This window comes from Puntigrus tetrazona, chromosome 9 (genome assembly GCF_018831695.1).
Source record: "Puntigrus tetrazona isolate hp1 chromosome 9, ASM1883169v1, whole genome shotgun sequence".
Taxonomy (NCBI): domain Eukaryota; kingdom Metazoa; phylum Chordata; class Actinopteri; order Cypriniformes; family Cyprinidae; genus Puntigrus; species Puntigrus tetrazona.
The window spans coordinates 269,996-340,780 of NC_056707.1; the positions used below are offsets into that span (position 1 = coordinate 269,996).

Sequence of the window (70,785 nt, forward strand, 5' to 3'; positions counted from 1 at the left end):
TCAAGGCAGACTTCCTTGAGCTCCTGCTCTAACCTACTTGGAGATAAAAGCCTTCATAGAGTGAAAAACCTTTTATCTGGGGGCCATTTCTTTACAGATAGCAATAAAGATTGTGCCTGTTTCCACCAAGTTTCAAACCAGGGACCTTTCACGTATGAGGCAAACGTGATAACCACTACACTACGGAAACTTGCTCTTCTTTCTCTACCATGATTTACCTGGAACGTCGCAAAGACTTTAGGAATTCTCGCAAAACAAGAAGCAATGTTTCTGCTCGGTTTTGACCCGAGGACCTTTCGCGTGTTAGGCGAACGTGATGACCACTACACTACAGAAACTCCTGGAGCATTACTTGTGCTCTGTCAGGGAAAATTGGACAGCTTCACAGCAGATTGACAAGGCAGACTTCCTAGAGTTCCTGCTTTAACCTACTTGGAGTTAAAAGCCTTTGTAGCGTGAAAAACCTTTTATCAGGTGGCCATTTCTTTACAGAAACTACTGGAGCTTGTGCTGTGCTCTGTCAGGGGAAAATTGGACACCTTCACAGCAAATTGACAAGCTCGTGAAATCCACACACGTGTCAATGCAGACTTCCTTGAGTTCCTGCTTTAACCTACTCAGAGTTAAAAGCCTTGTAGCGTGAAAAACCTTTACCAGGTGGCCATTTCTTTACAGAAAATACTGGAGATTGTGCTGTGCTCTGTCAGGGAAAATTGGACACCTTCAAATCAGATTGACAAGGCAGACTTCCTTGAGTTCCTGCTCTAACCTACTTGGAGATAAAAGCCTTTTTTAGAGTGAAAAACCTTTTATCTGGGGGCCATTTCTTTACAGATAGCAAGAAAGACTGTTCCTGTTTCCAGCCGGGGACCTTTCGCGTGTGATGCAAACATGATAACCACTACACTACGGAAACTTACTCTTATTTCTCTACCATGATTTACCTGGAACGTCGCAAAGACTTTAGGAATTCTCGGAAAACAAGAAGCTATGTTTCTGTAAAGAAATGTTAGGCAAACGCGATGACCACTACACTACAGAAACTCCTGGAGCTTTACTTGTGCTCTGTCAGGGAAAATTACACACCATTATAGCAGATTGACAAGCTGCGTGAAATCCACACGCGTTTCACTGTTTCAAAAATTGGACAGCTTCACAGCAGATTGACAAGGCAGACTTCCTTGACTTCCTGCTCTAACCTACTTGGAGATAAAAGCCTTCTTAGAGTGAAAAACCTTTATCTGGGGCCATTTCTTTACAGAAAATACTGGAGCTTGTGCTGTGCTCTGTCAGGAAAATTGGACAGCTTCACAGCAGATTGACAAGCTCGCGCGGAAATCCACACACACGTGTCAAGGTAGACTTCCTAGAGTTCCTGCTCTAACCTACTTGGAGATAAAAGCCTTCTTAGAGTGAAAAACCTTTTATCAGGTGGCCATTTCTTTACAGAAAATACTGGAGCAATGCTGTGCTCTGTCAGGAAAATTGAACACCTTCACAGCAAATTGACAAGCTGCGTGAAATCCACACACGTGTCAAGGCAGACTTCCTTGAGTTCCTGCTTTAACCTACTCAGAGTTAAAAGCCTTGTAGCGTGAAAAACCTTTTATCAGGTGGCCATTTCTTTACAGAAATAACTGGAGCTTGTGCTGTGCTCTGTCAGGGAAAATTGGACACCTTCACAGGAGATTGACAAGGCAGACTTCCTTGAGTTCCTGCTTTAACCCACTCAGATTTAAAAGCCTTTGTAGCGTGAAAAACCTTTTATTTGAGGGCCATTTCTTTACAGAAAATACTGGAGCTTGTACTGCTGTGCTCTGTCAGGGAAAATTGGACACCTTCACAGCAAATTGACAAGCTGCGTGAAATCCACACACGTGTCAATGCAGATTTCCTTGAGTTCCTGCTCTAACCTACTTGGAGATAAAAGCCTTCTTAGAGTGAAAAACTTTTTATCTGGGGGCCATTTCTTTACAGAAAATACTGGAGCTTGTGGTGTGCTCTGTCAGGGAAAATTGGACAGCTTCACAGCAGATTGACAAGCTGCGTGAAATCCACACACGTGTCAAGGCAGACTTCCTTGAGTTCCTGGTTTAACCTACTCAGAGTTAAAAGCCTTGTAGTGTGAAAAACCATTTATCAGGTGGCCATTCCTTTACAGAAAATACTGGAGCTTGTGCTGTGCTCTGTCAGGGAAAATTGGACACCTTCACAGCAGATTGACAGGACAAGACTTCCTAGAGTTCCTGCTTTAACCTACTTGGAGTTAAAAGCCTTCGTAGCGTGAAAAACCTTTAATCAGGTAGCCATTTTTTTACAGAAACTACTGGAGCTTGTGTTGTGCTCTGTCAGGGAAAATTGGACACCTTCACAGCAAATTGACAAGCTGCGTGAAATCCAGACACCTGTCAAGGCAGACTTCCTTGAGTTCCTGCTCTAACCTACTTGGAGATAAAAGCCTTTGTAGAGTAAAACCTTTTATCTGGGGCCATTTCTTTACAGAAAATACTGGAGCTTGTGCTGTGCTCCGTCAGGGAAAATTGGACACCTTCACAGCAAATTGACAAGCTGCGTGAAATCCACACACGTGTCAAGGCAGACTTCCTAGAGTTCCTGCTCTAACCTACTTGGAGATAAAAGCCTTCTTAGGAGTAGAAAAACCTTTAATCAGGTGGCCATTTCTTTACAGAAAATACTGGAGCTTGTGCTGTGCTCTGTCAGAAAATTGGACAGCTTCACGGGGAGATTGACAAGGCAGACTTCCTTGAGTTCCTGCTTTAACCCACTCAGATTTAAAAGCTTTTGTAGCGTGAAAAACCTTTTATCTGGGGGCCATTTCTTTACAGAAAATACTGGAGCTTGTGCTGTGCTCTGTCAGGGAAAATTGGACACCTTCACAGCAAATTGAGAAGCTGCGTGAAATCCACACACGTGTCAATGCAGACTTCCTTGAGTTCCTGCTCTAACCTACTTGGAGATAAAAGCCTTCATAGAGTGAAAAACCTTTTATCAGGTGGAAATTTCTTTACAGAAAATACTGGAGCTTGTGCTGTGCTCTGTCAGGGAAAATTGGACAGCTTCACAATGAGATTGACAAGGCAGACTTCCTTGAGTTCCTGCTTTAACCTACTCAGATTTAAAGACCTTTGTAGCGTGAAAAACCTTTTATCAGGTGGCCATTTCTTTACAGAAACTACTGGAGCTTGTGCTGTGCTCTGTCAGGAAAATTGGTCACCTTCACGCTGCAAATTGACAAGCTGCGTGAAAACCAGACACCTGTCAAGGCAGACTTCCTTGAGTTCCTGCTCTAACCTACTTGGAGATAAAAGCCTTCATAGAGTGAAAAACCTTTTATCTGGGGCCATTTCTTTACAGAAATAACTGGCGCCTTGCTGTGCTCTGTCAGAAAAATTGGACACCTTCACAGCAAATTGACAAGCTGCGTGAAATCCACACACGTGTCAAGGCAGAATTTCTTTAGTTCCTGCTTTAACCTACTCAGAGTTAAAAGCCTTGTAGCGTGAAAAACCTTTTATCAGGTGGCCATTTCTTTACAGAAATAACTGGAGCTTGTGCTGTGCTCTGTCAGGGAAAATTGGACACCTTCACAGCAGATTGACAAGGCAGACTTCCCTTGAGTTCCTGCTCTAACCTACTTGGAGATAAAAGCCTTCTAAGAGTGAAAAACCTTTTATCTGGGGGGCCATTTCTTTACAGATAGCAGTAAAGACTGTGCCTGTTTCAGCCAGCGGGGACCTTTCGCGTGTGAGGCAAACATGATAACCTCTACACTACGGAAACTTACTTATTTCTCTACCATGATTTACCTGGAACGTCGCAAAGACTTTAGGAATTCTCGGAAAACAAGAAGCAATGTTTCTGCTCGGTTTTGACCCGAGGACGCTTGCTGTTAGCGAGCGTGATGACCACTACACTACAGAAACTCCTGGAGCATTACTTGTGCTCTGTCAGGAAAATGGACAGCTTCACAGCAGATTGACAAGGCAGACTTCCTTGACTTCCTGCTCTAACCTACTGGAGAGATAAAAAGCCTTCTTAGAGTGAAAAACCTTTTATCTGAGGGCCATTTCTTTACAGAAAATACTGGAGCTTGTGCTGTGCTCTGTCAGGGAAAATTGGACAGCTTCACAGCAGATTGACAAGCTGCGTGAAAATCCACACACGATGTCAAGGCAGACTTCCTAGAGTTCCTGCTCTAACCTACTTGGAGATAAAAGCCTTCTTAGAGTGAAAAACCTTTTATCAGGTGGCCATTTCTTTACAGAAAATACTGGAGCTTGTGCTGTGCTCTGTCAGGGAAAATTGGACACCTTCACAGGAGATTGACAAGGCAGACTTCCTTGAGTTCCTGCTTTAACCCACTCAGATTTAAAAGCCTTTGTAGCGTGAAAACCTTTATTTTGGGGCCATTTCTTTACAGAAAATACTGGAGCTTGTGCTGTGCTCTGTCAGGGAAAATTGGACAGCTTCAAAGCAGATTGACAAGGCAGACTTCCTTGAGTTCCTGCTCTAACCTACTTGGAGATAAAAGCCTTCTTAGACTGAAAAACCTTTTAACTGGGGGCCATTTCTTTACAGATAGCAATAAAGACTGTGCCTGTTTCCACCCGGGGACCTTTCGCGCGTGAGGCGAACGTGATAACCACTACACTATGGAAACTTGTTGCTCTTACTCTACCATGATTTACCTGGAACGTCGCAAAGACTTTAGGAATTCTCGGAAAACAAGAAGCTATGTTTCTGTAAAGAAATGTTAGGCAAACGCGATGACCACTACACTACAGAAACTCCTGGAGCTTTACTTGTGCTCTGTCAGGGAAAATTACACACCATTATAGCAGATTGACAAGCTCCGTGAAATCCACACGCGTTTCACTGTTTCAAAAATTGTACAGCTTCACAGCAGATTGACAAGGCAGACTTCCTTGAGTTCCTGCTTTAACCCACTCAGATTTAAAAGCCTTTGTAGCGTGAAAAACCTTTTATCTGGGGGCCATTTCTTTACAGAAAATACTGGAGCTTGTGCTGTGCTCTGTCAGGGAAAATTGGACAGCTTCACAGGAGATTGACAAGGCAGACTTCCTTGAGTTCCTGCTTTAACCCACTCAGATTTAAAAGCCTTTGTAGCGTGAAAAACCTTTTATCTGGGGGCCATTTCTTTACAGAAAATACTGGAGCTTGTGCTGTGCTCTGTCAGGGAAAATTGGACACCTTCACAGCAAATTGACAAGCTGCGTGAAATCCACACACGTGTCAATGCAGACTTCCTTGAGTTCCTGCTCTAATCCCACTTGGAGATAAAAGCCTTCATAGAGTAGAAAAACCTTTTATCAGTTGGCCATTTCTTTACAGAAAATACTGGAGCTTGTGCTGTGCTCTGTCAGGGAAAATTGGACAGCTTCACAATGAGATTGACAAGGCAGACTTCCTTGAGTTCCTGCTTTAACCTACTCAGATTTAAAGACCTTTGTAGCGTGAAAAACCTTTTATCAGATGGCCATTTCTTTACAGAAACTACTGGAGCTTGTGCTGTGCTCTGTCAGGGAAAATTGGACACCTTCACATCAGATTGACAAGGCAGACTTCCTTGTGTTCCTGCTCTAAACTACTTGGAGATAAAAGCCTTTTTTAGAGTGAAAAACCTTTTATCAGGTGGCCATTTCTTTACAGAAACTACTGGAGCTTGTGCTGTGCTCTGTCAAAGAAAATTGGACACCTTCACAGCAAATTGACAAGCTCCGTGAAATCCAGACACGTGTCAAGGCAGACTTCCTTGAGCTCCTGCTCTAACCTACTTGGAGATAAAAGCCTTCATAGAGTGAAAAACCTTTTATCTGGGGGCCATTTCTTTACAGATAGCAATAAAGATTGTGCCTGTTTCCACCAAGTTTCAAACCAGGGACCTTTCACGTATGAGGCAAACGTGATAACCACTACACCACGGAAACTTGCTCTCTTTCTCTACCATGATTTACCTGGAACGTCGCCAAAGACTTTTTTAGGAATTCTCAGCAAACAAGAAGCAATGTTTCTGCTCGGTTTTGAACCGAGGACCTTTCGCGTGTTAGGCGAACGTGATGACCACTACACTACAGAAACTCCTGGAGCATTACTTGTGCTCTGTCAGGGAAAATTGGACAGCTTCACAGCAGATTGACAAGGCAGACTTCCTAGAGTTCCTGCTTTAACCTACTTGGAGTTAAAAGCCTTTGTAGCGTGAAAAACCTTTTATCAGGTGGCCATTTCTTTACAGAAACTACTGGAGCTTGTGCTGTGCTCTGTCAGGGAAAATTGGACACCTTCACAGCAAATTGACAAGCTGCGTGAAATCCACACACGATGTCAATGCAGACTTCCTTGAGTTCCTGCTTTAACCTACTCAGAGTTAAAAGCCTTGTAGCGTGAAAAACCTTTTACCAGGTGGCCATTTCTTTACAGAAAATACTGGAGATTGTGCTGTGCTCTGTCAGGGAAAATTGGACACCTTCAAATCAGATTGACAAGGCAGACTTCCTTGAGTTCCTGCTCTAACCTACTTGGAGATAAAAGCCTTTTTTAGAGTGAAAAACCTTTTATCTGGGGGCCATTTCTTTACAGATAGCAATAAAGACTGTTCCTGTTTCCAGCCGGGGACCTTTCGCGTGTGATGCAAACATGATAACCACTACACTACGGAAACTTACTCTTATTTCTCTACCATGATTTACCTGGAACGTCAGCAAAGACTTTGAATTCTCGGAAAACAAGAAGCTATGTTTCTGTAAAGAAATGTTAGGCAAACGCGATGACCACTACACTACAGAAACTCCTGGAGCTTTACTTGTGCTCTGTCAGGGAAAATTACACACCATTATAGCAGATTGACAAGCTGCGTGAAATCCACACGCGTTTCACTGTTTCAAAAATTGGACAGCTTCACAGCAGATTGACAAGGCAGACTTCCTTGACTTCCTGCTCCAACCTACTTGGAGATAAAAGCCTTCTTAGAGTGAAAAACCTTTTATCTGGGGGCCATTTCTTTACAGAAAATACTGGAGCTTGTGCTGTGCTCTGTCAGGGAAAATTGGACAGCTTCACAGCAGATTGACAAGCTGCGTGAAATCCACACACGTGTCAAGGTAGACTTCCTAGAGTTCCTGCTCTAACCTACTTGGAGATAAAAGCCTTCTTAGAGTGAAAAACCTTTTATCAGGTGGCCATTTCTTTACAGAAAATACTGGAGCAATGCTGTGCTCTGTCAGGGAAAATTGAACACCTTCACAGCAAATTGACAAGCTGCGTGAAATCCACACACGTGTCAAGGCAGACTTCCTTGAGTTCCTGCTTTAACCTACTCAGAGTTAAAAGCCTTGTAGCGTGAAAAACCTTTTATCAGGTGGCCATTTCTTTACAGAAATAACTGGAGCTTGTGCTGTGCTCTGTCAGGGAAAATTGGACACCTTCACAGGAGATTGACAAGGCAGACTTCCTTGAGTTCCTGCTTTAACCCACTCAGATTTAAAAGCCTTTGTAGCGTGAAAAACCTTTTATTTGGGGGCCATTTCTTTACAGAAAATACTGGAGCTTGTGCTGTGCTCTGTCAGGGAAAATTGGACACCTTCACAGCAAATTGACAAGCTGCGTGAAATCCACACACGTGTCAATGCAGATTTCCTTGAGTTCTGCTCTAACCTACTTGAGATAAAAGCCTTCATAGAGTGAAAACCTTTTATCAGGTGGCCATTACTTTTACAGAAAATACTGGAGCTTGTGCTGTGCTCTGTCAGGGAAAATTGGACAGCTTCACAATGAGATTGACAAGGCAGACTTCCTTGAGTTCCTGCTTTAACCTACTCAGATTTAAAGACCTTTGTAGCGTGAAAAACCTTTTATCAGGTGGCCATTTCTTTACAGAAACTACTGGACCTTGTGCTGTGCTCTGTCAGGAAAATTGGACACCTTCACAGCAAATTGACAAGCTGCGTGAAATCCAGACACGTGTCAAGGCAGACTTTCTTGAGTTCCTGCTCTAACCTACTTTGAGATAAAAGCCTTCTTAGAGTGAAAAACCTTTTATCTGGGTGCCATTTCTTTACAGATAGCAATAAAGACTGTGCCTGTTTCACCCGGGACCTTCGCGTGTGAGGCGAGCGTGATAAGCACTACACTACGGAAACTTACTCTTCTTTCTCTACCATGATTTACCTGGGCAATCGTAAAGACTTTAGGAATTCTCGCAAAACAAGAAGCAATGTTTCTGCTCGGTTTTGAACAGAGGACCTTTCGCATGTTAAGCTTAACGTGATGACCACTACACTACAGAAACTCCTGGAGCATTACTTGTGCTCTGTCAAGGAAAATTACACACCATTATAGCAGATTGACAAGCTGCGTGAAATCCACACGCGTTTTACAGAAGACCTCCTTAAGTTCACAGCAGGAGCTGCAGAACTGCTTTTTGAGAATCCACAGTGGTCATTTCTTTTGTGCTTTGTTGAAAATGACCTGGATACAAGCACAGACTCTGCTGGCCTGGCAGTTACCACAGCCTAGAGTGACTCAATATTTTTCTTCACACCTGTGTGAAGAAATGCCTTCACAGATTAGAGCGGCAGAAAAACCTTTTACCTTTGCTCTATCAAGGAAAATTGGACAGCTTCACAGCAGATTGACAAGCTGCGTGAAATCCACACACGTGTCAAGGCAGACTTCCTTGAGTTCCTGCTTTAACCTACTCAGAGTTAAAAGCCTTCGTAGCGTGAAGAACCCTTTATCTGGGGGCCATGTCTTTACAGAAAATACTGGAGCTTGTGCTGTGCTCTGTCAGGGAAAATTGGACACCTTCACAGCAAATTGACAAGCTGCGTGAAATCCACACACGTGTCAATGCAGACTTCCTTGAGTTCCTGCTCTAACCTACTTGGAGATAAAAGCCTTCTTAGAGTGAAAAACTTTTTATCTGGGGGCCATTTCTTTACAGAAAATACTGGAGCTTGTGCTGTGCTCTGTCAGGGAAAATTGGACAGCTTCACAGCAGATTGACAAGCTGCGTGAAATCCACACACGTGTCAAGGCAGACTTCCTTGAGTTCCTGCTTTAACCTACTCAGAGTTAAAAGCCTTGTAGTGTGAAAAACCATTTATCAGGTGGCCATTCCTTTACAGAAAATACTGGAGCTTGTGCTGTGCTCTGTCAGGGAAAATTGGACACCTTCACAGCAGATTGACAAGGCAGACTTCCTAGAGTTCCTGCTTTAACCTACTTGGAGTTAAAAGCCTTAGTAGCGTGAAAAACCTTTAATCAGGTGGCCATTTTTTTACAGAAACTACTGGAGCTTGTGTTGTGCTCTGTCAGGGAAAATTGGACACCTTCACAGCAAATTGACAAGCTGCGTGAAATCCAGACACCTGTCAAGGCAGACTTCCTTGAGTTCCTGCTCTAACCTACTTAGAGATAAAAGCCTTTGTAGAGTAAAAACCTTTTATCTGGGGCCATTTCTTTACAGAAAATACTGGAGCTTGTGCTGTGCTCCGTCATGAAAAGGTGGACACCTTCACAGCAAATTGACAAGCTGCGTGAAATCCACACACGTGTCAAGGCAGACTTCCTAGAGTTCCTGCTCTAACCTACTTGGAGATAAAAGCCTTCATAGAGTGAAAAACCTTTTATCAGGTGGAAATTTCTTTACAGAAAATACTGGAGCTTGTGCTGTGCTCTGTCAGGGAAAATTGGACAGCTTCACAATGAGATTGACAAGGCAGACTTCCTTGAGTTCCTGCTCTAACCTACTTGGAGATAAAAGCCTTCATAGAGTGAAAAACCTTTTATCTGGGGGCCATTTCTTTACAGAAATAACTGGCGCTTGCTGTGCTCTGTCAGGGAAAATTGGACACCTTCACAGCAAATTGACAAGCTGCGTGAAATCCACACACGTGTCAAGGCAGAATTTCTTTAGTTCCTGCTTTAACCTACTCAGAGTTAAAAGCCTTGTAGCGTGAAAAACCTTTTATCAGGTGGCCATTTCTTTACAGAAATAACTGGAGCTTGTGCTGTGCTCTGTCAGGGAAAATTGGACACCTTCACAGCAGATTGACAAGGCAGACTTCCTTGAGTTCCTGCTCTAACCTACTTGGAGATAAAAGCCTTCTAAGAGTGAAAAACCTTTTATCTGGGGGCCATTTCTTTACAGATAGCAGTAAAGACTGTGCCTGTTTCCAGCCGGGGACCTTTCGCGTGTGAGGCAAACATGATAACCTCTACACTACGGAAACTTACTTATTTCTCTACCATGATTTACCTGGAACGTCGCAAAGACTTTAGGAATTCTCGGAAAACAAGAAGCAATGTTTCTGCTCGGTTTTGACCCGAGGACCTTTCGCGTGTTAGGCGAACGTGATGACCACTACACTACAGAAACTCCTGGAGCATTACTTGTGCTCTGTCAGGGAAAATTGGACAGCTTCACAGCAGATTGACAAGGCAGACTTCCTTGACTTCCTGCTCTAACCTACTTGGAGATAAAAGCCTTCTTAGAGTGAAAAACCTTTTATCTGGGGGCCATTTCTTTACAGAAAATACTGGAGCTTGTGCTGTGCTCTGTCAGGAAAATTGGACAGCTTCACAGCAGATTGACAAGCTGCGTGAAATCCAACACACGTGTCAAGGCAGACTTCCTAGAGTTCCTGCTCTAACCTACTTGGAGATAAAAGCCTTCTTAGAGTGAAAAACCTTTTATCAGGTGGCCATTTCTTTACAGAAAATACTGGAGCTTGTGCTGTGCTCTGTCAGGGAAAATTGGACACCTTTCACAGGAGATTGACAAGGCAGACTTCCCTTGAGTTCCTGCTTTAACCCACTCAGATTTAAAAGCCTTTGTAGCGTGAAAAACCTTTTATTTGGGGGCCATTTCTTTACAGAAAATACTGGAGCTTGTGCTGTGCTCTGTCAGGGAAAATTGGACAGCTTCAAAGCAGATTGACAAGGCAGACTTCCTTGAGTTCCTGCTCTAACCTACTTGGAGATAAAAGCCTTCTTAGACTGAAAAACCTTTTAACTGGGGGCCATTTCTTTACACAGATAGCAATAAAGACTGTGCCTGTTTCACCCGGGACCTTTCGCGTGTGAAGTAACGTGATAACCACTACACTATGTGGAAACTGTTGCTCTTACTCTACCATGATTTACCTGGAGCGCCGCAAAGACTTTAGGAATTCTCGGAAAACAAGAAGCTATGTTTCTGTAAAGAAATGTTAGGCAAGCGCGATGACCACTACACTACAGAAACTCCTGGAGCTTTACTTGAGTGCTCTGTCAGGAAAATTACACACCATTATAGCAGATTGACAAGCTCAAGTGAAATCCACTGCAACGTTTCACTGTTTCAAAAATTGGACAGCTTCACAGCAGATTGACAAGGCAGACTTCCTTGAGTTCCTGCTTTAACCCACTCAGATTTAAAAGCCTTTGTAGCGTGAAAAACCTTTTATCTGGGGCCATTTCTTTACTGAAAATACTGGAGCTTGTGCTGTGCTCTGTCAGGAAAATTGGACAGCTTCACAGGAGATTGACAAGGCAGACTTCCTTGAGTTCCTGCTTTAACCCACTCAGATTTAAAAGCCTTTGTAGCGTGAAAAACCTTTTATCTGGGGGCCATTTCTTTACAGAAAATACTGGAGCTTGTGCTGTGCTCTGTCAGGGAAAATTGGACAGCTTCACAGGAGATTGACAAGGCAGACTTCCTTGAGTTCCTGCTTTAACCCACTCAGATTTAAAAGCCTTTGTAGCGTGAAAAACCTTTTATCTGGGGGCCATTTCTTTACAGAAAATACTGGAGCTTGTGCTGTGCTCTGTCAGGGAAAATTGGACACCTTCACAGCAAATTGACAAGCTGCGTGAAATCCACACACGTGTCAATGCAGACTTCCTTGAGTTCCTGCTCTAACCTACTTGGAGATAAAAGCCTTCATAGAGTGAAAAACCTTTTATCAGTTGGCCATTTCTTTACAGAAAATACTGGAGCTTGTGCTGTGCTCTGTCAGGAAAATTGGACAGCTTCACAATGAGATTGACAAGGCAGACTTCCTTGAGTTCCTGCTTTAACCTACTCAGATTTAAAGACCTTTGTAGCGTGAAAAACCTTTTATCAGATGGCCATTTCTTTACAGAAACTACTGGAGCTTGTGCTGTGCTCTGTCAGGGAAAATTGGACACCTTCACATCAGATTGACAAGGCAGACTTCCTTGTGTTCCTGCTCCTAAACTACTTGGAGATGTAAAGCCTTTTTAGAGTGAAAACCTTTTATCAGGTGGCCATTTCTTTACAGAAACTACTGGAGCTTGTGCTGTGCTCTGTCAAAGAAAAATTGGACACCTTCACAGCATAATTGACAAGCTCCGTGAAATCCAGACACGTGTCAAGGCAGACTTCCTTGAGCTCCTGCTCTAACCTACTTGGAGATAAAAGCCTTCATAGAGTGAAAAACCTTTTATCTGGGGGCCATTTCTTTACAGATAGCAATAAAGATTGTGCCTGTTTCCACCAAGTTTCAAACCAGGGACCTTTCACGTATGAGGCAAACGTGATAACCACTACACTACGGAAACTTGCTCTTCTTTCTCTACCATGATTTACCTGGAACGTCGCAAAGACTTTAGGAATTCTCGCAAAACAAGAAGCAATGTTTCTGCTCGGTTTTGACCCGAGGACCTTTCGCGTGTTAGGCGAACGTGATGACCACTACACTACAGAAACTCCTGGAGCATTACTTGTGCTCTGTCAGGGAAAATTGGACAGCTTCACAGCAGATTGACAAGGCAGACTTCCTAGAGTTCCTGCTTTAACCTACTTGGAGTTAAAAGCCTTTGTAGCGTGAAAAACCTTTTATCAGGTGGCCATTTCTTTACAGAAACTACTGGAGCTTGTGCTGTGCTCTGTCAGGGAAAATTGGACACCTTCACAGCAAATTGACAAGCTGCGTGAAATCCACACACGTGTCAAGGCAGACTTCCTTGAGTTCCTGCTTTAACCTACTCAGAGTTAAAAGCCTTGTAGCGTGAAAAACCTTTTACCAGGTGGCCATTTCTTTACAGAAAATACTGGAGATTGTGCTGTGCTCTGTCAGGGAAAATTGGACACCTTCAAATCAGATTGACAAGGCAGACTTCCTTGAGTTCCTGCTCTAACCTACTTGGAGATAAAAGCCTTTTTTAGAGTGAAAAACCTTTTATCTGGGGCCATTTCTTTACAGATACAATAAAGACTATTCCTGTTTCCCAGAGGACCTTTCGCGTGTGATGCAAACATGATAACCACTACACTACGGAAACTTACTCTTATTTCTCTACCATGATTTACCTGGAACGTCGCAAAGACTTTAGGAATTCTCGGAAAACAAGAAGCTATGTTTCTGTAAAGAAATGTTAGGCAAGCTAGCGATGACCACTACACTACAGAAACTCCTGGAGCTTTACTTGTGCTCTGTCAGGAAAATTACACACCATTATAGCAGATTGACAAGCTGCGTGAAATCCACACGCGTTTCACTGTTTCAAAAATTGGACAGCTTCACAGCAGATTGACAAGGCAGACTTCCTTGACTTCCTGCTCTAACCTACTTGGAGATAAAAGCCTTCTTAGAGTGAAAAACCTTTTATCTGGGGGCCATTTCTTTACAGAAAATACTGGAGCTTGTGCTGTGCTCTGTCAGGGAAAATTGGACAGCTTCACAGCAGATTGACAAGCTGCGTGAAATCCACACACGTGTCAAGGTAGACTTCCTAGAGTTCCTGCTCTAACCTACTTGGAGATAAAAGCCTTCTTAGAGTCAAAAACCTTTTATCAGGTGGCCATTTCTTTACAGAAAATACTGGAGCAATGCTGTGCTCTGTCAGGGAAAATTGAACACCTTCACAGCAAATTGACAAGCTGCGTGAAATCCACACACGTGTCAAGGCAGACTTCCTTGAGTTCCTGCTTTAACCTACTCAGAGTTAAAAGCCTTGTAGCGTGAAAAACCTTTTATCAGGTGGCCATTTCTTTACAGAAATAACTGGAGCTTGTGCTGTGCTCTGTCAGGGAAAATTGGACACCTTCACAGGAGATTGACAAGGCAGACTTCCTTGAGTTCCTGCTTTAACCCACTCAGATTTAAAAGCCTTTGTAGCGTGAAAAACCTTTTATTTGGGGCCATTTCTTTTACAGAAAATACTGGAGCTTGTGCTGTGCTCTGTCAGGGAAAATTGGACACCTTCACAGCAAATTGACAAGCTGCGTGAAATCCACACACGTGTCAATGCAGATTTCCTTGAGTTCCTGCTCTAACCTACTTGAGATAAAAGCCTTCATAGAGTGAAAAACCTTTTATCAGGTGGCCATTACTTTACAGAAAATACTGGAGCTTGTGCTGTGCTCTGTCAGGGAAAATTGGACAGCTTCACAATGAGATTGAATAGAGGCAGACTTCCTGGAGTTCCTGCTTTAACCTACATAGATTTAAAGACCTTTGTAGCGTGAAAAACCTTTTATCAGGTGGCCATTTCTTTTACAGAAACTACTGGACCTTGTGCTGTGCTCTGTCAGGGAAAATTGGACACCTTCACAGCAAATTGACAAGCTGCGTGAAATCCAGACACGTGTCAAGGCAGACTTTCTTGAGTTCCTGCTCTAACCTACTTTGAGATAAAAGCCTTCTTAGAGTGAAAAACCTTTTATCTGGGTGCCATTTCTTTACAGATAGCAATAAAGACTGTGCCTGTTTCCACCGGGGACCTTTCGCGTGTGGAGCGAGCGTGATAAGCACTACACTCTGAAACTTACTCTTCTTTCTCTACCATGATTTACCTGGAGCGTCGCAAAGACTTTAGGAATTCACGCAAAACAAGAAGCAATGTTTCTGCTCGGTTTTGAACCGAGGACCTTTCGCATGTTAGGCGAACGTGATGACCACTACACTACAGAAACTCCTGGAGCATTACTTGTGCTCTGTCAAGGAAAATTACACACCATTATAGCAGATTGACAAGCTGCGTGAAATCCCACGCATGTTTTACAGAAGACCTCCTTAAGTTCACAGCAGGAGCTGCAGAACTGCTTTTGAGAATCCACAGTGGTCATTTCTTTTGTGCTTTGTTGAAAATGACCTGGATACAAGCACAGACTCTGCTGGCCTGGCAGTTACCACAGCCTAGAGTGACTCAATATTTTCTTCACACCTGTGTGAAGAAATGCTTTTCACAGATTAGAGCGGCAGAAAACCTTTTTACCTTTGCTCTATCAAGGAAAATTGGACAGCTTCACAGCAGATTGACAAGCTGCGTGAAATCCACACACGTGTCAAGGCAGACTTTCCTTGAGTTCCTGCTTTAACCTACTCAGAGTTAAAAGCCTTCGTAAAGCGTGAAGAACCCTTTATCTGGGGGCCATGTCTTTACAGAAAATACTGGAGCTTGTGCTGTGCTCTGTCAGGAAAATTGGACACCTTCACAGCAAATTGACAAGCTGGGCGTGAAATCCACACACGTGTCAATGCAGACTTCCCTTGAGTTCCTGCTCTAACCTACCTGGAGATAAAAGCCTTCTTAGAGTGAAAAACTTTTTATCTGGGGCCATTTCTTTACAGAAAATACTGGAGCTTGTGCTGTGCTCTGTCAGGGAAAATTGGACAGCTTCACAGCAGATTGACAAGCTGCGTGAAATCCACACACGTGTCAAGGCAGACTTCCTTGAGTTCCTGCTTTAACCTACTCAGAGTTAAAAGCCTTGTAGTGTGAAAAACCATTTATCAGGTGGCCATTCCTTTACAGAAAATACTGGAGCTTGTGCTGTGCTCTGTCAGGAAAATTGGACACCTTCACAGCAGATTGACAAGGCAGACTTCCTAGAGTTCCTGCTTTAACCTACTTGGAGTTAAAAGCCTTCAGAGCGTGAAAACCTTTAATCAGGTGGCCATTTTTTTACAGAAACTACTGGAGCTTGTGTTGTGCTCTGTCAGGAAAATTGGACACCTTCACAGCAAATTGACAAGCTCACGTGAAATCCAGACACCTGTCAAGGCAGACTTCCTTGAGTTCCTGCTCCTAACCTACTTGGAGATAAAAGCCTTTGTAGAGTAAAAACCTTTTATCTGGGGGCCATTTCTTTACAGAAAATACTGGAGCTTGTGCAGTGCTCCGTCAGGAAAATTGGACACCTTCACAGCAAATTGACAAGCTGCGTGAAATCCACACACGTGTCAAGGCAGACTTCCTAGAGTTCCTGCTCTAACCTACTTGGAGATAAAAAGCCTTCTAGAGTAGAAAAACCTTTAATCAGGTGGCCATTTCTTTACAGAAAATACTGGAGCTTGTGCTGTGCTCTGTCAGGAAAATTGGACAGCTTACAGGAGATTGACAAGGCAGACTTCCTTGAGTTCCTGCTTTAACCCACTCAGATTTAAAAAGCTTTTGTAGCGTGAAAACCTTTTATCTGGGGGCCATTTCTTTTACAGAAAATACTGGAGCTTGTGCTGTGCTCTGTCAGGGAAAATTGGACACCTTCACAGCAAATTGAGAAGCTGCAGTGAAATCCACACACGTGTCAATGCAGACTTCCTTGAGTTCCTGCTCTAACCTACTTGGAGATAAAAGCCTTCATAGAGTGAAAACCTTTTATCAGGTGGAAATTTCTTTACAGAAAATACTGGAGCTTGTGCTGTGCTCTGTCAGGAAAATTGGACAGCTTCATAATGAGATTGACAAGGCAGACTTCCTTGAGTTCCCTGCTTTAACCTACTCAGATTTAAAAGACCTTTGTAGCGTGAAAAACCTTTTATCAGGTGGCCATTTCTTTACACAGAAACTACTGGAGCTTGTGCTGTGCTCTGTCAGGGAAAATTGGTCACCTTCACAGCAAATTGACAAGCTGCGTGAAAACCAGACACCTGTCAAGGCAGACTTCCTTGAGTTCCTGCTCTAACCTACTTGGAGATAAAAGCCTTCATAGAGTGAAAAACCTTTTATCTGGGGGCCATTTCTTTACAGAAAATACTGGAGCTTGAGCTGTGCTCTGTCAGGGAAAATTGGACACCTTCACAGCAAATTGACAAGCTGCGTGAAATCACACACGTGTCAATGCAGACTTCCTTGAGTTCCTGCTCTAACCTACTTGGAGACAAAAGCCTTCTTAGAGTGAAAAACCTTTTATCTGGGTGCCATTTCTTTACAGATAGCAATAAAGACTGTGCCTGTATCCACCCGGGGACCTTTCGCGTGTGAGGCGAACGTTATAACCACTACACTATGGAAACTTACTCTTCTTTTTCTACAATGATTTACCTGGAACGTCGCAAAGACTTTCGGAATTCTCGCAAAACAAGAAGTAATGTTTCTGCTCGGTTTTGACCCGAGGACCTTTCGCGTGTTAGGCGAACGTGACAACCACTACACTACAGAAACTCCTGGAGCATTACCTATGTTCTGTCAGGGAAAATTACACACCATTATAGCAGATTGACAAGCTGCGTGAAATCCACACACGTGTCAAGGCAGACTTCCTTGAGTTCCTGCTTTAACCTACTCAGAGTTAAAAGCCTTTGTAGCGTGAAAAACCTTTTATCAGGTGGCCATTTCTTTACAGAAAATACTGGAGCTTGTGCTGTGCTCTGTCAGGGAAAATTAGACACCTTCACAGCAGATTGACAAGCTGCGTGAAATCCAGACAACTGTCAAGGCAGACTTCCTTGAGTTCCTGCTCTAACCTACTTCGAGATAAAAGCCTTCATAGAGTGAAAAACCTGTTATCTGGGGCCATTTCTTTACAGAAAATACTGGAGCTTGTTCTGTGCTCTGTCAGGGAAAATTGGACACCTTCACAGCAAATTGACAAGCTGCGTGAAATCCAGACATGTGTCAAGGCAGACTTCCTTGAGTTCCTGGTCTAACCTACTTGGAGATAAAAGCCTTCTTAGAGTGAAAAACCTTTTATCTGGGCCATTCCTTTACAGAAAATACTGGAGCTTGTGCTGTGCTCTGTAAGGGGAAATTGGACAGCTTCACAGCAGATTGACAAGGCAGACTTCCTTGAGTTCCTTCTTTAATCCTACTATGAGATAAAAGCCTTCTTAAAGTGAAAAAACCTTTTATCTGGGGCCATTTCTTTACAGATAGCAATAAAAACTGTGCTGTTTCCTCCCGGTTTCAAACCGGGGACCCTTCGCGTGTGAGGCGAACGTGATAACCACTACACTACAGAAACTCCTGGAGCTTTACTTGTGCTCTGTCAGGGAAAATTACACACCATTAGAGCAGATTGACAAGCTGCGTGAAATCCACACGCGTTTTACAGAAGACCTCCTTAAGTTCACAGCAGGAGCTGAAGAACTGCTTTTTGAGAATCCACAGTGGTCATTTCTTTTGTGCTTTGTTGAAAATTACTTGGATACTACCACAGACTCTGCTGGCCTGGCAGTTACCACAGCCTAGAGTGACTCAATATTTTTCTTCACACCTGTGTAAAGAAATGCCTTAACCGATTAGAGCGGCAGAAAAACCTTTTACCTTTGCTCTGTCATGGAAAATTGGACACCTTCACAGCAAATTGACAAGCTGCGTGCAATCCACACGTGTCAATGCAGATTTTCTTGAGTTCCTGCTCTAACCTACTTGGAGATAAAAGCCTTCTTAGAGTGAAAAACCTTTTATCAGGTGGCCATTTCTTTACAGAAAATATTGGAGCTTGTGCTGTGGTCTGTCAGGGAAAATTGGACAGCTTCACAGCAGATTGACAAGGCAGACTTCTGTGAGTTCCTGCTTTAACCTACTCAGAGTTAAAAGCTTTTGTAGCGTGAAAAACCTTTTATCAGGCGGCCATTTCTTTACAGAAAATATTGGAGCTTGTGCTGTGCTCTGTCAGGGAAAATTGGACACCTTCACAGCAAATTGACAAGCTGCGTGAAATCCACACACGTGTCAAGGCAGACTTCCTTGAGATCCTGCTTTAACCTACTCAGAGTTAAAAGCCTTTGTAGCGTGAAAAACCTATTATCAGGTGACCATTTCTTTACAGAAACTACTGGAGCTTGTGATGTGCTCTGTCAGGGAAAATTAGACACCTTCACAGCAGATTGACAAGCTGCGTGAAATCCACACACGTGTCAAGGCAGACTTCCTTGAGTTCCTGCTCTAACGTACTTGGAGATAAAAGCCTTCTTAAAGTGAAAAACCTTTTGTCAGGTGGCCATTTCTTTACAGAAAATACTGGAGCTTGTGCTGTGCTCTGTCAGGGAAAATTGGACACCTTCACAGCAAATTGACAAGCTGCGTGAAATCCAGACATGTGTCAAGGCTGACTTCCTTGAGATCCTGCTTTTACCTACTCAGAGATAAAAGCCTTGTAGCGTGAAAAACCTTTTATCAGGTGGCCATTTCTTCACAGAAAATACTGGAGCTTGTGCTGTGCTCTGTCAGGGAAAATTGGACACCTTCACAGCAAATTGACAAGCTGCGTGAAATCCACACACGTGTCAAGGCAGACTTCCTTGAGTTCCTGCTCTAACCTACTTGGAGATAAAAGCCTTCTTAGAGTGAAAAACCTTTTATCTGGGGGCCATTTCTTTACAGAAAATACTGGAGCTTGTGCTGTGCTCTGTCAGGGAAAATTGGACACCTTCACAGCACATTGACAAGGCAGACTTCCTTGAGTTCCTGCTCTAACCTACTTGGAGATGAAAGCCTTCATAGAGTGAAAAACCTGGGGGCCATTTCTTTACAGATAGCAACAAAGACTGTGCCTGTTTCAGCCGGGACCTTTTCAGTGTGAGGCAAACATGATAACCACTACACTCACGGAAACTTACTCTTATTTCACTACCATGATTTACCTGGAAAGTCGCAAAGACTTTAGGAATTCTCGGAAAACAAGAAGCTATGTTTCTGTAAAGAAATGTTAGGCAAACGCTGATGACCACTACACTACAGAAACTCCTGGAGCTTTACTTGTGCTCTGTCAGGGAAAATTACACACCATTAGAGCAGATTGACAAGCTGCGTGAAATCCACACGCGTTTCACTGTTTCAAAAATTGGACAGCTTCACAGCAAATTGACAAGGCAGACTTCCTTGAGTTCCTGCTCTAACCTACTTGGAGTTAAAAGCCTTTGTAGCGTGAAAAACCTTTTATCAGGTGGCCATTTCTTTACAGAAACTACTGGAGCTTGTGCTGTGCTCTGTCAGGGAAAATTGGACACCTTCACAGCAAATTGACAAGCTGCGTGAAATCCAGACACGTGTCAAGGCAGACTTCCTTGAGTTCCTGCTCTAACCTACTTGGAGATAAAAGTCTTCTTAGAGTGAAAAACCTTTTATCTGGGGGCTATTTCTTTACAGAAAATACTGGAGCTTGTGCTGTGCTCTGTCAGGGAAAATTAGACACCTTCACAGCAGATTGACAAGCTGCGTGAAATCCACACACGTGTCAAGGCAGACTTCCTTGAGTTCCTGCTTTAACCTACTCAGAGTTAAAAGCCTTGTAGCGTGAAAAAACTTTTATCAGGTGGCCATTTCTATACAGAAAATACTGGAGCTTGTGCTGTGCTCTGTCAGGGAAAATTGGACAGCTTCACAGCAGATTGACAAGGCAGACTTCTGTGAGTTCCTACTTTAACCTACTCAGAGTTAAAAGCCTTTGTAGAGTGAAAAACCTATTATCAGGTGGCCATTTCTTTACAGAAACTACTGGAGCTTGTGATGTGCTCTGTCAGGGAAAATTAGACACCTTCACAGCAGATTGACAAGCTGCGTGAAATCCACACACGTGTCAAGGCAGACTTCCTTGAGTTCCTGCTTTAACCTACTCAGAGTTAAAAGCTTTTGTAGCGTGAAAAACCTTTTATCAGGTGGCCATTTCTTTAAAGAAACTACTGGAGCTTGTGCTGTGCTCTGTCAGGGAAAATTGGACAGCTTCACAGCAGATTGACAAGGCAGACTTCCTTGAGTACCTGCTTTAACCTACTTGGAGTTAAAAGCCTTTGTAGCGTGAAAAACCTATTATCAGGTGGCCATTTCTTTACAGAAACTACTGGAGCTTGTGCTGTGCTCTGTCAGGGAAAATTAGACACCTTCACAGCAGATTGACAAGCTGCGTGAAATCCACACACGTGTCAAGGCAGACTTCCTTGAGTTCCTGCTCTAACCTACTTGGAGATAAAAGCCTTCCTAAAGTGAAAAACCTTTTATCAGGTGGCCATTTCTTTAAAGAAAATACTGGAGCTTGTGCTGTGCTCTGTCAGGGAAAATTGGACACCTTCACAGCAAATTGACAAGCTGCGTGAAATCCAGACATGTGTCAAGGCAGACTTCCTTGAGTTCCTGCTCTAACCTACTTGGAGATAAAAGCCTTCTTAGAGTGAAAAACCTTTTATCTGGGGGCCATTTCTTTACAGAAAATACTGGAGCTTGTGCTGTGCTCTGTCAGGGATAATTTGACAGCTTCACAGCAGATTGACAAGGCAGACTTCCTTGAGTTCCTTCTTTAACCTACTATGAGATAATAGCCTTCTTAAAGTGAAAAACCTTTTATCAGGTGGCCATTTCTTTACAGAAACTACTGGAGCTTGTGCTGTGCTCTGTCAGGGAAAATTGGACAGCTTCACAGCAGATTGACAAGGCAGACTTCCTTGAGTTCCTTCTTTAACCTACTATGAGATAAAAGCCTTCTCAGAGTAAAAACCTTTTATCTGGGAGCCATTTCTTTACAGATAGCAATAAAGACTGTGCCTGTTTCCTCCTGATTTCGAACCGGGGACCTTTGGCCTGTGAGGCGAACGTGATAACCACTACACTACGGAAACTTGCTCGTCTTTCTCTACCATGCTTTACCTGGAACGTCGCAAAGACTTTAAGAATTCTCGCGAAACAAGAAGCAAGGTTTCTGCTCGGTTCTGAACCGAGGACCTTTAGCGTGTTAGGCAAACGTGATGACCACTACACTACAGAAACTCCTAGAGCTCTACTTGTGCTCTGTCAGGGAAAATTACACACCATTAGAGCAGATTGACAAGCTGCGTGAAATCCACACGCGTTTCACAGAAGACCTCCTTAAGTTCACAGCAGGAGCTGCAGAACTGCTTTTTGAGAATCCTCAGTGGTCATTTCTTTTGTGCTTTGTTGAAAATTACTTGGATACTAGCACAGACTCTGCTGGCCTGGCAGTTACCACAGCCTAGAGTGACTCAATATTTTTCTTCACAACACCTGTGTAAAGAAATGCCTTCACAGATTAGAGCGGCAGAAAAACCTTTTACCTTTGCTCTGTCAGGGAAAATTGGACAGCTTCACAGCAGATTGACAAGCTGCGTGAAATCCACACACGTGTCAAGGCAGACTTCCTTGAGTTCCTGCTCTAACCTACTTGGAGATAAAAGCCTTCTTAGAGTGAAAAACCTTTTATCTGGGGGCCATTTCTTTACAAAAAATACTGGAGCTTGTGCTGTGCTCTGTCAGGGAAAATTGGACAGCTTCACAGCAGATTGACAAGGCAGACTTCCTTGAGTTCCAGCTCTAACCTACTTGGAGATAAAAGCCTTCTTAGAGTGAAAAACCTTTTATCTGGGGGCCATTTCTTTACAGAAAATACTGGAGCTTGTGCTGTGCTCTGTCAGGGAAAATTGGACACCTTCACTGCAAATTGTCAAGCTGCGTGAAATCCAGACACGTGTCAAGGCAGACTTCCTTGAGTTCCTGCTCTAACCTACTTGGAGATAAAAGCCTTCTTAGAGTGAAAAACCTTTTATCTGGAGGCCATTTCTTTACAAAAAATACTGGAGCTTGTGCTGTGCTCTATCAGGAAAATTGGACCTTCGGCTTCACAGCAGATTGACAAGGCAGACTTCCTTGAGTTCCAGCTCTAACCTACTTGTAGATAAAAGCCTTCATAGAGTGAAAAACCTTTTATCTGGGGGCCATTTCTTTACAGAAAATACTGGAGCTTGTGCTGTGCTCTGTCAGGGAAAATTGGACAGCTTCATAGCAGATTGACAAGCTGCGTGAAATCCACACACGTGTCAATGCAGACTTCCTTGAGTTCTTGCTCTAACCTACTTGGAGATAAAAGCCTTCTTAAAGTGAAAAACCTTTTATCTGGGGGCCATTTCTTTACAGAAAATACTGGAGCTTGTGCTGTGCTCTGTCAGGGAAAATTGGACACCTTCACAGCAAATTGACAAGCTGCGTGAAATCCACACACGTGTCAAGGCAGACTTCCTTGAGTTCCTGCTCTAACTTACTTGGAGATAAAAGCCTTCTTAAAGTGAAAAACCTTTTATCAGGTGGCCATTTCTTTACAGAAAATACTGGAGCTTGTGCTGTGCTCTGTCAGGGAAAATTGGACAGCTTCACAGCAGATTGTCAAGGCAGACTTCCTTGAGTTCCTGCTTTAACCTACTCAGAGTTAAAAGCCTTGTAGTGTGAAAAACCTTTTATCAGGTGGCCATTTCTTTACAGAAAGTACTGGAGCTTGTGCTGTGCTCTGTCAGGGAAAATTGGACACCTTCACAGCAAATTGACAAGCTGCGTGAAATCCACACACGTGTCAAGGCAGACTTCCTTGAGTTCCTGCTTTAACCTACTCAGAGTTAAAAGCTTTTGTAGCGTGAAAAACCTTTTATCAGGTGGCCATTTCTTTAAAGAAACTACTGGAGCTTGTGCTGTGCTCTGTCAGGGAAAATTAGACACCTTCACAGCAGATTGACAAGCTGCGTGAAATCCACACACGTGTCAAGGCAGACTTCCTTGAGTTCGTGCTTTAACCTACTCAGAGTTAAAAGCTTTTGTAGCGTGAAAAAGCTTTTATCAGGTGGCCATTTCTTTGCAGAAAATACTGGAGCTTGTGCTGTGCTCTGTCAGGGAAAATTGGAAACCTTCACAGCAGATTGACAAGGCAGACTTCCTAGAGTTCCTGCTTTAACCTACTTGCAGTTAAAAGCCTTTGTAGCGTGAAAAACCTTTTATCAGGTGGCCATTTCTTTACAGAAACTACTGGAGCTTGTGCTGTGCTCTGTCAGGGAAAATTGGACACCTTAACAGCAAATTGACAAGCTGCGTGAAATCCAGACACGTGTCAAGGCAGACTTCCTTGAGTTCCTGCTCTAACCTACTTGGAGATAAAAGCCTTCTTAGAGTGAAAAACCTTTTATCTGGGGGCCATTTCTTTACAAAAAATACTGGAGCTTGTGCTGTGCTCTGTCAGGGAAAATTGGACAGCTTCACAGCAGATTGACAAGGCAGACTTCCTTGAGTTCCAGCTCTAACCTACTTGGAGATAAAAGCCTTCTTAGAGTGAAAAACCTTTTATCTGGGGGCCATTTCTTTACAGAAAATACTGGAGCTTGTGCTGTGCTCTGTCAGGGAAAATTGGACACCTTCACAGCAAATTGACAAGCTGCGTGAAATCCACACACGTGTCAATGCAGATTTCCTTGAGTTCCTGCTCTAACCTACTTGAGATAAAAGCCTTCATAGAGTGAAAAACCTTTTATCAGGTGGCCATTACTTTACAGAAAATACTGGAGCTTGTGCTGTGCTCTGTGAGGGAAAATTGGACAGCTTCACAATGAGATTGACAAGGCAGACTTCCTTGAGTTCCTGCTTTAACCTACTCAGATTTAAAGACCTTTGTAGCGTGAAAAACCTTTTATCAGGTGGCCATTTCTTTACAGAAACTACTGGACCTTGTGCTGTGCTCTGTCAGGGAAAATTGGACACCTTCACAGCAAATTGACAAGCTGCGTGAAATCCAGACACGTGTCAAGGCAGACTTTCTTGAGTTCCTGCTCTAACCTACTTGGAGATAAAAGCCTTCTTAGAGTGAAAAACCTTTTATCTGGGTGCCATTTCTTTACAGATAGCAATAAAGACTGTGCCTGTTTCCACCCGGGGACCTTTCGCGTGTGAGGCGAACGTGATAAGCACTACACTACGGAAACTTACTCTTCTTTCTCTACCATGATTTACCTGGAACGTCGCAAAGACTTTAGGAATTCTCGCAAAACAAGAAGCAATGTTTCTGCTCGGTTTTGAACCGAGGACCTTTCGCATGTTAGGCGAACGTGATGACCACTACACTACAGAAACTCCTGGAGCATTACTTGTGCTCTGTCAAGGAAAATTACACACCATTATAGCATTTAGTCATTTTTGACAAGATTGACAGATTGCCTTCGTAGCGTGAAGAACCCTTTATCTGGGGGCCATGTCTTTACAGAAAATACTGGAGCTTGTGCTGTGCTCTGTCAGGGAAAATTGGACACCTTCACAGCAAATTGACAAGCTGCGTGAAATCCACACACGTGTCAATGCAGACTTCCTTGAGTTCCTGCTCTAACCTACTTGGAGATAAAAGCCTTCTTAGAGTGAAAAACTTTTTATCTGGGGGCCATTTCTTTACAGAAAATACTGGAGCTTGTGCTGTGCTCTGTCAGGGAAAATTGGACAGCTTCACAGCAGATTGACAAGCTGCGTGAAATCCACACACGTGTCAATGCAGACTTCCTTGAGTTCCTGCTCTAACCAACTTGGAGATAAAAGCCTTCTTAGAGTGAAAAACCTTTTATCTGGGGGCCATTTCTTTACAGAAAATACTGGAGCTTGTGCTGTGCTCTGTCAGGGAAAATTGGACTGCTTCACAGCAGATTGACAAGGCAGTCTTCCTTGATTTCCTGCTTTAACCTACTCAGAGTAATAAACCTTCGTAGCGTGAAAAATCTTTTATCAGGTGGCCATTTCTTTATAGAAACTACTGGAGCTTGTGCTGTGCTCTTTCAAAGAAAATTGGACACCATCACAGCAAATTGACAAGCTGCGTGAAATCCAGACACGTGTCAAGGCAGACTTTCTTGAGTTCCTGCTCTAACCTACTTGGAGATAAAAGCCTTCTTAGAGTGAAAAACCTTTTATCTGGGTGCCATTTCTTTACAGATAGCAATAAAGACTGCGCCAGTTTCCACCCGGGGACCTTTCGCGTGTGAGGCGAACGTGATAAGCACTACACTACGGAAACTTACTCTTCTTTCTCTACCATGATTTACCTGGAACGTCGCAAAGACTTTAGGAATTCTCGCAAAACAAGAAGCAATGTTTCTGCTCGGTTTTGAACCGAGGACCTTTCGCGTGTTAGGCGAACGTGATGACCACTACACTACAGAAACTCCTGGAGCAAACTTGTGCTCTGTCAAGGAAAATTACACACCATTATAGCAGATTGACAAGCTGCGTGAAATCCACACGCGTTTTACAGAAGACCTCCTTAAGGTCACAGCAGGAGCTGCAGAACTGCTTTTTGAGAATCCACAGTGGTCATTTCTTTTGTGCTTTGTTGAAAATGACCTGGATACAAGCACAGACTCTGCTGGCCTGGCAGTTACCACAGCCTAGAGTGACTCAATATTTTTCTTCACACCTGTGTGAAGAAATGCCTTCACAGATTAGAGCGGCAGAAAAACCTTTTACCTTTGCTCTGTCAAGGAAAATTGGACAGCTTCACAGCAGATTGACAAGCTGCGTGAAATCCACACACGTGTCAAGGCAGACTTCCTTGAGTTCCTGCTTTAACCTACTCAGAGTTAAAAGCCTTCGTAGCATGAAGAACCCTTTATCTGGGGGCCATGTCTTTACAGAAAATACTGGAGCTTGTGCTGTGCTCTGTCAGGGAAAATTGGACACCTTCAAAGCAAATTGACAAGCTGCGTGAAATCCACACACGTGTCAATGCAGACTTCATTGAGTTCCTGCTCTAACCTACTTGGAGATAAAAGCCTTCTTAGAGTGAAAAATCTTTTATCAGGTGGCCATTTCTTTATAGAAACTACTGGAGCTTGTGCTGTGCTCTTTCAAAGAAAATTGGACACCATCACAGCAAATTGACAAGCTGCGTGAAATCCAGACACGTGTCAAGGCAGACTTTCTTGAGTTCCTGCTCTAACCTACTTGGAGATAAAAGCCTTCTTAGAGTGAAAAACCTTTTATCTGGGTGCCATTTCTTTACAGATAGCAATAAAGACTGTGCCTGTTTCCACCCGGGGACCTTTCGCGCGTGAGGCGAACGTGATAAGCACTACACTACGGAAACTTACTCTTCTTTCTCTACCATGATTTACCTGGAACGTCGCAAAGACTATAGGAATTCTCGCAAAACAAGAGGCAATGTTTCTGCTCGGTTTTGAACCGAGGACCTTTCGCGTGTCAGGCGAACGTGATGACCACTACACTACAGAAACTCCTGGAGCATTACTTGTGCTCTGTCAAGGAAAATAACACACCATTATAGCAGATTGACAAGCTGCGTGAAATCCACAAGCGTTTTACAGAAGACCTCCTTAAGTTCACAGCAGGAGCTGCAGAACTGCTTTTTGAGAATCCACAGTGGTCATTTCTTTTGTGGTTTGTTGAAAATGACCTGGATACAAGCACAGACTCTGCTGGCCTGGCAGTTACCACAGCCTAGAGTGACTCAATATTTTTCTTCACACCTGTGTGAAGAAATGCCTTCACAGATTAGAGCGGCAGAAAAACCTTTTACCTTTGCTCTGTCAAGGAAAATTGGACAGCTTCACAGCAGATTGACAAGCTGCGTGAAATCCACACATGTGTCAAGGCAGACTTCCTTGAGTTCCTGCTTTAACCTACTCAGAGTTAAAAGCCTTCGTAGCGTGAAGAACCCTTTATCTGGTGGCCATGTCTTTACAGAAAATACTGGAGCTTGTGCTGTGCTCTGTCAGGGAAAATTGGACACCTTCAAAGCAAATTGACAAGCTGCGTGAAATCCACACACGTGTCAATGCAGACTTCCTTGAGTTCCGGCTCTAACCTACTTGGAGATAAAAGCCTTCTTAGAGTGAAAAACCTTTTATCTGGGGGCCATTTCTTTACAGAAAATACTGGAGCTTGTGCTGTGCTCTGTCAAGGAAAATTGGACAGCTTCACAGCAGATTGACAAGCTGCGTGAAATCCACACACGTGTCAAGGCAGACTTCCTTGAGTTCCTGCTTTAACCTACTCAGAGTTAAAAGCCTTCGTAGCGTGAAGAACCCTTTATCTGGGGGCCATGTCTTTACAGAAAATACTGGAGCTTGTGCTGTGCTCTGTCAGGGAAAGTTGGACACCTTCAAAGCAAATTGACAAGCTGCGTGAAATCCACACACGTGTCAATGCAGACTTCCTTGAGTTCCTGCTCTAACCTACTTGGAGATAAAAGCCTTCTTAGAGTGAAAAATCTTTTATCAGGTGGCCATTTCTTTATAGAAACTACTGGAGCTTGTGCTGTGCTCTTTCAAAGAAAATTGGACACCATCACAGCAAATTGACAAGCTGCGTGAAATCCAGACACGTGTCAAGGCAGACTTTCTTGAGTTCCTGCTCTAACCTACTTGGAGATAAAAGCCTTCTTAGAGTGAAAACCTTTTATCTGGGTGCCATTTCTTTACAGATAGCAATAAAGACTGTGCCTGTTTCCACCGGGGACCTTTCGCGTCAGGCGAACGTGATAAGCACTACACTACGGAAACTTACTCTTCTTTCTCTACCATGATTTACCTGGAACGTCGCAAAGACTATAGGAATTCTCGCAAAACAAGAAGCAATGTTTCTGCTCGGTTTTGAACCGAGGACCTTTCGCGTGTCAGGCGAACGTGATGACCACTACACTACAGAAACTCCTGGAGCATTACTTGTGCTCTGTCAAGGAAAATAACACACCATTATAGCAGATTGACAAGCTGCGTGAAATCCACAAGCGTTTTACAGAAGACCTCCTTAAGTTCACAGCAGGAGCTGCAGAACTGCTTTTTGAGAATCCACAGAGGTCATTTCTTTTGTGCTTTGTTGAAAATGACCTGGATACTAGCACAGACTCTGCTGGCCTGGCAGTTACCTCAGCCTAGAGTGACTCAATATTTTTCTTCACACCTGTGTAAAGAAATGCTTTCACAGATTAGAGCGGCAGAAAAACCTTTTACCTTTGCTCTGTCAAGGAAAATTGGACAGCTTCACAGCAGATTGACAAGCTGCGTGAAATCCACACACGTGTCAAGGCAGACTTCCTTGAGTTCCCGCTTTAACCTACTCAGAGTTAAAAGCCTTCGTAGCGTGAAGAACCCTTTATCTGGGGGCCATTTCTTTACAGAAAATACTGGAGCTTGTGCTGTGCTCTGTCAGGGAAAATTGGACACCTTCACAGCAAATTGACAAGCTGCATGAAATCCACACACTTGTCAATGCAGACTTCCTTGAGTTCCTGCTCTAACCTACTTGGAGATAAAAGCCTTCTTAGAGTGAAAAACCTTTTATCTGGGGGCCATTTCTTTACAGAAAATACTGGAGCTTGTGCTGTGCTCTGTCAGGGAAAATTGGACAGCTTCACAGCAGATTGACAAGCTGCTTGAAATCCACACATGTGTCAATGCAGACTTCCTTGAGTTCCTGCTCTAACCAACTTGGAGATAAAAGCCTTCTTAGAGTGAAAAACCTTTTATCTGGGTGCCATTTCTTTACAGATAGCAATAAAGACTGTGCCTGTTTCCACTCGGGGACCTTTCGCGTGTAAGGTGAACATGATAACCACTACACTACGGAAACTTACTCTTTTTTCTCTACCATGATTTACCTGGAACGTCGCAAAGACTTTAGGAATTCTCGCAAAACAAGAAGCAATGTTTCTGCTCGGTTTTGAACCAAGGACCTTTCGCATGTTAGGCGAACGTGATGACCACTACACTACAGAAACTCCTGGAGCTTTACTTGTGCTCTGTCAGGGAAAATTACACACCATTATAGCAGATTGACAAGCTGCGTGAAATCCACACGCGTTTCACAGAAGACCTTAAGTTCACAGCAGGAGCTGCAGAACTGCTTTTTGAGAATCCACAGTGGTCATTTCTTTTGTGCTTTGTTGAAAATGACCTGGATACTAGCACAGACTCTGCTTGCCTGGCAGTTACCACAGCCTAGAGTGACTCAATATTTTTCTTCACACCTGTGTAAAGAAATGCCTTCACAGATTAGAGCGGCAGAAAAACCTTTTACCTTTGCTCTGTCAAGGAAAATTGGACAGCTTCACAGCAGATTGACAAGCTGCGTGAAATCCACACACGTGTCAAGGCAGACTTCCTTGAGTTCCTGCTTTAACCTACTCAGAGTTAAAAGCCTTCGTAGCGTGAAGAAGCTTTTATCTGGGGGCCATTTCTTTACAGAGAATACTGGAGCTTGTGCTGTGCTCTGTCAGGGAAAATCTGACACCTTCACAGCAAATTGACAAGCTGCGTGAAATCCAGACATGTGTCAAGGCAGACTTCATTGAGTTCCTGCTCTAACCTACTTGGAAAGCCTTCTTAGAAGAAAAAACCTTTTATCTGGGGGCCATTTCTTTACAGATAGCAATAAAGAGTGTGCCTGTTTCCAACCGGGGACCTTTCCTGTGTGAGGCAAACGTGATAACCACTAAACTACGGGACTTGTTCTTCTTTTTCTACCATGATCTACCATGCTCTAACCTACTTGGAGATAAAAGCCTTCTTAGAGTGAAAAACCTTTTATCTGGGGGCCATTTCTTTACAGAAAATACTGGAGCTTGTGCTGTGCTCTGTCAGGGAAAATTGGACACCTTAACAGCAAATTGACAAGCTGCGTGAATTCCACACACGTGTCAATGCAGACTTCCTTGAGTTCCTGCTCTAACCTACTTGGAGATAAAAGCCTTCTTAGAGTGAAAAACCTTTTATCAGGTGGCCATTTCTTTACAGAAAATACTGGAGCTTGTGCTGTGCTCTGTCAGGGAAAATTGGACACCTTCACAGCAAATTGACAAGCTGCGTGAAATTCACACACGTGTCAAGGCAGACTTCCTTGAGTTCCTGCTTTAACCTACTCAGAGTTAAAAGCCTTGTAGCGTGAAAAACCTTTTATCAGGTGGCCATTTCTTTACAGAAAATACTGGAGCTTGTGCTGTGCTCTGTCAGGGAAAATTGGACACCTTCACAGCAGATTGACAAGGCAGACTTCCTAGAGTTCCTGCTTTAACCTACTTGGAGTTAAAAGCCTTTGTAGCGTGAAAAACCTTTTATCAGGTGGCCATTTCTTTACAGAAACTACTGGACCTTGTGCTGTGCTCTGTCAGGGAAAATTGGACACCTTCACAGCAAATTGACAAGCTGCGTGAAATCCACACACGTATCAATGCAGACTTCCTTGAGTTCCTGCTCTAACCTACTTGGAGATAACAGCCTTCTTAGAGTGAAAAACCTTTTATCTGGGGGCCATTTCTTTACAGAGAATACTGGAGCTTGTGCTGTGCGCTGTCAGGGAAAATTGGACACCTTCACAGCAAATTATCTCGGGGCCATTTCTTTACAGAGAATACTGGAGCTTGAGCTGTGCTCTGTCAGGGAAAATTGGACACCTTCACAGCAAATTGACAAGCTGCGTGAAATCCAAACATGTGTCAAGGCAGACTTCCTTGAGTTCCTGCTCTAACCTACTTGGAAAGCCTTCTTAGAAGGAAAAACCTTTTATCTGGGGGCCATTTTTTTACAGATAGCAACAAAGACAGTGCCTGTTTCCATTCGGTTTCGAACCGGGGACTTTTCGCTTGTAAGGCGAACGCGATAACCACTACACTACAGAAACTTGCTCTTTTTCCACTACCATGATTTAGCTGGAACGTCGCAAAGACTTTAGGAATTCTCGCAAAACAAGAAGCAATGTTTCTGCTCGGTTTTGAACCGAGGACCTTTCGCGTGTTAGGCTAACGTGATGACCACTACACTATAGACACTCCTGGAGCTTTGCTGGTTCTCTGTCAGGGAAAATTACACACTATTAGAGCAGATTGACAAGCTGCGTGAAATCCACACGCATTTCACAGAAGACCTCCTTAAGTTCACAGAAGGAGCTGCAGAACTGCTTTTTAAAAATGCACAATGCTCATTTCTTTTGTGCTTTGTTGAAAATTACTTGGATACTAGCACAGACTCTGCTGGCCTGGCAGTTACCACAGCCTAGAGTGACTCAATATTTTTCTTCACACCTGTGTAAAGAAATGCCTTCACAGATTAGAGCGGCAGAAAAACCTTTTACCATTGCACTGTCAGGGAAAATTGGACAGCTTCACAGCAGATTGACAAGCTGCGTGAAATCCACACACGTGTCAAGGCAGACTTCCTTGAGTTCCTGCTTTAACCTACTCAGAGTTAAAAGCCTTGTAGCATGAAAAACCTTTTATCAGGTGGCCATTTCTATACAGAAAATACTGGAGCTTGTGCTGTGCACTGTCAGGGAAAATTGGACACATTCACAGCAAATTGACAAGCTGTGTGAAATCCAGACACGTGTCAAGGCAGACTTCCTTGAGTTCCTGCTCTAACCTATGTCATGGAATTTCAATTCAAAATTATGTGAAGACTGAAAAATAAAGAGTCCAGCAAATTTGTCTTTGTCTTGCTTTTATTTCTCCGCGCAGAGAATAAAATGATCTGGTTTACTCACAGTGAAGTCTGTGAGCAAAGAGATAACAGTGAGCTCACAGGTTAGAGGTTTTATAGGCAAAAGTATACATTCCAAGGTCGCTCAAATCCACCTCGAACCAATTGAAATAGTTCAAAGTCACGTCACCCATCTCGTGCTTACTGTGTCTGGTTTTTCTCTAGTTTATTCCCCGTACCTAGCACAGATAGGGCATCCTGTACCCACATGAGGTTGTTTAACATGGGTTTAACCTCTGTCATGCACACAGTGTATGTTTACCATAACTCTAACATTCCAGGTCACTAATTGCGCATTTGTGTTCGTGCCTAGTACCGTGATGTTACGAATATATGTAATCTATCTTTAAGTGAAGTTAGTTTAATAGTGAAGTTAATTCAATTCAGTGTTAAAAGTGAACAATAAACATTAAATGTAATCAACTAGAATAATTTCCATTACACTCCTCCCTTTTGATCATTCTTGGTCACCTGTCAAATTAGAATGTAATAAAATGAAATCCCTTAACGATAACATCAAGTGTGTAAATTCACATGGATTCAGAACACACCATCACACAATAAGGGTTTGAAAACACAATAAACTCTTAACATATGATTAATTGGAGATTATTTAAACTCAATCTGAGGAAATCATCTCTTGACTTTATAAAAGAAAACGTTAATTAATGTAGAATTTCCCTTTTAAATGGTGTTATCTTGTGAAATTATCTACTCGAGACCCCTTTAATCATTAGTTTACTCTTCATCATCACTTGAATCATCATAATCATCACAATCAACAATATTCACCACCTTTCTGGATTTATCCTCTATCTTACTCCCCCAGTGATTAAACGTTATCATTTGGTGTGTGACCGAAGCTCTCATAGTCGAATTCACTGCTCTTTTTACCATGCTCATCACACAAGGCCATATACATAGTAACAGGACAAACACAAATAGTGCTGAAATGGCAAGCAAACCAATATAAGCTTTTTGCCATAATCCCTTGAACCAATTCCATCCCCACACATCATCATCAGCACTAATCTCCCTAGCCTTTAGCCTGTTTACAGCATTGGTGATATTCTGAATACCCAAATCTATCATATGACCATCAGCATCATTGTCAGGAATATAGGTACAACATGCAGATCCTACAACAGCACACACGCCTCCGGAAATGGCTGTAAGTTGATCCAACACAAGTCGATTCTGCAACGCTGTCAGTCTCAGGCCTCTCAGTTCCTCCTTGATCCCCTCCATCATTACCTTTGTGGTATTCATGAAGCTGATTAGTTCATACCGTGTCACTTCCACTTCATTTTGGAGGAAAGCTACCCCAAGAGACGGGATCAAAGCCTGGAAAAATTTCTCAGCTCCGTTCCATAGTCGATGTTCTTTCGGGACAGGGTTGTTCCGTCCAAGGCTTGATATCTTGACTCGGTCACGCAGTGAAGTCACCCTTTTTTCGATTTCTCTCTTGGCCTTAGTGAGACGATGTCCTGGCTTCTTCGTGTGAAGTTGTTCTGGTGCTCTTACGCGATATAGCTCCTCCATATAACTGTACCATAGCACATGTGCCTGTCCACCGACGGGGCAGTGAAGCATACACGACATGTCCACACAGCCAGTACCATTCCTCCACCACACTGGTACCATCGTTGTCAGGAATGTGGACCTCTGAGCAATCTTGTTTGCATCTCACCCGATCGTTGGGGTTGCTACCGGTGAGATAACGTCGGCTGATGTGACACTGTGGCAGAAGTCCTACCCCAATGATGGTATTCAACAGGCACCCCATGCATTTGTGACCGGCTTCTTGAGTGATCAGGAGTGAGTTGTACATCTCATTGCAGTGATTGATGGGTATTTCTCCCATGGAGTCTTGTCCCCCGTCATTTCGATAACAGGTCAGGTTAGATGGTATGTCTTTCACTATAGCAATGCGGCCTGCCACCCTCTTCAGGGTTCTAATCTTTGTCCACTCAGTTGAATTCTCCATGATCCAGAAGTCACTGTGTTCGGGTAGCCCTGCTGCTGCCACTGATATTGCTGTTATGTGCTTGATCAGATCCTTATCTGGGTCTTGATAGGCCCACCAATCCCCTCCGGTTATGCTGTGAGGGAGTTGTGCACATACGTAGCAGTCAGTCAAGTCATTCGTTTTAGCAGTGAAGTTAAGCAGCCTCCACCACATATTGTTAGCATACGGATGTGGCGGATTCGGGTGGTCTAACCAGTGCTCATCTCCTGTTTTGACCGCTCTGACTTGCCGAAGGAGAGTTTGATTGATCAGATCGTCACATTCAGTGACATGATGTTCACGTTGTTTCTCCATGTATATCATGATGAATAGTGCAAATGAGAGGACGACCAGCGTCATACTTATGATTAGGGTCACGAGGTTTGGATACAAGTCGTATAGTCTTTTGAACTTGTCTATCTTCCTTCTCAATTTAGAGGATACCATCTTGTCAGATACTGCCACGTGACACCTGGTATTTTTGTAGGGAAGAAACAAATTTGCCCTGTTTGTCTATCTAATTGAGGTCTTATATTTGGTTTACTATACAGGAACGCAGCAGTCTGTCCTTCATACAAATGTGATGCTCTCCAGCCAATTGTGGTAATGACAGCTAACACTGCACTATCTTGTTCAACTATTTGTCTAACTACTTTACATACGTCGTTTCCTATTTTCCTCTTATAGCAGCGATATAGAATCGGGGTGAACGGGTATCTGGTGTGCCACCACGAAGCGTCTGATCCAGAGAGCCCTTGCTCTTCTATGGTGATGGGAAAAAAAAATCCTTTTTCTTTTCGGCATCCGTTGGCCTGTACTGACATCAGATCACTCCCACACAGTGATGTTGCTGCGTGTTCAGCTCCCATACACCACTGTGTGTTCGTTTACCTTTGTCAGTCAGACGTCCCCCTTGGCACGGGGCAGCGGGTCAATCACTGTTTATTGGGTTGGTTCTCCCTCTGGTGGTGGTGGGACCTTCTTGCAATGGCTGGCGTGTATCCACGTAGCCCTTTCAGCCACCTTAACCGCAGTGTGCGTTATCAGCAGGACCTGGAACGGGCCGTTCCACCTCCTTGATTTCCAATGTTTCCTTCTGAAATCCTTGACCACCACAAAATCACCAGGTCTGATGACATGCAGAAATCCCTCTGCTGGTTTAGGTAGAGCGTCCTTGACCTGTTGAGAGATCTGAGAGAGAGTCGAAGACAGATTTTTACAACAGTTCAACATGTCATCTTCACACAGAGCAGTAGAGGGCAATGGTCGGGGTTCTGGTCCCACTCCAAGCGATGGAGGCCTGCCAAACAAGATTTCAAATGGGCTGAGGTTAGACTTTGCTCTTTTTCTCATTCTCATATACATCAACACAATGGGAAGTGCTTTCACCCAAGACAGACCTGTTTGCTCACAACACTTTGCCAGTTTATTTTTCAAAATTCCATTTTCTCTTTCAACACTACCCCCGGACGCTGGGTGATAGGAGGTATGTTTACGTATGTCGATTCCCAAGAATTTCCCAACCTGATCGATTGCCTCATTAGCAAAAGGTGTGCCATTATCACTACTAATCTTTTTTGGTATTCCCCATCTTGGGACGATCTCAGACACCAGTGCCTTTGCAACAGCCCCAGCATTTTGTTTAGATGTGGGGAAGACTTCCACCCACTTTGAAAACATATCAACCAGAACAAGGCAGAATTTTTTACCTTCACATGGTGTCAGTTCAATGAAATCGAACATTATATGATCAAAAGGTTGACTTGGTGGTGGATGTGCTGCCAAAGGACCTGTTGTCCTCTTCCTACATTATTTGTGGCACAGATCATACAAGATTGACAATATTTTTCTGCAAAGGAAGTAAATCCTTTTGTAAACCAATATTGATTGATCATGTCAAACATTCCCATTTTGCTTATGTGATCTAACCCGTGCACTAATTTGGCATAGTGTGGGAAAAAGTGTTTTGGCAAACAAGGTTTGTCTTGATTGCTCAGCCAAACGTTGTCTTTCAGCTTGCACTCGGCCTTCACCCATTGTTTTTTCTCTTCTGGTGTTGCGAAACCCTGCATAGCTGCAAGAGAACTAGAAGGGAATGTTAGTTCGTCATTGTTAACAGTTACACATGTAAGAGAAGGTTCTGTTCCCTTTGTTGCGTTCTTCGCAGCGATATCAGCGCGTTTGTTTCCTAATGATACAAAATCGTTAAACTTGGAATGCGGCGCACTTGCAAATAGCAATCGACCTTGGAAGCAAAATCGCTTCTAGCAAGGCTGCTATTTTATCATGATTTTGGATGGGTTTACCATCGGATTTTAGAAATTTCCTACATCGCCATAGAGCCGAAAAGTCATGACAGGTCGAGAAAGCATAACGAGAATCTGTGTAGATGGTGACTGTTTTTCCTTCTGCGATTTTACAGGCCTCTGTTAATGCTACTAATTCGGCCGCTTGCGCAGAGCAATGCGCGTGGAGCGCTCCGCTTGCTAATGTCGCATGCGCGGTGGTTACTGCGTAACCTACTCTGTTTTTACCGGTTTCTGGGTCTCGAGACGCTGAACCATCAACAAATAAAACCAAATCTGCATTGTCAAGGGGGGTTTCTTTTAAATCTGGTCGCGGTGTGCACACCTGTTCCAATGCAGCGATACAATTATGTTCCTCGCCATCCTGCTCGGTTGGGAGCAGTGTGGCAGGATTCAACACTGTACACCGTTTCACTGTGATGTTCGGCATCTCCAACAGAATGGTATTATATCTGAGCCATCTGGCTGTGGACAAATGAGATGTTTTCTGTTCCAACAGGATCATAGAGACGGCGTGCGGCACTAGTAGTGTTACATCAGAATACCCCACAATTTCCCTTGAAGCTAAAATAGCTTTTTCTGCTGCTGCTACAGCTCTCAAACAATTTGGTAGTCCTGCTGCCACAGGGTCGAGTTTACTTGAAAAATACGCCACCGGTCTCAGCTTTCCCCCGTGATCCTGTAACAGAACAGAAGACATGAAACCATTTTTCTCATCAACTGTTTGTACAAAATTTCTCTCAGGGTCCGGAAGTCCCAGACTTGGGGATGTTTGTAACAACATTTTCAACCTTTCAAATGCTTTCTCTGCTTCAGAAGTCCAGGTCAGTCTGTCATGTGGCTGCAACCCTTTTCCGTGAGCCAAAGCGCTCAAAGGTGATTCTTCAATGGCATAGTTGGGAATAAATGTTCTACAATACGAACACATTCCCAAAAATGACATGAGCTGTTTTTTTGTCAGAGGCTTTGGAATCTTTTGAATTGCCTCTATTCTCTTTTGTGTTAGAGATTTTCCCTGCTTGTTGATAATGTGACCTAGAAACGTCACCTCCCTTTTTGCAAACTGCAACTTTGACAAACTGACCTTGTGGCCTTCAGCAGCCAAATGTTTCAACAGCTTTACAGTGTCCTGTGTACAAGTTTCTTCATCTCTGGCTGTTATCAAGAGATCGTCGACATATTGAATTAAAGCTGACCCTGGTGTCAATTGTAATGTTTCCAAACTTCTTTTCAGTGCCTCGCCGAACAACACAGGCGAATTTTTGAATCCTTGACAAAGTCGAGTAAAGGTGTAAGGTTTGCCATTAAAATTAAAATTGGCTGTCTTTATGAACCGGCACAGAAAAGAAAGCATTGGAAAGATCAACAACCGAAAACCATTCAGCATCACCTGGTATTTGTGATAGGAGTGTGTACGGGTTGGGGACAATAGGAGCCTGTGTCTGAACTGCATCATTTACAGCCTGCAAGTCTTGCACAAACCTCCACTCAACTGGCTGGTCTGCGTCTCTTATCTTTTTGACAGGAAAAATGGGTGTACGCACAGGAGAGTTCTCACATTCCACAATCACTCCAGCCTTTTTCAATGCTTCAAAAACTGGTTTGATTCCCTCAATAGCTTCCTTTTTCAAAGGATATTGAGGTTTGCATGGTCTGTAATCAGATTTTGGAATTATTTGAATAGGGTCACAATTCTTGATCAACCCCACGTCATATTTAGAAGAAGCCCAAACAGTCTTTGGAACTTCCCTGAGAGCTGGAATGCTTTCCATTTCAGTTTCTGTAAGGAAGCAGTGATTGGGCAATGCACTTTCGCTCACATGAACTGTGCGTTCAGCCATCGCAGCAGGCTCAGTCAAATTCATTCGATACGCAGACAGAGTTGGATTGTATTCAACATTTTTCTCAGCAGTCCGCAACCAATTTTCATGAAAGATACACGTCTTTACAAAGGGACCAATGTCTTCCCAGCGATTGTCGCTCCCTTTCGACAACGACACATGGGGAAAAGAATCCACAACATCAAAAAACATCTGCTGTTCATCGTTTAATGCAACAGCAGCAGCACATTTATTTTCTGTCCAAATTAGCCAATTCAATTGCAATATCTAAATACGCGGAAACCATTTCTGTTCAAACAACTCGTCTCTAGCCAGAGTCACATGTGCTGAGCAATGTAAGTCTGAGAATGGCATAAAATCAGAATCAGGCGAAACTCTATCTTTAGCGGCATTGGCAAGAATTTCGCATAATTCATCATCTTGCAATTTCCATTGATAAACGTATAGTGGTGTATGTTGGATTGCAGTCAGAGTTTGAATTTGGCACTGAACTGCTTTGACACCTTCTGGACCAGATATTAGAGAAATACCTAGTTTGCACAACAAATCTCTCCCCAGCAGATTTTTTTGGACAGTGCTGTGAGAGGAGGAAACTGTGTCTGAAACTTGCACCATTCTCATCTTTACACCTCAGAGGGACTGTAAAATTCTCTTTAACAGTATGACCAGATGCAGAAATCGTCCATGCAAAATTTCCACTCAATTTGGGGACAGAGGCAAGCTCATTTATCCTTAATACTGAACTCGTGGCCCCCGAATCAGCTAAAAACACCCTTTCAACTCCGTCTATCCATAAGCTAACCTCGGGCATTTGTTGATATGCTAAGTCATTCAAATGAGTATATGTGCCTAATTCTCTTTGTCTGAAAGATTTCTCATTTTCTAATTTAGCAATGAAATCGTGTATGACAGCAAGCATTTCTTCATTGCAATTCGCAGCAAGCATTTCTTCATTGCAATTCGCAGTGTCAGATGTAGGTGTGTGTGTGTCAAACTTATCTGTTACTGAAGTGTGGTCGCCGTGAGACTTTGCTCTCAACTCCCCCTCTCTCTCTCGCACTCTGGCGTCAATCTGCTTTCGGTTTAGACTTTGCCGCAGCAGCCGCCGTGTGTCTATTCAAAAGCGGGCACTCATTTTTCCAATGTCCGGCTCTCTTTGCAATAAAAACAAACATCCGGATCAACTTGAGACAGTCTTTGCCTCTTCCTCTCCCCGCCCTCGGCCTCGATAATTCGCTCCTCTGTACATTGTCAGGTTTGGCAGCTGGAGCTCCTTTTCAGCCTTTTCGCGCTTTTCTCCGCCAACATCTTTTCAGCATGCAACGCATGTTTTGAATCCTCCAGTTTCGTCTTCCCACTCGATGCAGGTTTGCTTGACGATAGTCGTTATTTCGGTTTCAGTCCACTCAGGAAGCGGCTGCGTAAATGAGCTTCCCACATCTGTGGAATTTCCCCTCTAATGTCCGGCTCTGGCATTCCACTGTAAGTGTTGAAAGTCTCATACAGTCGCACAAAATAGTCGTCAACTGACTCGTCCCTTCTTTGTGTGCAGTAGTTGATCTTGTCGGTGTTAATCCTAGCAGGAAAAAGGGCCTTGAATCGTTCGCCCAGAGCGCTCACTGCTGACCTGTATGGCTCGTTTTCAGCGTGTCTCCACTCTGCTTGAACTCTCCGTGTGTCCACCTGGGGGAAATCTGGTCGGATCTTGTGCCAGTCCGTCGGCCCCATCTTGATCATCAGCAGACGTTTGAGTTCGAGCATCGTTGGGCTGAATTCTTGACAGAACGCATCCAGTTCCACTACAAACTTTTCTCCCGAGTCTCTGGGGTTTGGCAGATTTGTCATAACCTGCCTCAAGTCTGTCTCAGTCCATGGTCGAAAAACCATCGTGGTTCCTTGTGGGCCAGCCACTTGAATCATGGGGAGAGATGTCGCGTTTCCCTCACCGTCGTTCTCATCCACGCAGTCCGGTTCTAGTGCCAGTCTTTCAAGCGATCTGGATCTGGTTCTCACGCCGGTCACGGAGTATCTCATCTTTCGAACTCCGTCGCTGGATGTAGAAGGCTGAGATGGTGCAGGTGCCGTTGGAGCGGTAAGAGAGGCGGGCAACTGTCCTCCTTTCCATAAGCCCACGGGTGTCGTCGCAGCAGGGTAGTAAGACGGCGGTTGTGGTGGTGGCGATTGCGGTGGTAGCGCCAGCGGCTGGGGCATTTGCTGGTAGGGGTAAGGCCAGGAGTCAAGATCAAAGTCCACCGCGGCGCACTGGTTTTCTAGAGAGGGATAGAGAGAAGAAGATTTCTGAGCAGTATACTCTGTTCCTTTAACTTCCTTTGCTTCTGACTCTACATTTTTATGAGGCAGTTCTTTCAGGGCTTGCCGTTTTTCTCGGCGTTCTGCCTCTTCTAGCCAATAGTTCAGATATTGTCTATGTTTCTGAAACAGATCTTTTTGTTTGTTTTTCAACTTTTTCTTATCCCTAAGTTTACTTTCACGCCTTTCCAAACTTTCCTTCACCCTGTTTAGAGTCGTCACACTAAACGCGTGCCCCTTTGGGAAATCATGATCTTCGATCCAAATCGGTATCACTTCCATAATTCTCTGCCCATATTTCTTTCTCATGTCAATATAAATTGGGCTGTTCAAATCGTCTAGATCGATTTCAGGTTTGACATTACTAGACCCCATACTTGCAATCCGAGACTTTACCTATACCTGGGACGCGTCCTCTTTCCTCACACTCAGTCGTCACTGCCGTGTGGCTCTGCTCTAAACCCGCGCAGAGTCTTTTATACTCCTGTACTTACTCGTACAGAGTCCCTTACGCCCTTCTGTCCTGCTTACTCGCAGACAATACCTTTTTCACTAACCCGTGAAACCTATAGGGCGGCTCGGCCATGCGTTCGTGAATCTAGGAATATCAAACCGCTCGTTGTTTTTGTCAGACCAAGATGAAAGAAAATTTTTTATTTATATATATACCTTTTAATTTTTAAGACAAAGACAAACTTGTGTCTCAAAATCAGTCTCACCGTTTTCAGTACGCGTTTTCCTGGTTCTTTAAGGAATCCAGCAGTGACGGTCCACTGGGCCCTCAGGCGTCAGTTCCTCTTCCCTGAAACCGTTTAGGGGTACAGGGCTAAGACCCTTTGTGGGCTTAGGGTGATCAGCCTACCAACGCCTTTCAAGTCCCGGACGATCAGCTGTCCGATCCCATCCTCGTCGCCAAGATTGTCATGGAATTTTAATTCAAAATTATGTGAAGACTGAAAAATAAAGAGTCCAGCAAATTTGTCTTTGTCTTGCTTTTATTTCTCCGCGCAGAGAATAAAATGATCTGGTTTACACACAGTGAAGTCTGTGAGCAAAGAGATAACAGTGAGCTCACAGGTTAGAGGTTTTATAGGCAAAAGTATACATTCCAAGGTCGCTCAAATCCACCTCGAACCAATTGAAATAGTTCAAAGTCACGTCACCCATCTCGTGCTTACTGTGTCTGGTTTTTCTCTAGTTTATTCCCCGTACCTAGCACAGATAGGGCATCCTGTACCCACATGAGGTTGTTTAACATGGGTTTAACCTCTGTCACGGACACAGTGTATGTTTACCATAACTCTAACATTCCAGGTCACTAATTGCGCATTTGTGTTCGTGCCTAGTACCGTGATGTTACGAATATATGTAATCTATCTTTAAGTGAAGTTAGTTTAATAGTGAAGTTAATTCAATTCAGTGTTAAAAGTGAACAATAAACATTAAATGTAATCAACTAGAATAATTTCCATTACACCTACTTGGAGATAAAAGCCTTCATAGAGTGAAAAACCTTTTATCTGGGGGCCATTTCTTTACAGAAAATACTGGAGCTCGTGCTGTGCTCTGTCAGGGAAAATTGGACACCTTAACAGCAAATTGACAAGCTGCGTGAATTCCACACACGTGTCAATGCAGACTTCCTTGAGTTCCTGCTCTAACCTACTTGGAGATAAAAGCCTTCTTAGAGTGAAAAACCTTTTATCAGGTGGCCATTTCTTTACAGAAAATACTGGAGCTTGTGCTGTGCTCTGTCAGGGAAAATTGGACACCTTCACAGCAGATTGACAAGGCAGACTTCCTTGATTTCCTGCTTTAACATACTCAGAGTTATAAGCCTTCGTAGCGTGAAAAATCTTTTATCAGGTGGCCATTTCTTTACAGAAACTACTGGAGCTTGTGATGTGCTCTGTTAAAGAAATTGGACACCTTCACAGCAAATTGACAAGCTGCGTGAAATCCACACACGTGTCAATGAAGACTTCCTTGAGTTCCTGCTCTAACCTACTTGGAGATAACAGCCTTCTTAGAGTGAAAAACCTTTTATCTGGGGGCCATTTCTTTACAGAAAATACTGGAGCTCGTGCTGTGCTCTGTCAGGGAAAATTGGACACCTTCACAGCAAATTGACAAGCTGCGTGAAATTCACACACGTGTCAAGGCAGAATTCCTTGAGTTCCTGCTCTAACCTACTTGGAGATAAAAGCCTTCTTAAAGTGAAAAACCTTTTATCAGGTGGCCATTTCTTTACAGAAAATACTGGAGCTTGTGCTGTGCTCTGTCAGGGAAAATTGGACACCTTCACAGCAGATTGACAAGGCAGACTTCCTAGAGTTCCTGCTTTAACCTACTTGGAGTTAAAAGCCTTTGTAGCGTGAAAGACCTTTTATCAGGTGGCCATTTCTTTACAGAAACTACTGGAGCTTGTGCTGAGCTCTGTCAGGGAAAATTGGACACCTTCACAGCAAATTGACAAGCTGTGTGAAATCCAGACACGTGTCAAGGCGGACTTCCTTGAGTTCCTGCTCTAACCTACTTGGAGATAAAAGCCTTCTTAGAGTGAAAAACCTTTTATCTGGAGGCCATTTCTTTACAGAAAATACTGGAGCTTGTGCTGTGCTCTGTCAGGGAAAATTGGACAGCTTCACAGCAGATTGACAAGGCAGACTTCCTTGAGTTCCTGCTCTAACCTACTTGGAGATAAAAGCCTTCTTAGAGTGAAAAAACTTTTATCTGGGGGCCATTTGTTTACAGAAACTACTGGAGCTTGTGCTGTGCTCTGTCAGGGAAAATTGGACACCTTCACAGCAAATTGACAAGCTGCGTGAAATTCACACACGTGTCAAGGCAGAATTCCTTGAGTTCCTGCTCTAACCTACTTGGAGATAAAAGCCTTCTTAAAGTGAAAAACCTTTTATCAGGTGGCCATTTCTTTACAGAAAATACTGGAGCTTGTGCTGTGCTCTGTCAGGGAAAATTGGACACCTTCACAGCAGATTGACAAGGCAGACTTCCTAGAGTTCCTGCTTTAACCTACTTGAAGTTAAAAGCCTTTGTAGCGTGAAAGACCTTTTATCAGATGGCCATTTCTTTACAGAAACTACTGGAGCTTGTGCTGTGCTCTGTCAGGGAAAATTGGACACCTTCACAGCAAATTGACAAGCTGCGTGAAATCCAGACACGTGTCAAAGCAGACTTCCTTGAGTTCCTGCTCTAACCTACTTGGAGATAAAAGCCTTCTTAGAGTGAAAAACCTTTTATTTGGGGGCCATTTCTTTACAGAACATACTGGAGCTTGTGCTGTGCTCTGTCAGGGAAAATTGGACAGCTTCACAGCAGATTGTCAAGGCAGACTTCCTTGAGTTCCTGCTCTAACCTACTTGGAGATAAAAGCCTTCTTAGAGTGAAAAACCTTTTATCTGGGGGCCATTTCTTTACAGAAAATACTGGAGCTTGTGCTGTGCTCTGTCAGGGAAAATTGGACAGCTTCACAGCAGATTGACAAGCTGTGTGAAATCCACACACGTGTCAATGCAGACTTCCTTGAGTTCCTGCTCTAACCAACTTGGAGATAAAAGCCTTCTTAGAGTGAAAAACCTTTTATCTGGGGCCATTTCTTTACAGAAAATACTGGAGCTTGTGCTGCGCTCTGTCAGGAAAATTGGACTGCTTCACAGCAGATTGACAAGGCAGTCTTCCTTGATTTCCTGGTTTAACCTACTCAGAGTAATAAACCTTCGTAGCGTGAAAAATCTTTTATCTGGGGGCCATTTCTTTATAGACACTACTGGAGCTTGTGCTGTGCTCTTTCAAAGAAAATTGGACACCTTCACAGCAAATTGACAAGCTGCGTGAAATCCAGACACGTGTCAAGGCAGACTTCCTTGAGTTCCTGCTCTAACCTACTTGGAGATAAAAGCCTTCAGAGAGTAAAAACCTTTTATCTGGGGGCCATTTCTTTACAGATAGCAATAAAGACTGTGCCTGTTTCCAGCCGGGGACCTTTCGTGTGTGAGGCAAGCGTGATAACCACTACACTACGGGACTTGTTCTTCTTTTTCACCATGATCTACCATGCTCTAACCTTTTTGGAGATAAAAGCCTTCTTAGAGTGAAAAACCTTTTATCTGGGGGCCATTTCTTTACAGAGAATACTGGAGCTTGTGCTGTGCTCTGTCAGGGAAAATTGGACACCTTCACAGCAAATTATCTGGGGGCCATTTCTTTACAGAGAATATTGGAGCTTGTGCTGTGCTCTGTCAGGGAAAATTGGACACCTTCACAGCAAATTGACAAGCTGCGTTAAATTCAGACACATGTTAAGGCAGACTTCCTTGAGTACCTGCTCTAACCTACTTGGAAAGCCTTCTTAGAAGGTAAAACCTTTTATCTGGGGGCCATTTCTTTACAGATAGCAATAAAGACTGTACCTATTTCCACCCATTTTCGAAACGGGGACCTTTCGCGTGTGAGGTAAACGTGATAACCACTACACTACGGGACTTGTTCTTCTTTCTCTACCATGATCTACCATGCCCTAACCTACTTGGAGATAAAAGCCTTCTTAGAATGAAAAAACCCTTTATCAGGTGGCCATTTCTTTACAGAAAATACTGGAGATTGTGCTGTGCTCTGTCAGGGAAAATTGGACACCTTCACAGCAGATTGACAAGGCAGACTTCCTAGAGTTCCTGCTTTAACCTACTTGGAGTTAAAAGCCTTTGTAGCGTGAAAAACCTTTTATCAGGTGGCCATTTCTTTACAGAAACTACTGGAGCTTGTGCAGTGCTCTGTCAGGGAAAATTGGACACCTTCACAGCAAATTGACAAGCTGCGTGAAATCCACACACGTGTCAATGAAGACTTCCTTGAGTTCCTGCTCTAACCTACTTGGAGATAACAGCCTTCTTAGAGTGAAAAACCTTTTATCTGGGGGCCATTTCTTTACAGAAAATACTGGAGCTCGTGCTGTGCTCTGTCAGGGAAATTTGGACAGCTTCACAGCAGATTGACAAGGCAGACTTCCTTGATTTCCTGCTTTAACATACTCAGAGTTATAAGCCTTCGTAGCGTGAAAAATCTTTTATCAGGTGGCCATTTCTTTACAGAAAATACTGGATATTGTGCTGTGCTCTGTCAGGGAAAATTGGACACCTTCACAGCAGATTGACAAGGCAGACTTCCTAGAGTTCCTGCTTTAACCTACTTGGAGTTAAAAGCTTTTGTAGCGTGAAAAACCTTTTATCAGTTGGCCATTTCTTTACAGAAACTACTGGAGCTTGTGCTGTGCTCTGTCAGGGAAAATTGGACAGCTTCACAGCAGATTGACAAGCTGTGTGAAATCCACACACGTGTCAATGCAGACTTCCTTGAGTTCCTGCTCTAACCAACTTGGAGATAAAAGCCTTCTTAGAGTGAAAAACCTTTTATCTGGGGGCCATTTCTTTACAGAAAATACTGGAGCTTGTGCTGTGCTCTGTCAGGGAAAATTGGACTGCTTCACAGCAGATTGACAAGGCAGTCTTCCTTGATTTCCTGCTTTAACCTACTCAGAGTAATAAACCTTCGTAGCGTGAAAAATCTTTTATCTGGGGGCCATTTCTTTATAGAAACTACTGGAGCTTGTGCTGTGCTCTTTCAAAGAAAGTTGGACACCTTCACAGCAAATTGACAAGCTGCGTGAAATCCAGACACGTGTCAAGGCAGATTTACTTGAGTTCCTGCTCTAACCTACTTGGAGTTAAAAGTCTTTGTAGCGTGAAAAACCTTTCATCTGGGGGCCATTTCTTTACAGATAGCAATAAAGACTGTGCCTGTTTCCAGCCGGGGACTTTTCGCGTGTGAGGCAAACGTGATAACCACTACACTACGGGACTTGTTCTTCTTTCTCTACCATGATCTACCATGCTCTAACCTACTTGGAGATAAAAGCCTTCTTAGAGTGAAAAACCTTTTATCTGGGGGCCATTTCTTTACAGAAAATACTGGAGCTTGTGCTGTGCTCTGTCAGGGAAAATTGGACTGCTTCACTGCAGATTGACAAGGCAGTCTTCCTTGAGTTCCAGCTTTAACCTACTCAGAGTAATAAACCTTCGGAGCGTGAAAAATCTTTTATCTGGGGGCCATTTCTTTATAGAAACTACTGGAGCTTGTGCTGTGCTCTTTCAAAGAAAGTTGGACACCTTCGCAGCAAATTGACAAGCTGCGTGAAATCAACACACGTGTCAATGCAGACTTCCTTGAGTTCCTGCTCTAACCTACTTGGAGATAAAAGCCTTCTTAGAGTGAAAAACCTTTTATCTGGGGGCCATTTCCTTACAGAAAGTACTGGAGCTTGTGCTGTGCTCTGTCAGGGAAATTTTGGACAGCTTCACAGCAGATTGACAAGCTGAGTGAAATCCAGAAACGTGTCATGGCAGACTTCCTTGAGTTCCTGCTCTAACCTACTTGGAAAGCCTTCTTAGAGTGAAAAATCTTTTATCTGGGGGCCATTTCTTTACAGAAACTACTGGAGCTTGTGTTGTGCTCTGTCAGGGAAAGTTGGAAACCTTCACAGCAAATTGAAAAGCTGCGTGAAATCCAGACACGTGTCAAGGCAGATTTCCTTGAGTTCCTGCTCTAACCTACTTGGAGTTAAAAGTCTTTGTAGCGTGAAAAACATTTTATCCTGGGGCCATTTCTTTACAGATAGCAATAAAGACTGTGCCTGTTTCCAGCCGGGGACTTTTCGCGTGTGAGGCAAACGTGATAACCACTACACTACGGGACTTGTTCTTCTTTCTCTACCATGATCTACCATGCTCTAACCTACTTGGAGATAAAAGCCTTCTTAGAGTGAAAAACCTTTTATCTGGGGGCCATTTCTTTACAGAGAATATTGGAGCTTGTGCTGTGCTCTGTCAGGGAAAATTGGACACCTTCACAGCAGATTGACAAGGCAGTCTTCCTTGATTTCCTGCTTTAACCTACTCAGAGTAATAAACCTTCGTAGCGTGAAAAATCTTTTATCTGGGGGCCATTTCTTTATAGAAACTACTGGAGCTTGTGCTGTGCTCTTTCAAAGAAAGTTGGACACCTTCACAGCAAATTGACAAGCTGCGTGAAATCAACACACGTGTCAATGCAGACTTCCTTGAGTTCCTGCTCTAACCTACTTGGAGATAAAAGCCTTCTTAGAGTGAAAAACCTTTTATCTGGGGGCCATTTCCTTACAGAAAGTACTGGAGCTTGTGCTGTGCTCTGTCAGGGAAATTTTGGACAGCTTCACAGCAGATTGACAAGCTGAGTGAAATCCAGAAACGTGTCATGGCAGACTTCCTTGAGTTCCTGCTCTAACCTACTTGGAAAGCCTTCTTAGAGTGAAAAATCTTTTATCTGGGGGCCATTTCTTTACAGAAACTACTGGAGCTTGTGTTGTGCTCTGTCAGGAAAGTTGGAAACCTTCACAGCAAATTGAAAAGCTGCGTGAAATCCAGACACGTGTCAAGGCAGATTTCCTTGAGTTCCTGCTCTAACCTACTTGGAGTTAAAAGTCTTTGTAGCGTGAAAAACATTTTATCCTGGGGCCATTTCTTTACAGATAGCAATAAAGACTGTGCCTGTTTCCAGCCGGGGACTTTTCGTGTGAGGCAAACGTGATAACCACTACACTCACGGACTTGTTCTTCTTTCTCTACCATGATCTACCATGCTCTAACCTACTTGGAGATAAAAGCCTTCTTAGAGTGAAAAACCTTTTATCTGGGGGCCATTTCTTTACAGAGAATATTGGAGCTTGTGCTGTGCTCTGTCAGGGAAAATTGGACACCTTCACAGCAAATTATCTGGGGGCCATTTCTTTACGGAGAATATTGGAGCTTGTGCTGTGCTCTGTCATGGAAAATTGGACACCTTCACAGCAAATTGACAAGCTGCGTTAAATTCAGACACGTGTCAAGGCAGAATTCCTTGAGTTCCTGCTCTAACCTACTTGGAAAGCCTTCTTAGAGTGAAAAACCTTTTTTCTGGGGGCCATTTCTTTACAGATAGCAAAACAGACTGTGCCTATTTCCACCCGGTTTCGAACCGGGGACCTTTCGCGTGTGAGGTAAACGTGATAACCACTACACTACGGGACTTGTTCTTCTTTCCCTACCATGATCTACCATGCCCTAACCTACTTGGAGATAAAAGCCTTCTTAAAGTGAAAAACCTTTTATCAGGTGGCCATTTCTTTACAGAAAATACTGGAGCTTGTGCTGTGCTCTGTCAGGGAAAATTGGACAGCTTCACAGCAGATTGACAAGGTAGACTTCCTTGAGTTCCTGCTTTAACCTACTCAGAGTTAAAAGCCTTTGTAGCGTGAAAAACCTTTTATCAGGTGGCCATTTCTTTACAGAAACTACTGGAGCTTGTACTGTGCTCTGTCAGGGAAAATTAGACACCTTCACAGCAGATTGACAAGCTGCGTGAAATCCACACACGTGTCAAGGCAGACTTCCTTGAGTTCCTGCTCTAACCTACTTGGAGATAAAAGCCTTCTTAGAGTGAAAAACCTTTTATCTGGTGGCCATTTCTTTACAGAAAATACTGGAGCTTGTGCTGTGCTCTGTCAGGGAATATTTGACAGCTTCACAGCAGATTGACAAGGCAGACTTCCTTGAGTTCCTTCTTTAACCTACTATGAGATAAAAGCCTTCTTAAAGTGAAAAACCTTTTATCTGGGTGCCATTTCTTTACAGATAGCAATAAAAACTGTGCCTGTTTCCGCCCGGGGACCTTTCGCGTGTGAGGCGAACGTGATAACCACTACACTACAGAAACTTGCTCTTTTTTTCTACCATGATTTACCTGGAATGTCGCAAAGACTTTAGGAATTCTCGCAAAACAAGAAGCAATGTTTCTGCTCGGTTTTGAACCGAGGACCTTTCGCGTGTTAGGCGAACGTGATGACCACTAAACTACAGAAACTCCTGGAGCTTTACTTGTGCTCTGTCAGGGAAAATTACACACCATTAGAGCAGATTGACAAGCTGCGTGAAATCCACACACGTGTTAAGGCAGACTTCCTTGAGTTCCTGCTTTAACCTACTCAGAGAAAAGCGTTTGTAGCGTGAAAAACCTTTTATCAGGTGGCCATTTCTTTACAGAAAATACTGGAGCTTGTGCTGTGCTCTGTGAGGGAAAATTGGACACCTTCACAGCAAATTGACAACCTGCGTGAAATCCACACACGTGTCAAGGCAGACTTCCTTGAGTTCCTGCTTTAACTGTTGTGGATTCCCCGGATTAAAGAAGACTCCGAGCATTAGGTTTTGATAGCAAAAATTCAGACTTTTATTGATCAATACAAGCCGAGTCTGTCTAAGGTCCACACAGAACCACTCTATAGACAGAACCCCCGCTCACCACTATTCAGGGGTTTTTATATGGTCCTCACACTACCACTTCACAGTAATATATGGTGGCCTCCTGAATAACCCTTGTTAAATGAGGATCACAGGTGTAAGACAACAGATGTAAAATGCCAAAAACAGATGGGTTCTAAATAGTGGGGTTTTTAGCTTATGTCTGACCGCAGTTATAATGGTAACTGAATTATATATGATTTACTTTATATTTCGATTAGCAAAAACTTCTTCATATTTCCCCCTTTGAGACGTTTACGTCTCATTTTACTCTTGAGTGACATTTCATGATTCAGTCTGTTCTCTTAACGCTATCTAGTAACCAAAAATAGTCCCTATGTTACATTACAACAAGTCTAAATCATGCCACTTCACTCAAGAAGGTGTTAGGGCCAAACCTCTTCCCTCAGTCTTTTTGGCTAGAAGGAAGTAAAAGACCATAACACCTTGATTTTACTTTAGTCAATGTAGAGGGGTTGTATACTTGTTACTATGTCTATGGTTATCCTAATTATGGAACACATCTAGGTCAATAAAATAGATTAAACATAAACATAAACAAATATGAATGTGTAGGTAAGAAGGGTACCTCCTAAATGCTGATCAGAAACATCATAAAACAAAATCATCATAAAACAAAATATAAAACATGCATAATAGTTTTTTTCCCACAATTTTCGTAGTTGTATGGATTTGGAATGGCTATTAATTGGCTTCCAGGTGTTTTGGTACATACTAGGCAGTCTTTCTTATTTAATTCTGCTGTTGTGAAAGTGGCCCATTCATACCACTGATTGCTTTGTGCCAGTTCCCACAAAACATCTAGCTTGGTGTCATCCTCGTACATATTGTCATTGTTCTCGCTGTTCCTGCGTTGCTTTCCATGTAGTCCTGCTTCAACTGAGTCGCTGCTGGGTTTGGTGGAGGGCTGAAAAGTTGATGGTAGGAAAGTGAGGTTGTGCGGCAGAGAGTTGTTCTGTGCTTGACTTGTGGGGGCTGGAGTTGTGATGTTGTCTTTGGCTTGAACTTGTGACAGACATGTGCTGATCAGGCATGTGGTCAACAATATTATCGCCATTGTCTTGCTGAGCTCTCTCTGTTGCATGTTCTTTATTATTCTGTATTGTGGCTGGTCTTTCTTTGGGAAGTCTTGTGCAATGATTCAGATGGTACCAAGTGCTGCTTCCCTCTACTTGAATAGCAGTTGGTGTTGCTGCTGTGACGTTATACGGCCCTTCCCTTCTTGGCTCGTTCCATTTCCTTCTGAATACTCTCAGATAGACCTGATCTCCTGGGGTGATGGCACACCTGGTTTCCGTCTGCTCCGACAGCTCCTTTCTTTTTTCCTGCGCACAAATAGCTTTATGGATAGCCGTTAGTTCTTTCATGTACGATTTTAACTCCATTTGTAGTTGTTCTAGTGGGGGTCCCTTGTATGGACCTCTGTTACATGGTGCAGGCATCATGCGTCCAGTAAGCATTTGGTGAGGAGTTAGATGTGTGTTTCGGTTAGTTTGCATGCGGTAACTCATCAGTGCAAGAGGCAAAGCATCAACCCAATTTAATTTAGTGCTTGCACATATTTTGTTAATTTTGGATTTGAGAAGACCATTTACTTTTTCAACTTGTCCCTGGAACTGAGGATGGTAAACACAGCCTAGTCTTTGTTTTATTCTCAAATTCTGTAGGACTTGTTTTATAGTTTTTTGTATAAAAGCTGATCCATTGTCCGAACTTATTTCTGAAGGAATTCCAAATCTTGAAACACTTCTCTTGTCAAAAATTTGATTACCGTTCCTGCTCCTCATCTGCTGATGGTACTGCTTCTACCCACAGCTAAACCTATCGACAACCACAAGCATGTATCTCTTTCCTGTACCCGTTTTATCATGTCTACATAATCCATAACTAAATGTTTGAAAGGACCTTCTGGTACCGGTATATGTCCTACTGGGGTCGTTATACCCTTTCTGACATTGTATTTAGCACAGACTTCACATGTAGACAAAACCTCTTCTACCATCGCATACAAGTATGGAGACCAATATCCTTGTCGTTTAATTTTCCTTATGACTTCCCCCTTTGCACAATGGTCAAAACCATGTGCATCTAGGATAAGAATATTCAGAAGTGATGTGGGTGCAATAATTTGTCCTTCGTGTGATCGCCAAATATTTTGTGAATCTTTTGTTGCTCCTCTTTGATGCCACATTGACTGTTCATATGGACCTGCTTGCTGCTGAATTCGGACTATGTCATCTAAGCTTGGCTGTGGTTCTATAATAATTTCTGGGGCTAATATCGCTACCTTGCAGCCAGAGGCCTTCTTAGCTTCTGAGTCAGCTAGGTTGTTTCCTTTAACAACAAGGTCATTTCCCTTTTTGTGTGCTGGGCATTTGACAACCGCCAGATGCTTTGGTAACATCATAGCAGAAATCAGTTGTTCTATCTGCTCGGCATGCTGAATGGGGTTTCCATCACTTCTTTTAAAACCTCTCTGTTTCCATACTGCACCAAAGAGGTGACACACACCATGTGCATATGCGGAATCTGTGAAAATATTGGCTGTCTGTCCCTTTGCTAGTGTACATGCAGCCGTAAGAGCTTTTAATTCCGCTAGTTGTGAGGAGCAAGGTTGTGTGCAATGTTGAGATAACACTGATACGAATTCTTCTCCATCTTTCTGTATTACAGCATAACCCGAATGAATGCCTAAGTGATCTCTAAAACTGGACCCATCTATAAAGTAAGTAACTTCAGCTTCAGGGATCGGATTAGATTCAAGGTCCGGACGTAATCTGGTGAATGCTAACGAGTTTGCTACACAATCATGCGGTGTACCTTCATACTCCAAGGGTATCGATTCTGCAGGATTAATGGTATTACATCGTTTAATAGTAATGTCTGGGTATGTAAGTAGTGTTGTATATGCTAATGTACGGGCTGGTGTTAAAACAAATTTCCCTTGTTCAATTAATTCAGCTGTTTTGTGATGTGTATAAATCAAAACTGGGTATCCCATGGTTATTTTAGATGCTTTTTCATACATTAGATTAACTGCTGCAAGACCTTGTTGGTAGCATGGGGGATATCCTTGAGCTACATTATCTAGTTTGGTGCTGTAATAAGCTATAGGCTGTTTTTTCCTACCGCTACATGTTTCCTGCATTAATGTGGCGGATGCGTATCCATCAACCCTGTTTGCAACATACAGGTAGAATGGTTTATTGTAGTCCGGTGTACTTAAAGCTGGTGCCTTTTGTAACTCTTTTTTAATTGATTCAAAGGCCATTAGGGCACCTGTGTGCCATGTTAAAGAGGACTTTGAGTTTTGTAACCCTGCTTGTTTCATGAGATCTCTTAATGGTCCAGTTTTTATTGCATAATCTTCTATCCAGTCACTACTGAAACCAGTCATTCCTAGAAATGTCATCATTTGACCTACTGTTTGTGGCTGGGGTACTTTACTTATGCCTGTATGGGTGCAATGCTTTTTGTACCAAAGGAAATTAAACGTCCTAGATATTCTACTTTTGGTAAGCAATATTGCAGTTTGGTTTTGGATACTTTGTGACCTCCTTGAGCTAATTTCGTCAGTACTTTGATGGAATCTCTATGACATTGATCTAGAGATATTGAGCAGATGATCACATCATCCATGTACTGTAAACAGGTGCTCTCTAGCATAAGGTCTTCTAGGTCGGTCTTGAGAACCTGGTTAAATATGTGTGGTGACAATTTATATCCCATTGGGAGTCTGGCATAGGTGTATTGTTTACCTGCATGAGTAAATGCAAACATATACCTACTTTCCTCTGCTACAGGAATACTGAAAAAGGCAGAGCAAAGGTCAATTACTGTAAAGTACTTGGCTTGAGGGGGGATGTTTGTTAGCAATGTGTGAGGGTTGGGAACATCTGTTGGCCAATCTTCTGTTCTAGCATTGATTGCTCTCAGATCATGTACAAGACGCCATTTGACTTTGTTTGCTTTGAGTATAGGATAGATGGGTGTGTTGCAGTAACTGTTTGTTTCTACTAACACTTTTGCTTTCACAAGTCCCTCAATTGTGGTTTTTATGCCTAATTCAGCCTCTTGACTCAATGGGTATTGTTTTTTCCGAGGAAGGCGTGCATTTGGTTTTAGCCTCACTTGTACTGGACTGGCTGACCTTACTAACCCTATGTCTGTCTCATGCTGGGACCATAGCTCAGCCAGCACCTGGTTTATTGCTCCCTGCAAAAGTTCAGCCGTAGTTCTTTCTGAGTCTGGTGTTGACATTACTTGCTCGGATTGCTTTTGTTTGATAATCACCTCCTGTGGGGTGCCTAATAATGAAGTCCCACATAGAATTTTTATGTAGTTTTGGTCAATGGAATGAAAAATTAACGGATTTATTGTCGGTTCCCATTTACTTTGCGTGGCTTGTTTCATCATCTGTCCTAAATGCTTGGTTTCCCATTTTTTCCCTACATATAAAGGTATATGCGGTACTGAATTATTCATATCAAACCATTTGTTTATTAATTCGTTTTCTGTTATTTTTAAGGCTGCTCCTTGTTCACCTATTATTATGTATTGTGAGATCATTTCAATTTTTTGTTCTTTTGTTTCTTCCTGCCATTCTTCTTCTAGAATTTTGTTTCTTGTTGGGTCATATTTCATTATGCAATGAAATCCTGTCTTGGGTATTCGTAACTCGGGGGTCTGTGCTTCAATGAATTTACCCCATTCGTCAATGATCTGCTTTACATCCTCTTCTATCTGCCCTATCCAATATACGTTTGTTTTCAGCTTGAAATCATCATTTGAGCTCCCTGCATATCTACATACACTCCGTCAGTAGAGCACCAAATTTGCAAGCCTAATTTACACAATGCATCTCTTCCTAATAGGTTAATAGGAGTTTGATCTGATATCAGAATAGGCATGGTTACACTTTTGTCTTTTGTTTGTAGGCAAATTGGAGCCGTCATAGGGATTAATTGTACTTGTCCCGAGAATCCTACTGTCTTTACAAATTTTCCAGACATGGGGAGGTGTGAGGCATAATTTGATTTTACACATGTATAGACTGCTCCTGTGTCTATCATCCCCTATAAGATTCTCTGGGCACCCCTAATAATTTGGATTTGGATTTCTCCATGGGACTGCAAAATTTTGATAGCGTGTCTGGTCCCCTGCCCACCTTCTAAACTCAGGGTCTGCTGTCCATGGGTTGGGACAATCTCTTCTTATATGTCCTGGCTGTCCACATTTCCAGCACAGTCCTGGAGGAAGATTAACAGCTCTGTTTCCTCCTTTTGGAGGTTGCAGTTGTTTTCTTTTCCACTCAGGGGGTCCTGGCTGGGCATAGACATTAACAATGGGTGTAGGTGTCGGGGTTGTATTTGGAGGGGTCAATGTGGGCACAGCTGGGTGTGAAACGTTAATGGGAGCCATTAAACTCATTTGGTTGGACTCCTCAGTTTTCACCACTGCTTGAGTCTTTTTCTTGTTTCTAGCTGTTAGTTCCTCAAGTTGCAACTGAATCAGTTTTCGTTGAATCTCTTTCTCTTGCTCTTTGAGCCTCAGTTCATTTTTCCTATATTGTTCAACCGCATGAGTCACATGGTCACAAAACTCTTTGTGTGATTTGGAGGTCAAACCGACTACATCCTCCAGCTTGCTTTTTACAGTTAGTGGCATGGCCTCTATTACAGAGTTTCTAAACAACGTAGACATAAGAGGGTCACCTTCTGGATTCCCTTCAGTTTCTTGTCTCCATCTTTTCAATTGTCTCTGTACATAGGTGATGGGATTTTCAGTTTCCCCCAACTGGTCTCCCCTCAATGCTTTCGGGTCGACCCTAGTGGGGTACTCAGCTCGTAGTGCCTGCCACATGTCGGGACGGTGTGCATCAAACTCAATGCCGTCCATGTTATGAGTGTCCACTGCTCCCTCGAGGCCCGCTGCCTGTAAGATTTCTTCCGTCTTTATTCCTTCTATAGTTTTTGCTAGGAGTGCTTTGACATCCCCCACGGCCAAAAGTTTGCCTGCTGTCTCTTCCTCAAACACCCTAATCCATTTTCCAGCTCCCTCGTGCATGTCAGGTAACCGGGTGATCAGACACTCTACATCTTGTGTTGCCCATGGAATATATTGAGCTCTTGTACCCTTAATTAAAATTGGAAGCTGTTTGTTCTGTGATCTTAATCGTCCTTTATGGAGTGTTTCCCTGTTCTCATCAGATGCAAACTCTCTTAACCTCATTTCTGTACCTTTGAATTTTTGTGTTATTTCTTCTTCTAGCCCGCATCCCTCATTGAGATCCTCATTTTCCCTTTCTGACTGAGCTTTTTGTTCATATGATATTTTCATTTTGTCTAAGGCTGTCTGTATTTCTCCGTAACAGTCTAAATAATCGCTTTCTTGTGGCTTTTTAATTTGTTTGGTTTTGGGTCTTACATCAGGTCCTGTTGGCTTCCCTTGTTCTAAATCAATTTCCCCTTCCATCCCAAGTTCGCCTAACACTTGATCTTTTCCTTGAGTAATGGAAATTGTCCTTCAGAGTTTCCATACGAGGGGGATCTACTAACCTCTTTCTTTTTCTTTATTTCTTGGTTTGCCTCTTTCAGAAATTTTTCTAGCCTGTTTTAGGGTTTTTAGTAAATCTTCGCCTTCTTTTTTAAATAATTTAAAAACTTCTTGCTCTTTTTGTCTTTTTCTTCTCTCTTTTCCGGTTCCGAATATGCCTTTAGTTTTGTAATTTTTACCAATGTTTCCATTTCCTCACACAATGTCACCTCAAATGTTCCTCTTCAGGCCATTTAGTACTCAAATTTTTTGTTCTCTTTTGCCACTTTCTGCAGAGCTTATGTATCAGTTCTTTAAGCAGAGGATGCTTTGCTCCCAATGTTTCTGCAGGAGTTGTCATAACTTCGCTATAAGTCAACCTGTATAACCTGTAAGAATAGTTTTTCCCTTCAATAGCTCTTAAAGTAAGAACTCTTAAGTATTTTATGATAAATGTCTACTGTACCCGCAAACCAAACAACAATATTCGCCACTTTTATCAGAAATAGATCGTATGTATCTTCAATAAGTTCGCGACTTACTATACCAGATATGTTTTATCACCGTACTATATAGTCACCAGAATCTGTTCAAGCGATATTTAACTTTAGTCAGTAACTTTAATTATGCGGTATACATTTATACATTCATGAATACACACTCCCTTTATTTACAGGGCTCATACATTCATCCCAACTGTGTCCCTTTATTCTATAGGGCTCATTTATATCATCCAAACAAGACAAAACTACGAAAGGTTCATACATTCATGCTTCAGTCACACTGTACACATTCAGTTGAGCTCACACAAATAGTACCTACTTTACATAGAACAATTTCTGAACAATAAAACACAAAACAAATATTTCATAGATACTCCTCCTCAATCCAATGAAATTATCTAACAACCATGTACTCCGCCTCCCTTGTTACTCTTCTGCTACCCAAGCGAAGACAATCTTTTTCCCAAATTTATACCTCGCATGTGGTCCTTCAGACAGTCAATCAACTAACACTCATTCTAGCCCACACGTGGACCTAAATTCTTTTCTTCCACTCCCTATCTCGATTTTTCAACATATAATCTTCTGCAATCTATCTTTCAAATTAATAATAAACACATAAGACAAACAGAGCTAGCCCAAAATAACAAACCCCTGTGGGAATTTTCCACCTCAATTAATGTCTGGTATTGGCATGATCCAGATTTAAACAGTTTTAACCTTCTTTTCCGATCGTTATACCTTCCTTTATTGTCACTTTATGTAATCACGGGTCCTTTATCCTTTTTGAATTTTTCTATTGTCTTTTTTGTATTACTTTCTGCGTTTTACTTGAGTTTGAAATGTAATTAATTTGTCCAATACCCACAAAAATTGGGAATTTTGATTGCCAAGGAGGAATTTACGCTGAATTCAGGAATTTGACACCTCTCTTGGACTCACCCACAGCCGCGCTTTAATCCACCTGCAGGATTTTTCCTTTTATCTACAAACTAACATATATTCTATCTGCATTCACTGTTCTCCTCAAGTCCAAACCAACAGAAAATACAGATTACTGCATGCATTTAGTGTTTTTGTAATCAAAACCCAATTTTCTTTCAATTGTAAGAATCTTTTCTTCACTTGGTTCGATTATTTTTAGAAGAACATAAGGTGTCTCACCACGAGTAGGTTCTAAGCGAACAACACAACCTAACTATGTAGCAAAAACTGCTTACCTTTGGCCAAGTTGTTGTGTTGTCCGTCCAAAACTCGCTAGCAGTTGTCCACCCTGTTGTCCTTTTCTATCCTGTTCGTGACGCCAATTGTTGTGGATTCCCCGGATTAAAGAAGACTCCGAGCATTCTCCGAGTTTTGATAGCAAAAATTCAGACTTTTATTGATCAATACAAGCCGAGTCTGTCTAAGGTCCACACAGAACCACTCTATAGACAGCACTCCCGCTCACCACTATTCAGGGTTTTTATATGGTCATCACACTACCACGTCACAGTAATATATGGTGGCCTCCTGAATAACCCTTGTTAAATGAGGATCACAGGTATAAGACAACAGATGTAAAATGCCAAAAACAGATGGGTTCTAAATAGTGGGGTTTTTAGCTTATGTCTGACTGCAGTTATAATGGTAACTGAATTATATATGATTTACGTTATATTTCGATTAGCAAAAACTTCTTCATAACCTACTCAGAGTTAAAAGCTTTTGTAGCGTGAAAAACCTTTTATCAGGTGGCCATTTCTTTACAGAAAATACTGGAGCTTGTGCTGTGCTCTGTCAGGGAAAATTGGACACCTTCACAGCAAATTGACAAGCTGCGTGAAATCCACACACGTGTCAAGGCAGACTTCCTTGAGTTCCTGCTTTAACTTACTCAGAGTTAAAAGCCTTGTAGCGTGAAAAACCTTTTATCAGGTGGCCATTTCTATACAGAAAATACTGGAGCTTGTGCTGTGCTCTGTCAGGAAAATTGGACACCTTCACAGCAAATTGACAAGCTGCGTGAAATCCACACACGTGTCAAGGCAGACTTCCTTGAGTTCCTGCTCTAACCTACTTGGAGATAAAAGCCTTCTTAAAGTGAAAAACCTTTTATCAGGTGGCCATTTCTTTACAGAAACTACTGGAGCTTGTGCTGTGCTCTGTCAGGGAAAATTGGACAGCTTCACAGCAGATTGTCAAGGCAGACTTCCTTGAGTTCCTGCTTTAACCTATTATGAGATAAAAGCCTTCTTAAAGTGAAAAACCTTTTATCTGGGGGCCATTTCTTTACAGATAGCAATAAAGACTGTGCCTGTTTCCACCCGGGGACCTTTCGCGTGTGAGGCGAACGTGATGACCACTACACTACAGAAACTCCTTGAGCTTTACTTGTGCTCTGTCAGGGAAAATTACACACCATTAAAGCAGATTGACAAGCTGCGTGAAATCCACACGCGTTTCACAGAAGACCTCCTTAAGTTCACAGCAGGAGCTGCAGAACTGCTTTTTGAGAATCCACAGTGGTCATTTCTTTTGTGCTTTGTTGAAAATTACTTGGATACTAGCACAGACTCTGCTGGCCTGGCAGTTACCACAGCCTAGAGTGACTCAATATTTTTCTTCACACCTGTGTAAAGAAATGCCTTCAGAGATTAGAGCGGCAGAAAAACCTTTTACCTTTGCTCTGTCAGGGAAAATTGGACAGCTTCACAGCAGATTGACAAGCTGCGTGAAATCCACACACGTGTCAAGGCAGACTTCCTTGAGTTCCTGCTTTAACCTACTCAGAGTTAAAAGCCTTGTAGTGTGAAAAACCTTTTATCAGGTGGCCATTTCTTTACAGAAAATACTGGAGCTTGTGCTGTGCTCTGTCAGGGAAAATTGGACAGCCTCACAGCAGATTGACAAGGCAGACTTCCTTGACTTCCTGCTCTAACCTATTTGGAGATAAAAGCCTTCTTACCGTGAATAACATTTTATCAGGTGGCCATTTCTTTACAGAAAATACTGGAGCTTGTGCTGTGCTCTGTCAGGGAAAATTGGACAGCTTCACAGCAGATTGACAAGGCAGACTTCCTTGAGTTCCTGCTTTAACCTACTCAGAGTTAAAAGCCTTGTAGCCTGAAAAACCTTTTATCAGGTGGTCATTTCTTTACAGAAAATACTGGAGCCTTTGCTGTGCTCTGTCAGGAAAATTGACACCTTCACAGCAAATTGACAAGCTGCGTGAAATCCACACACGTGTCAAGGCAGACTTCCTTGAGTTCCTACTTTAACCTACTCAGAGTTAAAAGCCTTGTAGTGTGAAAAACCTTTATCAGGTGGCCATTTCTTTACAGAAAATACTGGAGCTTGTGCTGTGCTCTGTCAGGGAAAATTGGACAGCCTCACAGCAGATTGACAAGGCAGACTTCCTTGACTTCCTGCTCTAACCTATTTGGAGATAAAAGCCTTCTTACCGTGAATAACATTTTATCAGGTGGCCATTTCTTTACAGAAAATACTGAGCTTGTGCTGTGCTCTGTCAGGAAAATTGGACACCTTCACAGCAGATTGACAAGGCAGAATTCCTAGAGTTCCTGCTTTAACCTACTTGGAGTTAAAAGCCTTTGTAGCGTGAAAAACCTTTTATCAGGTGGCCATTTCTTTACAGAAACTACTGGAGCTTGTGCTGTGCTCTGTCAGGAAAATTGGACACCTTCACAGCAAGTTGACAAGCTGCGTGAAATCCAGACACGTGTTAAGGCAGACTTCCTTGAGTTCCTGCTCTAACCTACTTGGAGATAAAAGCCTTCTTAGAGTGAAAAACCTTTTATTTGGGGGGCCATTTCTTTACAGAAAATACTGGAGCTTGTGCTGTGCTCTGTCAGGAAAATTGGACAGCTTCACAGCAGATTGACAAGGCAGACTTCCTTGAGTTCCTGCTCTAACCTACTTGGAGATAAAAGCTTTCTTAGAGTGAAAAAACTGTTATCTGGGGGCCATTTCTTTACAGAAACTACTGGAGCTTGTGCTGTGCTCTGTCAGGGAAAATTGGACACCTTCACAGCAAATTGACAAGCTGCGTGAAATTCACACACGTGTCAAGGCAGAATTCCTTGAGTTCCTGCTCTAACCTACTTGGAGATAAAAGCCTTCTTAAAGTAAAAACCTTTTATCAGGTGGCCATTTTTTTACAGAAAATACTGGAGCTTGTGCTGTGCTCTGTCAGGGAAAATTGGACACCTTCACAGCAAGTTGACAAGCTGCGTGAAATCCAGACACGTGTTAAGGCGGACTTCCTTGAGTTCCTGCTCTAACCTACTTGGAGATAAAAGCCTTCTTAGAGTGAAAAACCTTTTATTTGGGGGCCATTTCTTTACAGAAAATACTGGAGCTTGTGCTGTGCTCTGTCAGGGAAAATTGGACAGCTTCACAGCAGATTGACAAGGCAGACTTCCTTGAGTTCCTGCTCTAACCTACTTGGAGATAAAAGCTTTCTTAGAGTGAAAAAACTGTTATCTGGGGGCCATTTCTTTACAGAAACTACTGGAGCTTGTGCTGTGCTCTGTCAGGGAAAATTGGACACCTTCACAGCAAATTGACAAGCTGCGTGAAATTCACACACGTGTCAAGGCAGAATTCCTTGAGTTCCTGCTCTAACCTACTTGGAGATAAAAGCCTTCTTAAAGTGAAAAACCTTTTATCAGGTGGCCATTTTTTTACAGAAAATACTGGAGCTTGTGCTGTGCTCTGTCAGGGAAAATTGAACACCTTCACAGCAGATTGACAAGGCAGACTTCCTAGAGTTCCTGCTTTAACCTACTTGGAGTTAAAAGCCTTTGTAGCGTGAAAGACCTTTTATCAGGTGGCCATTTCTTTACAGAAACTACTGGAGCTTGTGCTGTGCTCTGTCAGGGAAAATTGGACACCTTCACAGCAAATTGACAAGCTGCGTGAAATCCACACACGTGTCAAGGCAGACTTCCTTGAGTTCCTGCTTTAACTTACTCAGAGTTAAAAGCCTTGTAGCGTGAAAAACCTTTTATCAGGTGGCCATTTCTATACAGAAAATACTGGAGCTTGTGCTGTGCTCTGTCAGGGAAAATTGGACACCTTCACAGCAAATTGACAAGCTGCGTGAAATCCACACACGTGTCAAGGCAGACTTCCTTGAGTTCCTGCTCTAACCTACTTGGAGATAAAAGCCTTCTTAAAGTGAAAAACCTTTTATCAGGTGGCCATTTCTTTACAGAAACTACTGGAGCTTGTGCTGTGCTCTGTCAGGGAAAATTGGACAGCTTCACAGCAGATTGTCAAGGCAGACTTCCTTGAGTTCCTGCTTTAACCTATTATGAGATAAAAGCCTTCTTAAAGTGAAAAACCTTTTATCTGGGGGCCATTTCTTTACAGATAGCAATAAAGACTGTGCCTGTTTCCACCCGGGGACCTTTCGCGTGTGAGGCGAACGTGATGACCACTACACTACAGAAACTCCTTGAGCTTTACTTGTGTGCTCTGTCAGGAAAATTACACACCATTAAAGCAGATTGACAAGCTGCGTGAAATCTACACACTGTTTCACAGAAGACCTCTTAAGTTCACAGCAGGAGCTGCAGAACTGCTTTTTGAGAATCCACAGTGGTCATTTCTTTTGTGCTTTGTTGAAAATTACTTGGATACTAGCACAGACTCTGCTGGCCTGGCAGTTACCACAGCCTAGAGTGACTCAATATTTTTCTTCACACCTGTGTAAAGAAATGCCTTCAGAGATTAGAGCGGCAGAAAAACCTTTTACCTTTGCTCTGTCAGGAAAATTGGACAGCTTCACAGCAGATTGACAAGCTGCGTGAAATCCACACACGTGTCAAGGCAGACTTCTTGAGTTCCTGCTTTAACCTACTCAGAGTTAAAAGCCTTGTAGTGTGAAAAACCTTTTATCAGGTGGCCATTTCTTTACAGAAAATACTGGAGCTTGTGCTGTGCTCTGTCAGGAAAAATTGACAGCCTCACAGCAGATTGACAAGGCAGACTTCCTTGACTTCCTGCTCTAACCTATTTGGAGATAAAAGCCTTCTTACGTGAATAACATTTTATCAGGTGGCCATTTCTTTACGGAAAATACTGGAGCTTGTGCTGTGCTCTGTCAGGGAAAATTGGACAGCTTCACAGCAGATTGACAAGGCAGACTTCCTTGAGTTCCTGCTTTAACCTACTCAGAGTTAAAAGCCTTGTAGTCTGAAAAACCTTTTATCAGGTGGTCATTTCTTTACAGAAAATACTGGAGCCTTTGCTGTGCTCTGTCAGGGAAAATTGGACACCTTCACAGCAAATTGACAAGCTGCGTGAAATCCACACACGTGTCAAGGCAGACTTCCTTGAGTTCCTACTTTAACCTACTCAGAGTTAAAAGCCTTGTAGTGTGAAAAAACCTTTTATCAGGTGGCCATTTCTTTACAGAAAATACTGGAGCTTGTGCTGTGCTCTGTCAGGAAAATTGGACAGCCTCACAGCAGATTGACAAGGCAGACTTCCTTGACTTCCTGCTCTAACCTATTTGGAGATAAAAGCCTTCTTACCGTGAATAACATTTTATCAGGTGGCCATTTCTTTACAGAAAATACTGGAGCTTGTGCTGTGCTCTGTCAGGGAAAATTGGACACCTTCACAGCAGATTGACAAGGCAGAATTCCTAGAGTTCCTGCTTTAACCTACTTGGAGTTAAAAGCCTTTGTAGCGTGAAAAACCTTTTATCAGGTGGCCATTTCTTTACAGAAACTACTGGAGCTTGTGCTGTGCTCTGTCAGGGAAAATTGGACACCTTCACAGCAAGTTGACAAGCTGCGTGAAATCCAGACACGTGTTAAGGCAGACTTCCTTGAGTTCCTGCTCTAACCTACTTGGAGATAAAAGCCTTCTTAGAGTGAAAAACCTTTTATTTGGGGGCCATTTCTTTACAGAAAATACTGGAGCTTGTGCTGTGCTCTGTCAGGGAAAATTGGACAGCTTCACAGCAGATTGACAAGGCAGACTTCCTTGAGTTCCTGCTCTAACCTACTTGGAGATAAAAGCTTTCTTAGAGTGAAAAAACTGTTATCTGGGGGCCATTTCTTTACAGAAACTACTGGAGCTTGTGCTGTGCTCTGTCAGGGAAAATTGGACACCTTCACAGCAAATTGACAAGCTGCGTGAAATTCACACACGTGTCAAGGCAGAATTCCTTGAGTTCCTGCTCTAACCTACTTGGAGATAAAAGCCTTCTTAAAGTAAAAAACCTTTTATCAGGTGGCCATTTTTTTACAGAAAATACTGGAGCTTGTGCTGTGCTCTGTCAGGGAAAATTGGACACCTTCACAGCAAATTGACAAGCTGCGTGAAATTCACACACGTGTCAAGGCAGAATTCCTTGAGTTCCTGCTCTAACCTACTTGGAGATAAAGCCTTCTTAAAGTGAAAACCTTTTATCAGGTGGCCATTTTTTTACAGAAAATACTGGAGCTTGTGCTGTGCTCTGTCAGGGAAAATTGAACACCTTCACAGCAGATTGACAAGGCAGACTTCCTAGAGTTCCTGCTTTAACCTACTTGGAGTTAAAAGCCTTTGTAGCGTGAAAGACCTTTATCAGGTGGCCATTTCTTTACAGAAACTACTGGAGCTTGTGCTGTGCTCTGTCAGGGAAAATTGACACCTTCACAGCAAATTGACAAGCTGCGTGAAATCCACACACGTGTCAAGGCAGACTTCCTTGAGTTCCTGCTTTAACTTACTCAGAGTTAAAAGCCTTGTAGCGTGAAAACCTTTTATCAGGTGGCCATTTCTATACAGAAAATACTGGAGCTTGTGCTGTGCTCTGTCAGGAAAATTGGACACCTTCACAGCAAATTGACAAGCTGCGTGAAATCCACACACGTGTCAAGGCAGACTTCCTTGAGTTCCTGCTCTAACCTACTTGGAGATAAAAGCCTTCTTAAAGTGAAAAACCTTTTATCAGGTGGCCATTTCTTTACAGAAACTACTGGAGCTTGTGCTGTGCTCTGTCAGGGAAAATTGGACAGCTTCACAGCAGATTGTCAAGGCAGACTTCCTTGAGTTCCTGCTTTAACCTATTATGAGATAAAAGCCTCTTAAAGTGAAAAACCTTTTATCTGGGGGCCATTTCTTTACAGATAGCAATAAAGACTGTGCCTGTTTCCACCCGGGGACCTTTCGCGTGTGAGGCGAACGTGATGACCACTACACTACAGAAACTCCTTGAGCTTTACTTGTGCTCTGTCAGGGAAAATTACACACCATTAAAGCAGATTGACAAGCTGCGTGAAATCCACACGCGCGCGAAATTCACAGAAGACCTCCTTAAGTTCACAGCAGGAGCTGCAGAACTGCTTTTGAGAATCCACAGTGGTCATTTCTTTTGTGCTTTGTTGAAAATTACTTGGATACTAGCACAGACTCTGCTGGCCTGGCAGTTACCACAGCCTAGAGTGACTCAATATTTTTCTTCACACCTGTGTAAAGAAATGCCTTCAGAGATTAGAGCGGCAGAAAAACCTTTTACCTTTGCTCTGTCAGGGAAAATTGGACAGCTTCACAGCAGATTGACAAGCTGCGTGAAATCCACACACGTGTCAAGGCAGACTTCCTTGAGTTCCTGCTTTAACCTACTCAGAGTTAAAAGCCTTGTAGTGTGAAAAACCTTTTATCTGGAGGCCATTTCTTTACAGAAAATACTGGAGCTTGCGCTGTGCTCTGTCAGGGAAAATTGGACAGCCTCACAGCAGATTGAAAAGGCAGACTTCCTTGAGTTCCTGCTCTAACCTACTTGGAGATAAAAGCCTTCTACCGTGAATAACATTTTATCAGGTGGCCATTTCTTTACAGAAAATACTGGAGCTTGTGCTGTGCTCTGTCAGGGAAAATTGGACAGCTTCACAGCAGATTGACAAAGGCAGACTTCCTTGAGTTCCTGCTTTAACCTACTCAGAGTTAAAAGCCTTGTAGCCTGAAAAACCTTTTTTATCAGGTGGTCATTTCTTTACAGAAAATACTGGAGCCTTTGCTGTTCCTCTGTCAGGGAAAATTGTGACACCTTCACAGCAAATTGACAAGCTGCGTGAAATCCACACACGTGTCAAGGCAGACTTCCTTGAGTTCCTACTTTAACCTACTCAGAGTTAAAAGCCTTGTAGTGTGAAAAACCTTTATCAGGTGGCCATTTCTTTACAGAAAATACTGGAGCTTGTGCTGTGCTCTGTCAGGAAAATTGACAGCCTCACAGCAGATTGACAAGGCAGACTTCCTTGACTTCCTGCTCTAACCTATTTGGAGATATAAAAGCCTTCTTACCGTGAATAACATTTTATCAGGTGGCCATTTCTTTACAGAAAATACTGGAGCTTGTGCTGTGCTCTGTCAGGAAAATTGACACCTTTCACAGCAGATTGACAAGGCAGAATTCCTAGAGTTCCTGCTTTAACCTACTTGGAGTTAAAAGCCTTTGTAGCGTGAAAAACCTTTATCAGGTGGCCATTTCTTTACAGAAACTACTGGAGCTTGTGCTGTGCTCTGTCAGGAAAATTGGACACCTTCACAGCAAATTGACAAGCTGCGTGAAATCCAGACACGTGTTAAGGCAGACTTCCTTGAGTTCCTGCTCTAACCTACTTGGAGATAAAAGCCTTCTTAGAGTGAAAAACCTTTTTATTTGGGGCCATTTTTTACAGAAAATACTGCAGCTTGTGCTGTGCTCTGTCAGGGAAAATTGGACAGCTTCACAGCAGATTGACAAGGCAGACTTCCTTGAGTTCCTGCTCTAACCTACTTGGAGATAAAAGCTTTCTTAGAGTGAAAACCTGTTATCAGGTGGCCATTTCTTTACAGAAACTACTGGAGCTTGTGCTGTGCTCTGTCAGGGAAAATTGGACACCTTCACAGCAAATTGACAAGCTGCGTGAAATTCACACACGTGTCAAGGCAGAATTCCTTGAGTTCCTGCTCTAACCTACTTGGAGATAAAAGCCTTCTTAAAGCGTGAAAACCTTTTATCAGGTGGCCATTTTTTACAGAAAATACTGGAGCTTGTGCTGTGCTCTGTCAGGGGAAAATGGACACCTTCACAGCAAATTGACAAGCTGCGTGAAATCCAGACACGTGTCAAGGCAGACTTCCTTGAGTTCCTGCTCTAACCTACTTGGAGATAAAAGCCTTCTTAGAGTGAAAAACCTTTTATTTGGGGGCCATTTCTTTACAGAAAATACTGGAGCTTGTGCTGTGGGAAAATCAGGGAACCTTCACAGCAGATTGGACAGCTTCACAGCAGATTGACAAGGCAGACTTCCTTGAGTTCCTGCTCTAACCTACTTGGAGATAAAAGCCTTAGTAGAGTGAAAAACTGTTATCTGGGGGCCATTTCTTTACAGAAAATACTGGAGCTTGTGCTGTGCTCTGTCAGGGAAAATTGGACACCTTCACAGCAAATTGACAAGCTGCGTGAAATTCACACACGTGTCAAGGCAGAATTCCTTGAGTTCCTGCTCTAATCCACTTGGAGATAAAAGCCTTTGTAAAGTGAAAAACCTTTTATCAGGTGGCCATTTTTTTACAGAAAATACTGAGCTTGTGCTGTGCTCTGTCAGGGAAAATTGAACACCTTCACAGCAGATTGACAAGGCAGACTTCCTAGAGTTCCTGCTTTAACCTACTTGGAGTTAAAAGCCTTTGTAGCGTGAAAGACCTTTTATCAGGTGGCCATTTCTTTACAGAAACTACTGGAGCTTGTGCTGTGCTCTGTCAGGGAAAATTGGACACCTTCACAGCAAATTGACAAGCTGCGTGAAATCCACACACGTGTCAAGGCAAACTTCCTTGAGTTCCTGCTTTAACTTACTCAGAGTTAAAAGCCTTGTAGCGTGAAAAAACCTTTATCAGGTGGCCATTTCTATACAGAAAATACTGGAGCTTGTGCTGTGCTCTGTCAGGGAAAATTGGACACCTTCACAGCAAATTGACAAGCTGCGTGAAATCCACACACGTGTCAAGGCAGACTTCCTTGAGTTCCTGCTCTAACCTACTTGGAGATAAAAGCCTTCTTAAAGTGAAAAACCTTTTATCAGGTGGCCATTTCTTTACAGAAACTACTGGAGCTTGTGCTGTGCTCTGTCAGGAAAATTGACAGCTTCACAGCAGATTGTCAAGGCAGACTTCCCTTGAGTTCCTGCTTTAACTCTATTATGAGATAAAAGCCTTCTAAAGTGAAAACCTTTTATCTGGGGGCCATTTCTTTACAGATAGCAATAAAGACTGTGCCTGTTTCCACCCGGGGACCTTTCGCGTGTGAGGCGAACGTGATGACCACTACACTACAGAAACTCCTTGAGCTTTACTTGTGCTCTGTCAGGGAAAATTACACACCATTAAAGCAGATTGACAAGCTGCGTGAAATCCACACGCGTTTCACAGAAGACCTCCTTAAGTTCACAGCAGGAGCTGCAGAACTGCTTTTTGAGAATCCACAGTGGTCATTTCTTTTGTGCTTTGTTGAAAATTACTTGGATACTAGCACAGACTCTGCTGGCCTGGCAGTTACCACAGCCTAGAGTGACTCAATATTTTTCTTCACACCTGTGTAAAGAAATGCCTTCAGAGATTAGAGCGGCAGAAAAACCTTTTACCTTTGCTCTGTCAGGAAAATTGGACAGCTTCACAGCAGATTGACAAGCTGCGTGAAATCCACACACGTGTCAAGGCAGACTTCCTTGAGTTCCTGCTTTAACCTACCCAGAGTTAAAAGCCTTGTAGTGTGAAAAACCTTTATCAGGTGGCCATTTCTTTACAGAAAATACTGGAGCTTGTGCTGTGCTCTGTCAGGGAAAATTGGACAGCCTCACAGCAGATTGACAAGGCAGACTTCCTTGACTTCCTGCTCTAACCTATTTGGAGATAAAAGCCTTCTTACCGTGAATAACATTTTATCAGGTGGCCATTTCTTTACAGAAAATACTGGAGCTTGTGCTGTGCTCTGTCAGGGAAAATTGGACAGCTTCACAGCAGATTGACAAGGCAGACTTCCTTGAGTTCCTGCTTTAACCTACTCAGAGTTAAAAGCCTTGTAGCCTGAAAAACCTTTTATCAGGTGGTCATTTCTTTACAGAAAATACTGGAGCCTTTGCTGTGCTCTGTCAGGGAAAATTGGACACCTTCACAGCAAATTGACAAGCTGCGTGAAATCCACACACGTGTCAAGGCAGACTTCCTTGAGTTCCTACTTTAACCTACTCAGAGTTAAAAGCCTTGTAGTGTGAAAAACCTTTTATCAGGTGGCCATTTCTTTACAGAAAATACTGGAGCTTGTGCTGTGCTCTGTCAGGGAAAATTGGACAGCCTCACAGCAGATTGACAAGGCAGACTTCCTTGACTTCCTGCTCTAACCTATTTGGAGATAAAAGCCTTCTTACCGTGAATAACATTTTATCAGGTGGCCATTTCTTTACAGAAAATACTGGAGCTTGTGCTGTGCTCTGTCAGGGAAAATTGGACACCTTCACAGCAGATTGACAAGGCAGAATTCCTAGAGTTCCTGCTTTAACCTACTTGGAGTTAAAAGCCTTTGTAGCGTGAAAAACCTTTTATCAGGTGGCCATTTCTTTACAGAAACTACTGGAGCTTGTGCTGTGCTCTGTCAGGGAAAATTGGACACCTTCACAGCAAGTTGACAAGCTGCGTGAAATCCAGACACGTGTTAAGGCGGACTTCCTTGAGTTCCTGCTCTAACCTACTTGGAGATAAAAGCCTTCTTAGAGTGAAAAACCTTTTATTTGGGGGCCATTTCTTTACAGAAAATACTGGAGCTTGTGCTGTGCTCTGTCAGGGAAAATTGGACAGCTTCACAGCAGATTGACAAGGCAGACTTCCTTGAGTTCCTGCTCTAACCTACTTGGAGATAAAAGCTTTCTTAGAGTGAAAAAACTGTTATCTGGGGCCATTTCTTTACAGAAACTACTGGAGCTTGTGCTGTGCTCTGTCAGGGAAAATTGGACACCTTCACAGCAAATTGACAAGCTGCGTGAAATTCACACACGTGTCAAGGCAGAATTCCTTGAGTTCCTGCTCTAACCTACTTGGAGATAAAAGCCTTCTTAAAGTGAAAAACCTTTTATCAGGTGGCCATTTTTTTACAGAAAATACTGAGCTTGTGCTGTGCTCTGTCAGGAAAATTGAACACCTTCACAGCAGATTGACAAGGCAGACTTCCTAGAGTTCCTGCTTTAACCTACTTGGAGTTAAAAGCCTTTGTAGCGTGAAAGACCTTTTATCAGGTGGCCATTTCTTTACAGAAACTACTGGAGCTTGTGCTGTGCTCTGTCAGGGAAAATTGGACACCTTCACAGCAAATTGACAAGCTGCGTGAAATCCAGACACA

The 70,785-nt window shown here is 43.0% G+C and overlaps 1 protein-coding gene and 15 non-coding genes across 16 annotated transcripts; all 16 read right to left on the minus strand.

Moving 5' to 3' along the window:
• Positions 1-265: 265 nt before the first annotated feature.
• Positions 266-338, minus strand: trnav-aac. Its single transcript has one exon. It is a non-coding gene; the product is annotated as a tRNA-Val (tRNA).
• A 5,709-nt stretch (positions 339-6,047) lies between these two features.
• On the minus strand, positions 6,048-6,120 carry trnav-aac. The gene has a single exon. It is a non-coding gene; the product is annotated as a tRNA-Val (tRNA).
• Positions 6,121-10,344: 4,224 nt separating this feature from the next.
• trnav-aac lies at positions 10,345-10,417 on the minus strand. The gene has a single exon. It is a non-coding gene; the product is annotated as a tRNA-Val (tRNA).
• A 2,261-nt stretch (positions 10,418-12,678) lies between these two features.
• On the minus strand, positions 12,679-12,751 carry trnav-aac. The gene has a single exon. It is a non-coding gene; the product is annotated as a tRNA-Val (tRNA).
• A 2,135-nt stretch (positions 12,752-14,886) lies between these two features.
• Positions 14,887-14,959, minus strand: trnav-aac. Its single transcript has one exon. It is a non-coding gene; the product is annotated as a tRNA-Val (tRNA).
• Positions 14,960-17,357: 2,398 nt separating this feature from the next.
• Positions 17,358-17,430, minus strand: trnav-aac. The gene has a single exon. It is a non-coding gene; the product is annotated as a tRNA-Val (tRNA).
• Positions 17,431-18,156: 726 nt separating this feature from the next.
• trnav-cac lies at positions 18,157-18,229 on the minus strand. Its single transcript has one exon. It is a non-coding gene; the product is annotated as a tRNA-Val (tRNA).
• A 3,667-nt stretch (positions 18,230-21,896) lies between these two features.
• trnav-aac lies at positions 21,897-21,969 on the minus strand. The gene has a single exon. It is a non-coding gene; the product is annotated as a tRNA-Val (tRNA).
• Positions 21,970-25,028: 3,059 nt separating this feature from the next.
• Positions 25,029-25,101, minus strand: trnav-aac. The gene has a single exon. It is a non-coding gene; the product is annotated as a tRNA-Val (tRNA).
• A 1,000-nt stretch (positions 25,102-26,101) lies between these two features.
• On the minus strand, positions 26,102-26,174 carry trnav-aac. Its single transcript has one exon. It is a non-coding gene; the product is annotated as a tRNA-Val (tRNA).
• Positions 26,175-27,169: 995 nt separating this feature from the next.
• Positions 27,170-27,242, minus strand: trnav-gac. The gene has a single exon. It is a non-coding gene; the product is annotated as a tRNA-Val (tRNA).
• Positions 27,243-28,604: 1,362 nt separating this feature from the next.
• trnav-gac lies at positions 28,605-28,677 on the minus strand. The gene has a single exon. It is a non-coding gene; the product is annotated as a tRNA-Val (tRNA).
• A 996-nt stretch (positions 28,678-29,673) lies between these two features.
• trnav-aac lies at positions 29,674-29,746 on the minus strand. The gene has a single exon. It is a non-coding gene; the product is annotated as a tRNA-Val (tRNA).
• A 1,973-nt stretch (positions 29,747-31,719) lies between these two features.
• Positions 31,720-31,792, minus strand: trnav-aac. The gene has a single exon. It is a non-coding gene; the product is annotated as a tRNA-Val (tRNA).
• A 4,919-nt stretch (positions 31,793-36,711) lies between these two features.
• Positions 36,712-37,821, minus strand: LOC122351406. Its single transcript, XM_043248465.1, has one exon. The coding sequence runs from the start codon at positions 37,753-37,755 to the stop codon at positions 36,712-36,714; it is 1,044 nt and encodes a 347-aa protein (XP_043104400.1). The 5' UTR covers positions 37,756-37,821.
• Positions 37,822-49,839: 12,018 nt separating this feature from the next.
• trnav-aac lies at positions 49,840-49,912 on the minus strand. Its single transcript has one exon. It is a non-coding gene; the product is annotated as a tRNA-Val (tRNA).
• Positions 49,913-70,785: the final 20,873 nt, after the last annotated feature.

What these genes read in the sequence shown, in the direction of transcription:
- LOC122351406 (XM_043248465.1), bottom strand. Translation starts at nt 37,755, where the DNA reads ATGTCATTTTTGGGAATGTGTTCGTATTGTAGAACATTTATTCCCAAC.